At 47.1% G+C, this 70,036-nt stretch overlaps 6 protein-coding genes across 8 annotated transcripts in view; 3 read left to right on the top strand and 3 right to left on the bottom strand.

Moving 5' to 3' along the window:
- The first annotated feature begins 4,669 nt into the window (after window positions 1-4,669).
- hpca (hippocalcin) lies at window positions 4,670-34,185 on the top strand. Its single transcript, XM_076171545.1, has 5 exons — window positions 4,670-5,153; window positions 26,150-26,318; window positions 28,649-28,930; window positions 31,056-31,161; window positions 31,316-34,185. Exons 2-5 carry the CDS (start codon window positions 26,223-26,225, stop codon window positions 31,411-31,413), a joined length of 582 nt encoding a protein of 193 aa, XP_076027660.1. The 5' UTR covers window positions 4,670-5,153; window positions 26,150-26,222; the 3' UTR covers window positions 31,414-34,185.
- A 319-nt stretch (window positions 34,186-34,504) lies between these two features.
- On the bottom strand, window positions 34,505-39,935 carry tmem54b (transmembrane protein 54b). Its single transcript, XM_076171543.1, has 6 exons — window positions 39,812-39,935; window positions 38,368-38,564; window positions 37,449-37,508; window positions 36,302-36,493; window positions 35,409-35,555; window positions 34,505-35,300 (listed from the first exon to the last, which is right to left on the bottom strand). The coding sequence occupies exons 1-6, from the start codon at window positions 39,822-39,824 to the stop codon at window positions 34,971-34,973; spliced, it is 939 nt and encodes a 312-aa protein (XP_076027658.1). The 5' UTR covers window positions 39,825-39,935; the 3' UTR covers window positions 34,505-34,970.
- Window positions 39,936-40,303: 368 nt separating this feature from the next.
- On the bottom strand, window positions 40,304-42,315 carry LOC143016949 (gap junction beta-3 protein-like). Its single transcript, XM_076171544.1, has 2 exons — window positions 42,228-42,315; window positions 40,304-41,864 (listed from the first exon to the last, which is right to left on the bottom strand). The coding sequence occupies exon 2, from the start codon at window positions 41,791-41,793 to the stop codon at window positions 41,074-41,076; it is 720 nt and encodes a 239-aa protein (XP_076027659.1). The 5' UTR covers window positions 41,794-41,864; window positions 42,228-42,315; the 3' UTR covers window positions 40,304-41,073.
- A 1,049-nt stretch (window positions 42,316-43,364) lies between these two features.
- LOC143016953 (gap junction beta-4 protein-like) lies at window positions 43,365-44,696 on the bottom strand. Its single transcript, XM_076171548.1, has 2 exons — window positions 44,061-44,696; window positions 43,365-43,943 (listed from the first exon to the last, which is right to left on the bottom strand). Exons 1-2 carry the CDS (start codon window positions 44,594-44,596, stop codon window positions 43,655-43,657), a joined length of 825 nt encoding a protein of 274 aa, XP_076027663.1. The 5' UTR covers window positions 44,597-44,696; the 3' UTR covers window positions 43,365-43,654.
- A 1,281-nt stretch (window positions 44,697-45,977) lies between these two features.
- Window positions 45,978-56,455, top strand: LOC143016971 (homeobox-containing protein 1). 3 transcript variants are annotated; one of them, XM_076171569.1, is made up of 11 exons: window positions 45,978-46,217; window positions 47,397-47,511; window positions 48,307-48,739; window positions 48,988-49,073; window positions 49,464-49,574; window positions 50,827-51,051; window positions 51,319-51,475; window positions 52,572-52,654; window positions 53,752-53,847; window positions 53,950-54,068; window positions 54,507-56,455. In XM_076171569.1, the coding sequence occupies exons 2-11, from the start codon at window positions 47,427-47,429 to the stop codon at window positions 54,654-54,656; spliced, it is 1,545 nt and encodes a 514-aa protein (XP_076027684.1). In that variant the 5' UTR covers window positions 45,978-46,217; window positions 47,397-47,426; the 3' UTR covers window positions 54,657-56,455. The 3 variants fall into 3 exon arrangements, with proteins under 3 accessions (XP_076027684.1, XP_076027686.1, XP_076027685.1); XM_076171571.1 differs by lacking the exon at window positions 50,827-51,051; XM_076171570.1 differs by lacking the exon at window positions 47,397-47,511.
- Window positions 56,456-69,953: 13,498 nt separating this feature from the next.
- Window positions 69,954-70,036, top strand: part of khdrbs1b (KH domain containing, RNA binding, signal transduction associated 1b) — a 9,233-nt gene continuing 9,150 nt past the window's right edge. The window contains exon 1 of the mRNA XM_076171549.1: window positions 69,954-70,036. This exon is cut by the window's right edge and continues 321 nt beyond it. The gene's annotated coding sequence lies outside the window, so the exon portion shown is untranslated.

Below are 70,036 nucleotides of genomic sequence, written 5' to 3' on the forward strand. Positions count from 1 at the left end.
GAAGACGTCAGCTTGTTATGGAAGTATTTTGGTTTGAAACTTAAATTCGCCACATAGTTTCCGCTACATTTCGCAATAAAAAAACAAAAGGCATAATATTCCCCATGAGACTGCGGGGTGGTGAGTATGTTTGGATAAGCTGATCCCTGTGTGTGTGTGTGTCTGTGTGTGTGTGTGTGTGTGTGTGTGTGTGTGTGTGTGTGTGTCTGTGTGTGCATACCTGTTGCTCCTCAGGATCGTGTCACTTACACATTTGTGTCATTGTGCCTTTTTTCTCAGTTGAGTCCAGGTCACAGGTCAAACAGACTCAGTGTGACACTCACCTGCTCTTTCTTCAAGGCTTAGTTGGTCTTTTCTGAACATTCATTTTTCTGAGGTAAAGCCCCCCCTGGAGCTCCAGGTGAAGTTCAGGGCATTGCCACCGCCATTGTATTTCTTGAAAAGACAAATCTCCTGTTACATGTCGGGCCCTGCTCATGGCTTCTCCACATGTCACAGAGCTTGGGTCAGATGAAGCGGTGGAAAACGCTCTGTCAGGTTTCATTAATGATTTTTCTCAAGGTTGCTGCCAGATACATTAGTTGTACCGGCCGTTTCACTGTTGTACCTACTTCTATCAAAGCTGACACCAAGCAATCGCAGACCCACGCTGTTTCATAGCAACCAAAGTCCAGTAAAATAGTCTGGATGGAGGTCTTGAAGGCACCGTAGCTGCATTTGTTTGGCTGTGGGCTGCAGTGAAGTGAAAAACAGAGCCCAAGCACTCTAGCATGGTAATAAAAGTTTACTCAGATAGCAGCGCCTGCAGGACAGGACTGTAAATGTAAATACTGAAGAACCTGGCAGTAATACGCAGAGAAATATCTGCTGGTGCACAGGCCTCTGCTAGCCAAGTTCCCATGGCCTGAGTGGTGCTGTGATACGCTCAGTGGGCGGAGGGGGAAGAAGAATGCTAAAGGTTAGACAAATTCACAACTCTGGTGGAAAATACAAGATGCATAACAATCCTTTGGTGGAAGAAACTCACCCTGGGACCAGAATAGTTCTATAGTTCCCATCAAGTCATTATTGACAGGAGCCTATTCCCCAGTTTACTCTCACAGTCATGCAGAGACATGCAGGTTGGGTGATGGATGAGTGTGAGTGTTTGTGTGTCAGCCCTGTGATGAACTTATGACTTCTCCAGGATGTAACATAGAGTTTGGCACAATTAAGCCACCGTACCTGCACAGGTTCAGCAGGTATGGACCTCACTTGTTTGGGTTATGTGGGCTCGAGTTCCAGATCATTGAAAACAAGTCTGAGCAGAGATGTTGCATAATGAGACTTGACGACAGCTCAACAGAAAAAACACTTTGGTGGGTGTTTTTCATGACGTATCTTCCTTGGAAAGAACGGTCTGGGATTTTAAAACCTGCAGGCATAGATGATCTCTTACCACTGAAATATTTAATTGAATATTATTATGAGATGAGAAAAGTGTGTGGTTTATAAGAGTGTGTTTTTAAAGTCCAGGAAGTGTGTGTGTGTTTCCTTGACTCTCTAATAGGAAGTATAAAGTCTATTTGAACAGCATCTCTGTTGTTTAACTGTTGAACCGCTGTAAGTTATTGTTTTGTTGCAGTCCCATGAATGCCTCTTTGTAAACAAGCATGTCCCTGGCAGGTGAATGAAATGGAAACAGTTTAAATAATCTGTTTCAGTTTCAGTTTCCATCAATGAATAATGAAATAAACAGATCAGTCCTTCCAGTAATTTAAGAGTCCAAGCCTCTGTCTCCAGATAAATACTCTTTTATACTTCTTCAGGAAGGGGATCTGCTGCAGGAAGTGGGGCTTTGCTCGGGAAGAAACTGTGGAGAAGATGTAAGTCTTTCTACAATCCTAAAAATGAAGGTCAGTTTTCTGGGGCGCTCTTTCCCACAGTGGCCATCCCGCCTGGGGAAAAGGAGACAGAAGATGCAACGGAACACGACCGCTGCACGGTTACGCAAGACTAGAGAAAGTGCGACAACAGCATTCAACCCTCACTCAGAGGGAAAGTGCCAACGGTACACAAACGCAACGGAGGGAGAGGGAAGAGAGAGAGGGAGTGGGTGGAGGAGAGAGGGTAATTCAATCACATCAGCGTCCTCGTTCGCAGGACACGGAGAGAGAGACAGAAACAGAGAGTTATGAACCACTAATGAAATAAGCAAAAGCTGAGTCAGGCTCGGGTCGCCTGTCTCACTCTCAGCGAGGCAACAGAAAGGTGAGACAAGGAAAATGGACAAAGGGAGAGGGCAAACCAAACAAAACAGCACCCAGGCTGAAGATGACAGAGCTGCTGGTGAAACTCTGTCATCACCGGAGCAGAAACGCCTCCTCTGCCTCAGCTAGGACAGGTCAAAAGGTCATGAGAATTTCCCCCATTGCAATTTCATCCCAGTGAGTGGGCCAGACCATGCATGATCACACACACACATATATCCAAAATATACTCAATCAGGTCCAGTCAGCCGTGTCCATCTTCCAGGCAATTCATCCTCTCAGCCACACTTCCCTGATCATTCCCTCTGGGTTTGATCTGCTGGCTTCACTCCTCATGGCTGCTGATGCTGCAGGATGATAACCAGAACCTCTGATGCTCTCCACCAGGGCCCGAGCAAGGAGTTATTTTAGATATTGAAGGTTGTTTACTGAATCTCTGGCTGATTGAAAGACTACGTGAAGCCATTTTACAAAACCTGAGAACTTAAAATGAGCAGAAATTCCAAACATTACTCCTACAAATAGAACCTATTCGATTTTTAACTTATATAACATAAATGTATTAAAATTAAAATATACAATACAAACAACATCATTCACAACAACCCATTAACTTTACACCACACATACGCCCATTATCTATTAGAACTGTGTGTGTGTGTGTGTGTGTGTGTGTGTGTTTGTGTGTGTGTGTACAGTTGAACATTTCCCCCCCAAACCAATTATAAGGTTCATATTAAAAGTACTTATCAATACTTTATCCACACGTGTATCAGATCTTATCATTGCTTGTCGTGATGCTTGCACACCTCATAGCTCCAAAGGGATGAGCCAACCTGAAAGGCGCTTTATCATCAGCTCTCAACACTTTAACATCAGAACAAGAAGGGTTCAGCATTATTGACTTCCCTTCCTACACTGCAGAGTCCGATCCATAATGATGACAGTGTGGCCATGTGGACAGAGACGTTAAGCGAAGTAGAGTAGCCCTCCTCTGTGTGCGTCATCATCAACATAAAGACACGCTGGGCAGGAAATTGTCATTCCACCCCTGCCATCCTCCAGTCGCATCTCATTTGATTGGTCGGCTACAACCCCTGCTGAGACGAGGCGCTCCTTCATTTATATGCCAGGACTGTATCTCAGAGCTGCACCGTTTGATTGATCTCTAAATGATCCTGTTGTAATCAGAGTATACTTTTAGATTGTTTTGATCTGATGCATATTTACAGTCTGACTCTAATCAGCACCACAATGATGCAACGTCCCAATGTTCTAAAGGGCTACAAACACACACACATCACAGGTCAGGGGTCATTTAGGTTCCCTGTTGGGAGACTCCAGTGTCTGTCTTGGTTCTCTGTTATGGTAACTCTTGTTAGAATGTCCAGATGTTCCTTGTCGGGGCAGCAGAGCCGGTTAGTCCTCAGAGACTAGAGACGGTGAGTCATCTTCAACCTTTTGGAGTTAATAAAACCCTTCCCACTGCTCTAAACTCTGTGAGGTGTGACGAAGGTTGGCTGATGTCTGGTTCAGATGGGGACCCTCACTGGGCATGTGACGTGTGTGTATGTGCGTGCGTGCCTGCGTGTGTGAGAGAGAGAGAGAGAGAGAGAGAGAGAGAGAGAGGGTCTGGTGTTGTTCCCTACATGAATTTCCACTGATTGTCCAGTGTGTGACTCAGATGTCAGCCTCTCAGGGTGTGCGCGTGTGTGTGTGTACCAGCCTACCAGCGTTTTTTGTCTCTCAATATGGAATCTAAACCAAGAGAGATGACGTTTTACAAAAATAGACCTATAGGTGCTACAGAACAATATATTCCCTCCACTTGTGTGTGTGTGTGTGTGTGTGTGTGTGTCTGTGTGTGTGTCTGTGTGTGTGTGCAGGTGCAGGAGATGATGAAGATAATGAAATCATTTTTCACTGTCTCTCTTTTATGCCGTTCCAGCCCTTTAGCTTCCATGTAGGCCAGTACAGCTCTAATGAATTGGAGGTGGATACTGTATCACAGCATAACTAAGAGCACCAATAGGATTACTAAGTGACAGACTGCTGCTGCTGCTGCTGGAGATTAAACACTGCATCCAGTGCTGTACAGTGAGGCCACTGTGTTCTCTTTAATGGGAAGCAGACAGATACATTGCATTGATGTATTAATAACAATAGTGGCCTCCGTGCAACCTTATCCCATCTTTAACTCCTACAAGAATGCGGCACTCTGAAGTAGTTTCTTATGACTGTAACGTGGCGTGTGTGTATAAGAGAGAGAGAGAGAGTGTGTGTGTGTTAGAGAGGGAGAGAGAGAGAGAGAGAGGGAGGGAGGTAAGGGAGGAGGGGGCTGTGCGCAACGGCGGTGCCAATAAGCGCAGCGCCATCTAATTAAACCCCCACCACGTAATCCAAACGGCACCATCCCCCCGTTTAAATCCACTCCTCCACCGCCGGATCCCGTGAACACACACACACTGTCCTCCGCTCCCGCACCGTCCCATCCCGGCCGCTGGAGGATAAAGAAGCAGAAGAAGAAGCAGAACAAGAAGAAGAAGAAAGCACCGGCACAACCGCAGCACCCTGCCTGCTGCTGCTGCTGCCGCCGCCGCCGCCTCTGGCCTGCACGGTAACATGGTCCGCTCGGCTCCAAGGCTGTAGTCAATCAAGTCATTCAGCGGGCGTGTGTGTGTGTGGATGTGTGTGAGTGTGCACGGTGAAGAAGAAGAAGAAGAAGAAGAAGCAGGAGCAGAAGCAGCGGACAGTCCCGCGTCTCCATCAGTGTAACAAACAGCACCGGAGCCACCGGGACGCACCGGAGGAGGCGAGCATCCCAGCATCTGTACCCGGCTGTCCTGCACTCCGGCCCGGCTGATTCGGAGCAGGGTTCCCCCCTCCCCTGCCCTCCATTATCGGGTAAGAAAGACGAGTTATTACCGATCGATCCGTCAATCGCCAAAGTGATCGTGTGTGAGTGTGTTCGCTGTAGTGTGTTCGTCTTCTTTTGGAAGCGACGCGGCCGCTTTTGTTTACCCGGAAACGGTGCGTGTTTCCTAGGCTGCGCGGTTGCGTTGAACACAGAAACATTCCTGAATACTCGTCAACCATCTGTGTTTAGGTTGAGATAAGACAGCTGCTGTGTGTGTGTGTGCGTGTGCGTGTGTGTGGGCTGTTGTTGTTAAGCGTCTCTTTCATTCAGTCATTCATTAAAGACGAATAAACAAAGTGTGTTTTTCTCTCAGCACCATGTTTTATGAATGATCTGAAAGGAGGACAGGATGTATGTGAGCATGGCGCTGCTCTGGATCCTCTAGCTCCCCTCTGGCCCGGGCTGCAGAGAGGGAGAGGGGGAATAGGGAGAGAAAGGAAAAGAGAAAGAGATCAGTTGCATCATCTTATTGGCTGATTAATTCTTATCTGCTCTCATCTTTAATGAACCAAGTCACTATGAGACTGAGTGTGTGTGTGTGTGTGTGTGTGTGTGTGTGTGTGGCGTCTTTACATCCCTGCTGCTCTTTAAATATGATCTGTTGCCTTTCAGATGTAAATCCAAAGACGTTTTCTGCTGCATTTGTTTTTAAAACTCCCAATATTTCAATTTCTCCTTTTATAGTTTTTACATTTATTCTTAATTCTCACTTAATTCTACCGTCATTCTTGTTGTGACATGTATATAATATCCATATTCTCTATTATGATGACTGTAAAATAACTGGAGTGAAGTTCATTTCATATCTAATAGGATCTGGTTGATGACTTTTCAAACAGGCCGGTTCATTGCCTCCTAATAGGACGATAATAGCTCCACTCATCAATTGGTGCGATAGTAAAGCAGCCTCTGGTTCATTTGAACTCTCTGTCATCAGCCTGCGTCTCCTTGGTGATGGTAAACTGTATATGATGCATCATCTGAGCAGGGTTGATAATGAAGTGTGCAGTCTGAGGTTCTTTACTGAGCTTCTACGACACAAAGCTGTCTGAGAAGAAAGAGAAAAGCAGAGAAATGAAGAGAGAGAGAGAGAGAGAAAGAGGGGGAGCCCAGGGGTTTAGACCCTATCAACCTAGATCATCATCTGTCCTCAAAGTGTTATTGTCTTTATAGGCTCTCTGCCCTCCCCTGAGATCCTGAACTCTGGGCCGGCGTGTCGTAGGCGTCACCATATGATCCATTTTGCTTCTGCTGTCATTCTTCTTTCCCTAAAACCAACCCCGGCCCACCGTCTCTGAATAATCCCTTCTGATTGAACTGCTCTGCGTGTCGGCCCCGGCACAGAGCATTAAGAAATAAAAGGAAAACCTAATGTGTGCCAAACCATCACCTGTCATCTAGTTAAGAATATTCATGAGGTCATCTGCACATACAGTAAAGTGTCATTATGGACCCTGAAGGCACCGCACTCATCCTGGAGCTGGGCTCATAAAGAATGAAGCATGCGAGTGCCAATCATTCCTCTATTATTGGGTCTGACCTCAAGGTAACGGGGACGAGCTTCATTGGATTTGAATTTTTGAAATCACACTTAAGGACATTTCCTCCGTCTCGTTTCTCTGCGGCGTTCAGTTTGAAGCATGAAGGCGTTTTAGTCTCTGATGTTGTTTGTTGGTTAGATGTAGCATTTAGCTTGGATGTGCTAATGTTGTTCTGGTTGTTACATAAGAAGACAAATGTGTGCCGGAGCAGCAGCCGCACTCTCTCAGCTACACACACACACACACACACACACACACACACACACACACACACACACACACACACACACACACACACACACACACACACACACACACACACACACACACACACACACACACACACACACACACACACACACACACACACACACACACACACACACACACACACACACACACACACACACAGGGGTTTTAACCCTCTGACGCTGTGTAGTTAGTCAATGATGGATGTCACTGTCATGTTTTTCAGGGAGCCAGCTGATTTGCCCTGTGGCGAGAGGGAGAGGGGGAACGAAAAAGAGAGAGAAAGAGATTAGATTTGCTCTCAGCACTCAAACTAAAGGCAAAAGAAATCGCACATTTTGACAGATTTGCGTGTGTTTCTTCCTGTTGTGCTGCAGGCCTTGTTGTGCTCATGAATACGACCTTGCTCTCTCTCATGTGACGCTGCTAGGAAGTCTTCACATGACGCCCCTGTATAGAATACATAACCAGAGGACTCAAAGTCACCCTGAGTGGACATGTTTACACCCTGACATGGAGGCGTGTCTGTAGTGGACAGTGTGAGAGGAACACAGGCTCAGTGTGGAGCCTCTCTGCAGGCCGTCAGACCTTTGGACCAGATGATGATGATGATGATGATGATGATGAGACCTTGGCTGAGCCGGAGCTTCCTGCAGGCCTTCAGCTGACTTCCCCTCTAAGGAGATTGTGTTGTTTGTATATCTTGCAGTGGCGTGATGGATGGGAGTTTCTCTGAGCTCAACTTTAAAGGGTTTTCTGTGAAAAGCCACCCTGGTCATTAGGACAGATCGTTCTAAACATGATCCATTAGCCAACAATCGCTCAGAAAGCCTCTGCAGCCTGCCGATACAGTAATGGGAGGAAATGGTGATGTGGTTTCTCCATTCCAGGGAGATTTCCAACATTTGGCCTCTTAGTCTTTGGTGTGAGGAGCAAACATTGAGCCGTTGCACATCCGTGTCCTGTTAGCAGCGTCACTCTAATGAATGCGATTGTATGTTCACAGTAAACAGGTGTGGATCTTCTGCCTCCATTGACTGTATTAGCTCAGCTCCTTGTATTGATTACATGTGGGCAGCTAAATCAACAGCCAGCACACTGAACTTTACTTTACCCTAGTTTGGATGCTTTGTGATGCTTTAGCAGTGTCCAAACATTTATTGGACAGATCTGCCAGGTCCTGAAAGCTAAAAGGCTCCATATAAACGTTTAAATGTAGAGATCTTTCAAACCTTTTCAGGGCTTTAATGTGTACATAATGTTTACACAACAATACATTGATCTAGTTTTATTGCACCACTGAGCATACAGAGTGAAAACAGCTATTTCTTAAATGTCTTATTAAGGTAGTGTGTTGGTAAAGTCAAAGTACTTCATGTTGTGTTATTGAAGTAATGGATAAATCAAACACTTTGTCTTTTGCTTTTGAAATTGATGTTCAAATGCTTCAACCTCCACGAGGTGAAGGCTGCGTGTTTTTTGGCAGATCTAACAGCAGTCAGAGGAGAAGGGACGAGCGGAGGACGGGCTTTTTATATCCTTTGTTTTCATACGCGGAGCAGCGTCGTAGGTCAGGCTGGATGAGGCTGGCACGGCTCGACTCCAGCTCTGCGTTCTCCTCTCGTACGACGCTGCGTCTCTAATCTGCCCTGATCCTGCTGCAAGGGCCATCACAGCCAAAGTGATGAAGCCTGAGATAAGACCGGGCCGCCGCCACCGCGACTGCCACCGCCGCAGCACTGGATGTGGGAGGCTGAGCCGAGCTGCACATCACAAATGAGAGAGCCCTTGGTTCTAAAATCAAATGATTCCACCCAACAGAGCCGAGGAGACACTTGATGTGGTTTACAGCTCAATCAGGTTTGTGTGTCGTGTGAATCAACCTGCCATGGCGGCTGATTGCTGGATCGCTCCTCATGAGTGGGCTCGGCTTCCACTCCAACTGCTTCACTTCCTTTTTCCTGGTTGCTTGTATTTCATTCATGAAGGAAGACAAGAGGAGGAGAGATCATAAAGCTGGAGCCCGAAATTAATCCAGATTATTCTTTAACTGCAATCAGGGACTTTATTCTACTTAAACTCCGAGTCTAAACAATTTAAAATGAACGACTAGAAAGACTGAAGTGCCTAAGAGTGTCTACTATAATATTTGATGTTGCGTGAAATGAAGTTTGAAGCGTTCTTGTCTTGTCTCACCGGGATTAAAGCAAATCCAGCCGTTGTGTGTGTGTGTGTGAGAGAGAGTTTGAGGTGTTGTTGTGTAACGTCAGTAGGAGTGAAGGCCATGCTGGTGGAGGCGGCACACTCCGATTAAGACGCTTACATGCCCAAATACATGGAGCTGCCATTGCGTAATCTAAGTGTGTTAGTGAGCAGGGGAGCATTCGTCCGTTTAAAACAGATTCAGTTGCATTGAGGTTTGTACATGACGTCTGATCAGAAGCATTTCCTGCCTGCGTCTTTGTCTGATTGAGGTTTTAAAGTGCATGTAAACGTCTTGACTGATTCCACCTACTGTCCTCTCCTCTCCTCTCCTCTGCTCTGCTTTCCTTCCCTCCAGCTGTAAAGAGGCTGAAAGGCCAGGCAATTACCCCCGAGCCCAGCATGTGGCCGGCTTAATGAAGTCAGAGGGGAGAAAAGTGTGTGTGGTTGTGTGTTCTTTAGCATAAAAGGGCCAAACGCTCTCCGCTGATAAAGCGGGGTGGAGCACACACACTCCTCCGGCATCTCCACTCGGATCGGATCTCAAAGCGGCCTCTGCCTCTTTCCTTCTATCTCTCCTCCTTTTTCATCATCCGTCCGTTCCTCACCAAACCACAGCGCTGCTCCTCTCCTCTCCTCTCCTCTCCTCTTCTCTCCTATCTTCCCTCTCGTCTCCTCTCTTCCCTCACCTCTCTTCCCTCCTCTCTCCTCTCCTATCTTCCCTCTCCTATCTTCCCTCTCGTCTCCTCTCTTCCCTCACCTCTCTTCCCTCTCCTCCCCTCTCCTCTCCTATCTTCCCTCCCCTATCCTCTCCTCTCCTATCTTCCCTCTCGTCTCCTCTCTTCCCTCACCTCTCTTCCCTCTCCTCCCCTCTCCTCTCCTATCTTCCCTCCCCTATCCCCTCCTCTCCTATCTTCCCCCTCCTCTCTTCCCTCTCCTCTCCTATCTTCCCTCTCTTCTGCTCTCTTCCCTCTCCTCTCCTCTCTTCCCTCTCCTCCCTCTCTCTCTACCTTCTCCACACTCCCTCCGTCATTAGACACTTCCTGTCCGTCTTCACTTTGAGCTTTTCCTTTCATCTCCTCTTTACTGTAGCGTCTGTCCCCTTCCCTCCATCCTGCCGGCTCCAGCAGACACACTGAACTGAACTGGTTAAATTAGTCCAGTTTTTCCACTGTGCAGTCATAAAAAAAATGTTTTCTGTTCTCGTGTCTGTCCCCTGACTCCTGCCTCCTCGGGGCTCTCTTTCAATTTAGATGCCTCCTTACGCCTGAACAGAAAGTGAGGAATGTTATGGTAGAATAACCACCAGCTGTGTCTCTACCTTGGTTGATGTTGTGCCTGTATTTTTTTTCCGACACTATTGCCACAGCGAGGGGAAAGGAGATAAAAGTGTTCTGGGTGAAGAACTACATCCCTGCTCTGTAGCGCGGCGGCGGCGTCAATTAAAGCACAGGGCTGTCGCCTGCTGGCCTCTCGCTGGACTTTTCTGGGCAATAACACAGAGACCAATCAGAAATTGAAAAATCAATCTGGCGCCGGCTGGCTGGGATGCATTTACAAGCAGCCGTAATGACTGCAGACTCATTTCTCCGGTTGCTTGTGCAATCGCGTAGCAACCTTTTTCCGTGGAACTGTGAGGGAAAAGAGCAAAATGATCCTGCGGAACCTTTTCACCGACCCTGTCAGGTCACAGCACCGCGCTCTTATTACCTGGACTCACACACTCGTTCCTTTGTTTTGCATCTCAGCTGCATTTGAATATTAGTCCAACCTGATGCTCACACACCCGTGCAGTCATCTTAAGATAAGGACAAAGGCTGATTTGAGGGAGCATGGTAACTGTTGCTAAAGGGCAGAAAGGAGACTTCAAACACACTAATCAGGCGTTTACACAGGGCAGCACACATCCAGATGACCTGTTCCTGTGTCTGTGGCTTATTGTTCCTGCGGGTGTGCACCTACTGACCCATTTCTGATGTTTACCCTCACGTGGAACAACAAGCACATGGGATCAGATGCTGTTGGATGAAATGATTCGCCCTTGAAGAAACGTATTTAACCTCATCTGATACCAAATCATGGCTCAGAGGCTAAACCAGATAATGGAAATGGCTTCTTATATTATAGGTGAGTTATAATATTCAATCATTACGTTTGGACCAAAATATGATAGTGATACGTAATATTAAGCTTATAAATAATATGTTTATATGTCAGAATCCAACATTCTGTGTGTGTGTGTGTGTGTGTGTGTGTGTGTGTGTGTGTGTGTGTGTGTGTGTGTGTGTGTGTGTGTGTGTGTGTGTGTGTGTGTGTGTGTGGCAGTGGCTCAGTGGGTAGTGCTTCCGCTTGGGAACCGGAGGGTCGCCGGTTCGAGCCCCTGCCGAGGTGCCCCTGAGCAAGGCACCGAACCCTCAATTGCTCCCCCCTCTGCGGTGGTAATGTAATGTAAGTCACTTTGGATAAAGGCGTCTGCCAAATGATCGTAGTGTGTGTGTGTGTGTGTGGGTGTGGCCATGCCTGCTTGTATCCGTGTTGCCGCTTACACATTAACCACGTAAAAGGAAAAGGAAAAAAAAAAAACAGATGGAGAGTGACAGAGGCATGAGGTAATGGAGAGAGTAAGCGGGCGGACGAGGGAGATAAAGGCAGATAGGAGGAGAGATAGTGGGTGAGAGATCGTGTTAATCCTCCCCGCAGCATTTTCACGTGACGGTTATTGATTAGCCTCCATGTCAAGCTCTGTCCTTTATGGCAGATTGTATTCATGCCCCCACAGCACTGACTGAGCTTTTACTGTGTGTCATCGGCTCCAGGCCTTCTACGGCATGTGACCCTACTATATATGTTACAGCCCCGCATCACGGGTTCAATATGGCCACCAGCTGTGCAGAGGCCAGACAAGAGAGCAACCATTCAGAGGGTTTTAGGAGAATAAGAACATCTCCTCCTCCTTTAATCTTTTAAATGTTGGATTTCCTTTGATGTTTTCAAACCCGTGACTCTCCGCGTTTACTGCATCAATCAATCCATACAGATGCTCCCAGGTCATTGGAGACTATCTTCATTTGAATTTCCAATAAAGGTGTTGGTAAGATAACAAGCAGAGTTAGATCTTACCACCTCAGTTCACAGGTGTAGCCGAAGTCGTGTGTGTGGCGTTCCCTGGCTGAGTGGAGGAGCTGTGATCCGTGCTCGTGCTCGGCGGCGGCGACGTGTGAACTCTGCTGCCTGTGTGAAACGCGCAAGCAGGATGCAGAGCGAGAGAGAGAGAGAGAGAGAGCGTATAGGAAGAAAAGCTGCAAACTGTCCGACGGCGTATCTGCCTAAGCGAGCCCCGAGCCCCGAGCCGGGCCCTGTGTGCAGAACGCAGCGTTGCATTGTGGGATGCCTCCGTCCTGCAGCTCACAGGCTCTGTAGGCTGCTTGTGAAGGGGAAATTCTGGCTGAGTCGGCTGTTCGCTTATCTGACAAAAAAGTAGGGGTACACATGTATTTATAGACGCCTTCTCTGCCTTCGTCATCAGAGCGGCGCAGGAAATAGGAGGGAGAGAGAGAGAGAGGGGGAGAGAGAGTGAGACGGCTATAATGTGGTGAGTTTGCACGGCTGCTTTTCCTGAAGCGTGAGATTTAGGTTGTTTCCCAAGCTTCACATCCCAGCATTCCATACGCTGCATGCCTCTGCCTTATTTGGGATTTCAGTGGTCTTTTGGGTTACATACAGTGTGTGTGTGTGTGTGTGTGTGTGTGTGTGTGTGTGTGTGTGTGTGTGTGTGTGTGTGTGTGTGTGTGTGTGTGTGTGTGTGTGTGTGTGTGTGTGTGTGTGTGTGTGTGTGTGTGTGTGTGTGTGTGTGTGTGTGTGTGTGTGTGTGTGTGTTGTGTGTGTGTTTGTGGCATTGTGTTCCAAAAATGACACTTAGTTACTGAGTGAATAGAGTAAGAGACAGATGAAGCTGCTGAGCCTTAGATTAGTGTGATTGCTTTTCAAAATAAGCTCCATATTCAACGTATCTGCAACGTCAACGCTCCAATTTATTACCTCAGCACATACAGATCAACACACCGGTAGATTGAGGTCAGTGTGCACTTTTATGATGATCGTTTCTATGGAATCATGTTATTATCTAAGCATGAAAACGTTTAAAGCCTCATCTGTACACGAGCCAAGGATCAGCTCCTCCTGCTGCAGTCTGTCTGAGGAAACTGAGCGACAACAGAAGAAGAAGAAGAAGGTTTCAAGAACTTTGTGCTGCTCACTCTCAGTCGCTGTGTCAAGCTGCGTTCCATTGATTAAGACCTGATCATTTTCAGCCAAATGACTCAAATGCAAACCAACATTGCGAGGAGTCCACAGCAGCCACTCTTCCTCTCCTCATGTCACACATCAGAGTCTAAATGAGCGGCGGCGCCAAGCAGCAGGAGGAGTTTCCTCTGACATTTGGATAACACCATTTGGTTTCCCTGGCAGTGTGAGGACAGGAGATATCTTCTTTCATTCATCATTCTGTGGCTGTGTGAATGTGAGGCGATGTGGCAAACACACACAGACACGACTCACCTACACACACACACACACACACACACACACCATATGTAAATACGAACGCAAGCCAAAATCAGGGTTATTTTTATAGATCCATTGGTGCGCTGGAGCCGTATGAGTCACTCAGGGAAGGATGCGTGACGGGCGTATGTGCCAGAGGAGCGTCAGCGCCGGAGTAACGGGGGGGGGGGGGGGCTGTGGGATTGACAACCGACACCACCGCACTGGTGTTTTTCTCTCTGGGTGATGAGGAAATGATGGTGACGCGTAGGCTGACTGTGCGAGAGACGTGATGGAGAGAGAGAGAGGGAGAGAGAGAGAGAGAGAGGGAGGGGACGAGAGGAGCAGAGACCAAGAAGAGACAAAACTGTGTGTGTGTGTGTGTGTGTGTGTGTGTGTGTGTGTGTGTGTGTGTGTGTGTGTGTGTGTGTGTGTGTGTGTGTGTGTGTGTGTGTGTGTGTGTGTGTGTGTGTGTGTGTGTGTGTGTGTGAGAAGACGGATGCCTCTGGCTTTCACGCCCTGGCCTCCCCTCAGTCCTCTCACCTACTCTGAAATGTGAAAGCAAATATCACATGTATGTATGTATGTATGTATGTATGTATGTAGCCGTGTGCACACAGATCATTACATACAAAGATCACGGGGGCAGGAGTGACGACTTTTGTCACGCCAGCAACAACGTGAACTCTGCTCCAGCTCCTCTGTTGTCGCCTCCTCTGCTGTTTCCCTCAGACTCACACATGCACAGCGTTTCTTGTCACCGTCTTTGTCATCATGTGAAGTCTTCTTCTCTAAGCTCCTCTGGTGGAGTGACGCCACGCTCTTCTCCAGGTGGCTGTATGATGTCATCATCAGCTCTGAGTGGAAGCGTATGCATCAATGTCTCAGTATTAACCTGAGTAAAATAGTTCAACCACAGATTTGTTGAAGCTTAACGTTGCGGTGATAAATCATGCAAATCTTCACTTTACGAGGCAGAAGTATGTCAAGAGCCTCATCATCATCATCCTCTTCATCATCGTCACCACAGCTAAGTGAAGCCCATCCATCTCCTCTCTTCCTCATTTGTCACCTCAAGTGCAATCCCTGACCTGAATAAGTGAATAATTGCCTGTAGCAACAAAGGAAGTAAGTTGACGCTGAGAGAATAATTACGATCTTCATCAGGGGAAGTGTGTGTCCCTGTCGTGTGTGTGTGTGTGTGTGTGTGTCTGAGGGCCTAGACTGTGCCGGTTCATCGTGCTGCCCTGGGACAGGAGCTAAAATATACTCGGGTGCCTGGAAAGCCCTTCACCCTGGAGGCCTTTGGCAGTCAGGGATGTCCTCGTTCTGTGAGCCCGTGGAGAGCAGGAGAAGCAGCACACAGACGCTTTCATCTCCGTGCACGTGGGACCACTGACTTCCAGGGCAACGTGATACTGTCGGCAAGATGAAAGGAGAGAGGTTTGATTGCGTGTCCTGTTTAACTCACCCTTACGATATCGTTTACACCAGACCTGCCACCAAACCTAACCACAACCTAACTGCACACAAACACACGTTCCTTCCTGGCACAGAGGCACGTACAGGAGAGCTTTAGGAAGGATCGCACACTCGGACCAAGCTTCTCCATTACACCCTGGACGCAGAGGCAGACATTCATGAATCTCAGCACGACACCTTCACACCTGAGCCCATGTTTTTGGGGCAGTTTATGAAGGAGGAGAGGTTAGAGGTCGCCGTACAACAGGCCCTGTTGCCTGTAGTGCGTAGGCGGAGGCGGGACGGAAAGATTTAGAGCAGCGATACCGAGGGAGCTCAGGCAGAGGAAAGCAAGGCCCCGAGGCATTTAGCAAAGATCAAGGGCTGTTTAAAAAAAAAAAACACGACAAACTGACATCGGAGACTGTTTGGAGGGGAAGGGGAGATGGATGTAGGAGGAAAGAAAAGAAAAGGAAAAAGGAGAGGCTAAACGAGAGGATAAGGAAGACAGGTGTCGGGTGTCAGCGGATCGATTGCAGCTAAGGATAGAACTATAACGGGATTCTCCTTCACCTCTCCAGTAGGAATAGCTTCGCTCCTGACCCTCCAGAGGGAATGTGTGGTTGCCATGGACACGGGGTCAGATTCCCAGACACAATATCAATTATTTATTCAGCGTCGAGTCTTCTTTTGGACACGGTTCAGGTCTCAGACTGGGCTAAATACATCTGTGTGTGTGTGTGGGAGATGTAGTAAACGCCTCGGTCCCTAGAATGTATTCAACCTTGCTAACACAGCGTTTACAGTGTGTGTGTGCTGGTGGAAGCGGTGGTTGTATGTATGTCATTGGTGAGAACTTCTCTAATAATCTCCCTGTAATCCCGAGTTTATCCAGCGGATTATCCAGCAGCTGTATGGTTGCTATGCGTTATCATGATTGTGTGTATGGAACCAAATTAACTTGTATTAGTAGTTAGATTAACGTGTTGACCTGTGCTGTGTAGACGGGCCGCTGTGTTATTATGTTGTGCCACTCACATTTACAGACCTTTGCAGAATGGTTCCATCCAGCCTTGTTTCTTCTTCGTGGCTTTGTTTCAACGTCTTTGGATCAATCCTGATAGATGTGATCGGCACTGGGGTTCAATACACTGCCAAAGTCATCAATCACCCTTCATCCGTTTTGAATGCATGGATTTTGATTTAGAGTGAATTCCCTCAGAGCGCCAGCCTCATTTCTAGCTTCTGGACAGGGAGCTGGATTAACTTGGGAGAGATCACAGCCGCCAGGTCTTAAACTCCCTGGATACAAAGGGCTGTGATCTGGAAGGAGCAGATGGCTCAGCTGCTCAGGTTGTCTCTGTGCAGGAGAAGATCTGTCTTGTGGCTGAACGCCCCCCCCCTCCCCTCCATCCCCCCCCCCCCCCCCCCCCCCCCCCCCCCCCCCCCCCCCGGGAGTGAAACTGCTGCTGATGGAACAACTGTCTTGGTGAGAGGCCATGATTGAGCTCGTCAGCAGCTGAGGCTCCTGTCTTCAGCTCGCTCAGTGTGGAGCAGACAGTATGGATTTTCATATATTATTGTGCTCGGGCCCCTGTGCTAGAATTACACTTGGTAAAGGTCACGGCGCTGCAGAGAGGAGATACTGAGGAAAGGAGCCATGGAGGGAGGGAGGGAGGGAGGGAGCAGAATTCAAATGGCATTAATTATCCATCAGGCCGTTCGTTTCGTTTTTTTAATCCTTTTTTTTGGTCTGCTTTGGATTCCTACCTCCTCCCTTCCTTCTCCTATCTTCTATCGCCCTTGCATATTGTGTAATCAACAAATGGAGCTGGCTCGTCCCCCTCTGTGCGGCCATTTGGCTCGTCAGCTCCTCAAACCTGGCCCTTCCCACACAAACACATGGCACGCCACAGTCGGGAAGCCAGCCCGCCAGCCCGCCCGCCCGCCAGCCCGCCTGCCCGCCCGCCCGCCCACCTGCCCGCCTGCCTCGCCCCCCCCCTGCTGTGAACGCACGGACAGATGCGGCGTCCACCCGTAGGCCGCATGCTGACTCCGCCTGACTCGGCCCGTCAGAACTGTTGCTGCTTGAACACGTTCAGCTGCTGCGTCTCTGCCTTGAACCCAAATCAACAAAGACATGCAGAATTCCTCTGTAAATGTGATTTCTGTACGCCTCCCCCCTTTTGCATGCATGGAACAGCCAGTAAAGTGTGTGTTTGTGCGTGTGTGTGTTTTGCTTATTGCCACCCCTGTGCACAGAAATGACAGTTTGATAGATTTTCTTCAGGATTGGTTCTTACAGTAATTGTAAGTGTGTGTGCAGTGTGTGTGTGTGTGTGTGTGTGTGGGTGTCTGTTCCACACTGAGAGGATGAAATATGCGGGTTACATGGTGTATTCTGTGTTTACGGCTGTGAAGAGGAGCTTTCGCGTGTAAATATTTCATGAAGACTGCGGGAAAGCTAGAAAAAGCTCCTGCTTCTGGAAAAATATCATAAATATTCCATGAAAGAATGGATCCTATAGATTAAATATGTGTTTCATTTATTCATATGAGTGTGTTGGCAGTCGGAGATGATTGAGTGGTGGAGGAGCTCATTAGGAGATGATATTGATCGGGTAGCAGAGGTCCAACTGGCGGAGCTCAGACGTCTGCAGCGGTCCGGCTCCTCGCTGAAAGGACACCGGAGCGTTTCTGTCTGGGGAGGATGAATGAATCACAGACCAGCACCAAGGAAGCAGCATCTTCATCTTCATCACCATCATCATGACTCATATTCCACAGAGGCTCGAGTAAAAAAACATCTTCACCTGCACAAGCATTTACAAGGGGTCCAAAATGTGTAAACAAACGCCACAAGCAAACAGGAAGTAAACAGGAAGTGACCTCCCGTCACCTGGGAAACGTTTCCTTCCTCGCCCGGACAAAACCACAAACACAATGGAAAATGGAGCATCAGCATCGTGTGTGTGTGTGTGTGTGCGTGTGTGTGTTGTTGCTTTGCTTGCTATCGTCTCGTTGATTTAACAAAGTAAGTTACATCGATGATACATTAATTATGAGCGAGTATCAAGGCTGCAAATGGAAAACAATGTGTCGATGCTTCAAGTTGCCTCAGGAGGAAAAGATGGAGGCAAGCAGGCAAACATTCATAAACAACCTCTCCTCTGAAGACGCGTCGGGTAAACCTGGGTAGATGTTTCTAATATTTATGAGGCTGAACACATTTTCAGTACAGGAAGTGAGTTGTATCGTTTAGTGAGTCGGTTGCTTTCTTGTGGAGCGACTGCAACCGATCCAAGACCAAAGGCACCGATCTAAAGGGGGTCAACACTCCCAGTTTAGATATCAGGGCTCCAAACGGGCCCCGGGTCTGAACACAGTGTTTTTCCGTCCAGTAAACCTCTCTTACGTGCGGTTGAAGGACGCTCCTCCTTGTCTCTTTGACCCAGATGGAAATAGCTTTGCCCTCTAACAGGCGGCGTCATAAATGAGGTCAGCCAGTCTCCTCCCCGATGGAGGTCTGGGTTCATGAAAGGAGGTCTGCTGCTGCGTTCCTGCTGTGCCTGGAGGAAGTGTGCTGGTCTTAAAGGTCCATTAGGCCTCTCACATGCTCCTGACCTCACTCTGGAGTGATGAAACGGAGCCTTCGGAGAGGAATGATGTCGTTTGCACGTAGCTGTGTTGTGTTCAACCGTCCAAAACAACATTTGGACTGACGATCACCGTTGTGTTCCTAATGAACATCACACTACAAACTCCAGGCTGCAGGTGTGTACGTGTCTTCAGAGGGCTGAGCTCATATGGAAGAGATGTTAAGGTTTCATCATCACTCAGCTGTTTGATGTGTGAGCTCACCGTGTGAATCATTTATAAGCAAACATGAAGAATCTACCTTTGTTTTCTTTTGAACTCAGTCTGGAGGAACTTCACTCTTCTGGTCCCTGTAATCACATTTCACGCAAGATGAGTTCAGTAAGTAAACAGCTGGCTGCTGCTGCTGCTGGAGACACTTTAGACTCTGCTCTGGACTTTATGATTTATGAGCACAAAACTACTGGAAGGCTGCAAAATCAGAATGTTCATCAGGGCAGGAAAGGTCAGATCGTTGGTGTTTGAAGAATGAAGATGAAGGTCACTGGGATTTCCATAAAGTGAAGTGTGTGTAAAGTCTATGAGGAGAAGAACCCATGTTGGGCTGAAGGCTTTGATTGATTCTGATCAGTGAGTTACTTCTCTGATATGTTTACACAAATACAGCCACATGTACTGACCCAGCTGGCCAATCAGAAGAGAGGTAGAAGAAGAGAAGACTATATATGTATTGAAGCTTTTGAAGTCTAAACATAAACAGGAAACAGAGCAGGAGAAGCTCAATCCTTTTTCATTCTTTCAGAGTTTTATTTTGATAATCTCCATACCTCCATAACAAAGATATCCTTATACTTTCTCTCTCTCTCTCTCTCTCTCTTTCTCTCTCTCTCATCTCTGCCAAATCACAGAGGAATTGAAGAAAAGAAGCCTCCTTACTTTTTTCTAAAAGTTGCTAGCGAGACATCAGACTTGAGGACGCGCTGTATTACTTTCTCGTGTGGTTTCCTGTTTGACAGAGAGCTATTATCACGACTCGGATGCGCTCTGAAAGCTGAGTGGAGCGGGCGAGAGCTCCACACTAAGGACCAGGCCTCATTCTTATTTTTATCCACTTCATTAATGTCTTTTCCTTCAATAACTCTCTCACTCTCCTCCTCCTCCTCCTCCCGCGTTGCCTGGATCCTCATCAATCTTCCCCTTTGTCCTCCACACACTCTGAGGTTTTGTGTCTTACAGATAAAGCGCACAACTTTGTATCCAAACCCTTTTTTAAGTGTAGGATCCTGTGGTTGATGCTGTTATTGGCGCTCACAGCTGTGATCAGGCTGGAGCTTCCCTCACCGACACAACACACACCTGTGCAGTACGCTTCATTACCTCACTGACAAATTGCATCTCTCACACGTATGTGAGGAGAAGGAGACGGAGATAGGAGGGACAGACAATGCAGCTCTGATGGGCCGAAGCTGCCGGAAAGAAAAGCTGATGGCAGAGCAGGAATTATGGGAAATTGCGGGGAGGGAGGGAGGAAGAAAAGCAGCAGGGGGGAGGAAGAAAGAGAGAAAAGAAATATGGAAGGTATAAAGTGTCTGGTATCTCAGGTGGCCTCTCAGATTGCTGCTCTTTCAGGAGCCACGGGAGACGGAGCGCTGAAACACTCCAGCACAACAACACACAAGCAGCACAATCAATGTGTCCCTGCTGTCACTGCCTTTCATTTGCTGCTTCTTTCCACATGGCTCCAGCTCTGTCTGCTGTAATCTGCTGCTGCATTCCTCCTCCTCCTCCTCCCCCTCCTCCCCCTGCCCCTTCCTCTCCTGCATGTTTTCCATCTCCCTCCCTAACGACGGAGGTGTTGGCAGGTGACATGGAGACGGAGGCGGCGTTTTCTCAACGTGCAAACTTATTAAGAACTGGAGGAGGAAAAGAGAGAACGTCTCTTAAATTGGACTTTGGACTCCTCACATTTCTCTGCGTTCCTCACTCCGTCTCAATTTACCTCGCGTTCTCCAATTTATAGGAAAGTTAGACTCCTAGAATAAAACTTTTATTAAACTGAAAAATTATCTGAACTATCTCCTCCACATGCAGGCTGATGGAGGCGCCTCTCTCTCTCTCTCTCTCTCTCTCTCTCTCTCTCTCTCTCTCTCTCTCTCTCATCTCTCTCCCTCTCTCTTGCTCTCTCTCTCTCCATCTCTCTCCCTCTCTCTCTCTCTCTGTCTCTCTCTCTCTCTCTCTCTCTCTCTCTCTCTCTCTCTCTCTCCCTCTCTCCATCTCTCTCCCTCTCTCTTGCTCTCTGTCTCTCTCTGTCTCTGTCTCTGTCTCTCTCTGTCTCTGTCTCTCTCTCTCTCTCTCTCCCTGACTTTCTCTCTCTCCCTCTCTCCCTCTCTCTTGCTCTCTGTCTCTGTCTCTGTCTCTCTCTCTCTCTCTCGGTCTCTCTGTCTCTCTCTCTCCCTCTGCCGCTCCCTTTCTCTCTCTCTCCCTCTCTCTCTCTCTTTCTCTTCTCTCTCTCTATCTCTTTCTCTCTCTCCCTCTCTCTCTCCCCATCTCTCTCTCTCTCTCTGCCTCTCCCTTTCTCTCTGCCTCTCTCTCTCCCTCCCCCTCTCTCTCTCTGTCAATATGCTTTTATTACGTCTGCACTCATGCGGCTGCTGCTGCTGCCAGACGTCACTCCAGCAGGTGTGGGAGGATTTTACTCGACAGTCAGTTAAACCTGGTCGCACTGAGGCTTTCCATTAATCTGCCTTTCAGCGCAGAGAGAGAGAGAGAGAGAGAGAGAGAGAGAGAGAGAGAGAGAGAGAGAGAGAGAAGAGAGAGAGAGAGAGAGAGAGAAGAGAGAGAGAGAGAGAGAGAGAGAGAGGAGAGAGAGAGAGAGAGAGAGAGAGAGAGAGAGAGAGAGAGAGAGAGAGAGAGAGAGAGAGAGAGAGAGAGAGAGAGAGAGAGAGATAAAAACATCACAACCTCACTGCTGAAGCGTCTCACATGTTCTCAGTGTGGAAACGCTACAAAGTGACTCTACTGGCATCTAAACACAGCACACACACACACTCCATTCACTCCCATCCCAGTGAAGCAGACGGACGGACGGAGGAACAGACGCTCGTATCCCAGGCTCTGCACGACTCTACAGACACATCAGACACTGTAACACATTTAGAAGTAAGATTCTGCTGTTTTTATGGCGCTGTTATAGCTTGATGATAATTATAACTCCACTCAGATCGACACAGGATCAAATCTCCCCTCTGAAAGCCAGATTAAAGATGAAAAGCCTTTATGTGAGCCGGACTCACTCTGGGTCTAAGTGACCCACTGTCCACTCTGTTGTTTGTGTGTGTAACATGAATGAATCTCTGCTCACAGCAACATCGCCTCTTCCTCTTCTTCTTCTTCTTCCTCTGTGGTTTCTGTCACGTCCCTGATGATGGCATCTTTCATTCTCCAGATACGATTCTCTCTCCCCGCCTTCCACTTTGCTGTCTGTCACCAAGCCTGCGTCTCGTCTTCCATCATTTCCGTCTCTCACACTCCGTCCTCCTCTTCCTCTCCCGTGTGAGACTCGTCAGAATACATGTGGTACCGGCCCTAGCACTGTGTGTGTGTGTGTGTGTGTGTGTGTGTGTGTGTGTGTGTGCGTGTGTGTGTGTGTGTGCGTGTGTGATTGGACTTGTGACATGACTGATCACTTAGGAACACTGCTCACCTGGACTGAACGGGCTGATTAGTGTTTTCTGAATGATAAAGGTTGTGATCGGCGGTGAATTTAGCGTTCTTTGTTTGATGGCGTGGCAGCTGCTTGAAGAAGGGAAAAATGGAAATGAGGGAAAAGAGCGGCGAGGGCGGCAAAAAGGTCACGGTGGATTTGTTTGTGCGGTTGTCGTGTTTGTACTGGCAGCCTGCTTGTCAGTTTACACTTTGTCATTTTCAGCGTAATGAGGGATTCTTTGTCAGATGGTGATAACACCCCTCTGCTAGCTACCAACCAGGTCGTGCTCCATTCCTGCCAACAGTCTGCAGCGCCTCTCTACATACAAAGCACATCTCAGTATCTCTAAAGTCCTAGCCACAAACCTGGACTCACCTGGGCTTCACGCTCATTCAATTTATAAAATGCAGTTTGATCCTCTGGTTCTGTTTCTCACACGTCTGAAGCGTGCTGAGCTGTGTGCCGCTCAGGTAACTGCCGTTGTTGTGATGGAGGGATGGAGGGATGGAGGGATGGAGGGAGTTGTTATTGCTCCAATTAAATCTCTCGCAAGCGTTCGTCTCGCACAAACACGCACACACACACACACACACAGACACACACACAGGAGAGTGAGAAATTACATGCTTGTTTTCACCAAATGACAATGCCAGTGTGTGGATAGCCGTTATTAATTTCAGTAGGTATTACAAAGGTGTGTGTGTTTGTGTGTGTGTGTCTGTGTGTGTTCTCTCAGTCCAATCCTCTGCCTGCTCACTTAATCAAACACACTGCAGGTTTTCAGTGCCACTGGCTGATTTCATTTATAGTGCGGCTGATGCTCGCTCACTGCCCGGAGGGATGGAAGTCAAAGCTGCTAATTCATCCTGGGATGGTGGACTTCGCCTTTGTTCCTCTGAGGCGGCATTGAAAATAAACTGGGTGACATAAAAAGTATAAATGTAGACATTAAAGTGCAGAAAAAAGAGATTCCACTCCAGCTCCAGCAGGCAGCAGGCAGCTTGACGTTCAGGTCAAATAAGGATGTACAGGAAATCAAACAAACATCTTGAATCAGATGAGTAAATAAGCGTTCTGATTGGACACTGCATGGACACACACTCATTCACCTGCTTTGTATGTAGTGGGCGTGGCTGACCTCTTCCATTATATGCTCCCATCCTCATTTTAACCTCCGGAGACCACATTACATTACATTACCACCCATTACAGAGGGGGGAGCAATTGAGGGTTCGATGCCTTGCTCAGGGGCACCTCGACAGGGACTCCAACTGGCCACCCTCCGCTTCCCAAGCAGAAAGCTCTACCCACTGAGCTACTGCCTCCCTTATAAAGCACTATGATAAACTTAAACCTGTTGTCCTCATGTCAGGACATTTTTATAAATACCACTTTGGTTCACTAGAAAACACAGCAGACAGCAAGAAATGTGGTTAACTCTCTCTGTTCATAGGTCGAACACTTGACTTATGGCTATGAACTTTCAGATCATCTCACTGGATTCATTTCTGTAGGCGTCAAACTCGAGTTGTGCAACTTTTAAGTGTTCAACCCATCCTACCAGATATATGGTTCTATAAAAATGAGATGAAGATGGAAGTGGATCATCACAGCCTCGTGCCCTGTCAGGGACGAAGAGCACAGCTGCCCATAAAGTAAGCGAAAGTAACCTAAAAGTGTGTAACAATGCGTCTACGTCTCCTTTGCTTTGTCTAAAAAGCGGCCGTGTTCTTCAGCCAGAGGGCACAGAGACGTTATATTCCTCTTTAATCTCTCCTGTGCGCTGCATTAACCGGTTCCCGTAACTGATAGTGTTAAATCATAATTGATGGCTACAGTGCCGGCCTTCTGTAGTCTGGGATTTGGCTGCGAGCATTACTGTCAGTGTACAAGTGTTTACTCTAATGCCTCCAGGACGACACACTTAATATCAGGCTCATTTTATTAGTGGAGTTAAGAGGTGATGGAGTGGACCGGCTTTCATTCCCCACCAAATCCCAGTGGGCAGGGGAGGAAGGCCTGCAAACCCTTCAGCCGCCAGTGTTATGGTGAATTAGGCCTGACAGGTAATAGGCAACACACACACACACACATGCAGCGTCTAAGCATGTACACAGACATGCCACATCCGCCAACTAATGGGCTTTCTTAGAGACACACACATGGGGATACATGCATGCTTACACACAAATAGAGAGATGCTTTTGTTGCTTTGGCACACACACACACACACACACACACACACACACTGTACCGTCCCTGGTGTAATTACCTATCATGTCTGAAGAGAGATTGGACTGCAGGTCAGCCAAGTCTCATCAGCGGCGTTCAAGCCCCGGTGATACTGTAATTTATATCCCCTTCCTTCCTCACACACACACACACACGCACACACACACACACAGACACAGACACAGACACAGACACAGACACGCACACATAGCCAATTTAGTGATTGAACACAAGCTAATTAGCCGCATAGTACAAGGAGAATGTGGCAGAGTAACAGTGAGAGGTTGTTCTTCTTCTCGGAGGACAAAGTGCTTTTTATAGGACAGAGAGACGCCGACTACACCTGAAGACATTTAAGAGCTCTGGTTACAGCGCAGAGTGACTTTAACCATGTTGCTTCCTGGCAGATTTCATCAAATGAGATAAAGATTAGGAGATAGGGACATCGACATAGCTTTACACACACACACACACACACACACACATCAGGGTTTCCAGACCATTCCACCACTTAGAAGAGAACTTCGTGCCCAGCCTGAAACATAAATAAAACAAAACACGCCCGTGCCCCCTCCCCCTCCCCACAGTACAACAGCAACTACGCCCTTAAGAAAGCGATGGAAATCCCTGCACACACACACAAACACACACACAGATAAACACATACAGTGCAGGTGTGTGTTTGGGATTATTTGATGTTTCGTGTGCTTCGTGTGACGCGGCGCTAGTGTGTTACATAAGATCCTGTGTTAGGAGGACAAGGACATTAAAGATGCAGCGTTGTCATTTAGTTTATTTTGTAATTCGGTCTTGTTTCTTTGTGTTTGCTTGGTGATTTTTGCCCGATGTCTTTATTGACCACAGCATCTGATGACACCACAACGAGCATGCAGCTAAAGAACGTTTTGAGGCTATTTGTAAAACATAAAGAGGGAAAGGAAACTGGAAATGAAATTGGAAAAACAGTAACAACCCAAGTCAAAACAAGGCAGTTACACCAACATCAACGTGATTAGTTTCAATGACATCACTGTTGTTAGGGTTAGAGGATGACATCATTGCTGTATTGTTGGCTAGGTGACATCATGTAACATTCCAGATATGCACTTATATAGTGTGAGCCTGCTGTGAGGGTGAAGAGGCAACAGGATACAGAACGAGTCCAACCTTTTTGTTCCATGTAGCAGCTTCTTCTTCTCATATACTGCCACATCATTCATAAACCATCTTTCAAAAGTGTTTAACCTACCAGCAAATCAGCCTCATCTCAGCTACAAGTTAGCAGTTTTCCCCATTTGCACCATTTAATAGTTTGTTTGTGTGTAAACGTGAAGCTGTGATGTTCAGGGATCTGTTGATCGTCCTCGTCTCTCTCTCTCTCTCTCTCTCGTGTCATCGCAGGTCAAACGCTCTCTGGGTTTAAGGCTGACCTGCTGTTTTCTCTGGTTGACAGGTGCGAGAAGCAGTCTGGCTAGTGTTATAGCCACCACAGTTGTCAAGGAAACCAAGCATCCCGTCCCGTTGCCATGGGGAAACAAAACAGCAAGCTGCGGCCCGAGATGCTGCAGGACCTACGGGAGAATACAGAGTTCTCCGACCACGAGCTGCAGGAGTGGTACAAGGTACACACACACACTACACACACACACACACACTACACACACAGGGCGAGTGTGCACAGCCTCCATCTGCATTATTACACACTGCAAACAGCAAGTGTAAGCTTTTAAGTGTTTGCAATGAATCTCCCGTAAATCTCCCATAGATGAGGCCTAAGCATCGATCCTGCTCCACACTCAGGCAGCTTGCATGAGGAATGTCTCTAGCACCTTCTAACAGGCAGACTGCTGCTACTGCTGCACCACAGATACATGGATACATTATCATAAATAATATAGATAATAGATCATATAGATAGATTCTTCCAGACACAGGAGGAGAAGGAGGAGAAGGAGGAGAAGGAGGAGGAGGAGGAGGAGGAGGAGGAGACTCACCATGACCTGGAAGCTTCAAGCTCCTTTGGCACAGCATCTTAGTAATAATCTATAAAGCAGGAATGAATCATTTATTAACATTCAGCCTTTATAAAGTATGCCGGAGTGGAAAATGGCACCAAAGTAGCAGGAATGTTATTGTTTATCTGCTGTAAACAGTAGCAAAATACAAAATGTACACACTTGTCTAACAGAACTGAGATTGAAACTTTGTCGTGCCGTTTCTCAAGCAAACCCTGACAGGGATTCAGTAGATGTGGACACAGAAGCAGACACGCATGCCAGATTAAAGCTAAACATCAGGCTTTGATCTTAATCAGGGAGCGAGCTGAGGTCATAAACTCTGTGGAGGCAGGAATCAGGCAGGACGTATAGACGATGACGCAGGCAGAGGGGAAAAACAATGAAAACAAGGTCAAGATGCCGGAGACGCTCAGCTGGATACATGAACACTCCAGCACGAGGAGAAACTACTTGACAATCTGGCAGAGGACTCGTGACACACTGTGCATAAATACAGACGCTGATGATGAGAAGGAAAGCAGCTGTGCATCGGGAGGAGAGGCGGGGAAGGCGGGCAGGAAGTGGACGGGACAGGGATGGGGACAGCTGCTGGCATGGAGGGGAAGGACAGGTGATGAATGACAGGGAGGAGGAGGGGAGGCTGGATGTGAGGACAGCCATGGTGTTGTGTCTGGTGATGGATGCGAGGAGGAGGAGGAGGAGGAGGAGGAGGAGCCTGAGTGTGTGACTCAAACAGACGTTACAGGAGAAACTGCACCTGAGCCTGGGCGGACTCAGCAGATTTCCCTGAGTAAAGCTAGAGATGCATTGTGGGAGATGCTCCACCTGCTCCTCTGCTTTCAGAGTCAGGCAGAATATTTCCCTTGGTCATTAATTTCTATTTACTTCAGTACATTCCTCCTGTTTTAGAACCGGGCTGACACTGTGACCTTTGCCCTCTGAGCTTGATGTTAACCGGTTTGAAAACAGATCGGGAGCAAAGGTCCAACACCTCCAACCCTCCTGACAACCAAACAAACAAACAAACAAACCAGCTGTGGGTGTCTCTGCACAGAGTCCTCCTCCTCCTCCTCCTCCTCTTCCTCCTCCTGTAAAGTCGTTCAGCGAGTCAACAGGTCATTCTGCAGTGATCGGTCTTAACGCTGAGCCCCGTCCACTCCCAGCCTGTTAATCCAGCAGGGAGGGGGGACCAGATTAGGTGTTGTCATGATGAAGCGCCACAGTGACCTGAGCACACTGAACTATCTGATAGTGTGCGTCTGAATGTGTGTTTGTGTAGCAGCTGTATGGCTTTATGCTGGATTAGACCTATGGAACAGCTGTGCCTGCGCTCCTGAATCACAGCTGCAGATGTTCACCCCTCACCTCTGTGACCTGACCCCAGACAACAGGACACACACACACACAGCACATTTACATCACCTGGGTACTTCAGATATAGGTTATTATATAAGAGACAGTCATGTTTAGACGTTGTGTTGTTGTTGTTTTGCAGTCAATCTGTGGTTTGAGTCTGGATCTCACGTCACACTTTGGGTTTTGAGAAAAAGTATTTCCAGGGCGACTTTGTCACCTCTCTCTCTCTCTCTCTCTCTCTCTCTCTCTCTCTCTCTCTCTCCCCCTCTCTCTGATTGATTCGACTGAAAGAAGGACATTTCAGACGGTTGCTTCTCCCTCCTCTTTCTTCTCCCAGGAACAAAGATAGAACTCAGTCTTTTCACGGGCAGAGTGGAACATTCTCCCCCTGCAAAGTCTCTCACAGAAAGGTTTTGATACCTAATTGTTCAGCTACTTTGTGAGGTTTTATGTGGGTCGTTTATAAGTGGACCGTCTGCTGATGTAAGAATGGATCGATGAAATGGTTGTAGAGATTTAGAGAGCAGGAGAGAAAGGGCTTATCTCCTTCCTTTCCTCATGTCTTTTCTTTCCCTCAGGGCTTTTTGAAAGATTGCCCAAGTGGAACCCTGAACGTGGAGGAGTTCAAGAAGATCTACGCCAATTTCTTCCCGTACGGCGACGCCTCCAAGTTCGCCGAGCACGTCTTCCGGACTTTTGACACCAACGGCGACGGCACAATAGACTTCCGGGAGTTCATCATCGCCTTGAGCGTGACATCGAGGGGCAAACTGGAGCAGAAGCTGAAGTGGGCCTTCAGTATGTACGACCTGGACGGGAACGGGTACATCAGCCGCGACGAGATGCTGGAGATCGTACAGGTGAGAGCAGCGGGAAGCCAGACCTGTCTTTTATGGATCGGAGCAGAAAGTGGCAATGCTTCTTTGAAAGAGTATTTATGAGGTCTGAATGGTTTCTTGGAGTTCCATTGTTCCATGTGTGACTTGAGAGTGAGAGAGAGCGCCATGTGGTGCTTCAAAGAACGCCACGCATGCTGCTCACAGTGGAAACTTTATGTGGAAACGGGCTCAGCGTGACTTCAGAAAAAGGCAGATTGAATCTCCGCTCACATCAGTGAGAGAGGCTCCGGGCACAAACAACAGACTCATAAAGACAAATATCAGCAGCATGGACATATTGATGCATGACGTGTGTGTGTGAAAGGAATTAATGACCCCGATAATGTCACAAAGACTCTGAACCACCCACCAACCAGAGCATGATGGAACAGGGGACCTTAGTGGGCTCAAAGCTTTTCCCCCATATAGGTTCCCACCAGTAGGAGGTGCTGCAGAGACGCGATGTTCTCTGCAGCGCTCTCATTGTTCTGTATCACTGTGAGGGTCACATGAGGTCGTTGTAATTGGGTCACATTATAACAGCCAAGCCTACACAGTGACCTTTATAATACATTATTTATGATTACTCCATTTCTCAGGGGGAAATCAAACTGAACCGTGTTTTGATTCAGACCCAAGCCGTCCCTCTGCAGGTCTGACTGAATCATATAGAATCATGCCACATAAAGCATATCAACATTTGAACAGCTGGCTTGTTTGCTTGCAGGTGGCTTTGGCCAACAACCAGAGGAAGTTGGAGTCAGACTAATCCATCAGTGTTGCCGTGCGAGGATTTGACAACAGATCGATGCTGAGTACAGCTGTGTGTGTAGAGACATTGTTTAAATGTGCGGAGCGTGACTCAAGCACTCGTACACAAACACCATTACGCATACATAACTGATGTGGTGACTCACATATTGGCACAGACCACAGTTTGCATGCGAAGCTGCGTGTGTGTGTGCCTGTGTGTGTGTGTGTGTGTGGATTATCAAGTTAAATTTAAATAAGAGTTTATCCCTGAGTGTGCAGAATACTGGGATTATCCTCAAGTTCATTGTGTGTACGCACAACTGGGTAAGGAGGGAGTGGCCTATGAGAGGGGTGGGGGGGGGCGGGGGACAGAGAGAGAGAGAGAGATTAAATAAATGTCAGTGGATGTTAAAATGATATGTGATTTTGGTGACGTCCTGACCTTCTCTCTCTCCTTCTCTCTCTCTCTCTCTCTCCCTGGTCGTCCACACAGACATCAGCTTGCTTTGCCCGCTGATTGTTGGCTGGTGGCGTTCTCCTTTCCTCCAGAACGCTTCATCAAGCTAGTTTGATGAAGCGTTCTGCTTGTGACACCAACACTTAATGGACTTCCATTCAGGTTGCTCTGGATACTGGTGGTCCTCAGAGGATGAACCCTAATGATTGTGCCACCATGAAGGAAAACATAAAGTCTAGTCTCTAGTCTCTAGTCTGAACGTTTGAATCTCCAGTCTGCTGCAGCTCATTGTTACCTGAGAGCCCAAACACTACATGTTCTCCATAACGCTGCAGCACGGACACGGTCGGCTCTACACCTTATACTCCCAGCAGAGGAGATATAACGGGACCGTAACCTGATTGTGGCTCTGTGCCTGAGGCCAGCTGATACTCCGGCGGCTCCGTGTTCACTCTCAGAGGTTGATTTAATGCCATCGGGGGGGCGGCAGGCGCTGGTATCGGTCAGCAGATAAAGATGTATCGGATCAATACAGTAAGCGCTGATCGTAATCCTCCCGCACCGTGCAGCACCATCGATCCCCCCCGTCCCCGTCACCGCCGCCGCCGCCCTTTCAGACACACGAACCCTGCGTGGGTATTTGTGGAGCAGCACTTGGCAGCACAAATACTGTAACAAATGTCAGAGAAAGTGTGTTTACCTGCACATCTTAAGAGCTGCTGTAACTTTATTTGCGCTTCAGTTCTTCCCTGCTGAGGCTCTTTAATACTCTCCTGCTGGCTCCAATTCATTTATGGGTCCTTTCTGTTCCCTCCACCCTCTCCCCCTCTGTGTGTGTGTGTGTGTGTGTGTGTGTGTGTGTGTGTGTGTGTGTGTGTGTGTGTGCCCGTCTCTCAGGCTATCTACAAAATGGTGTCAACCGTGATGAAGATGCCAGAGGATGAATCCACGCCAGAGAAAAGGACGGATAAGATCTTCAGACAAATGGACCTCAACAATGATGGTGAGCAGGAAACGGGAAACAGGAAATGGAAGAATAAGGGATGAATACGAGAGTTTACTGAAGACCAAATGATTCACAACTATCCTCCTCATCATCATTTGCTATAAGAATCCTTGAATAACCCTTCCACCTCCACTTCCTGTCTGTCCTGCAGGTAAACTGTCCCTGGAGGAGTTCATCAAAGGTGCCAAAAGCGACCCCTCTATCGTGCGGCTACTCCAGTGCGACCCCAGTTCGGCCTCCCAGTTCTGAAACCCACCCTTCGCCCTCTTCCTCTTCCTCGCCCGCTCTCTGTTGCTACTGAAACAGTCACTCAGATCAATGCATGATGGTTCTCGTCTCTCATGTCACCTTTTTGTTGCGTGCAGGATGGAAGGGATTTGAAGCAGGAGGAGGAGGAAAGTTTTTCCGTGGTCATTGTATTTTCATTTTTATATATAATAGTATTATATATTTGACAGGCACGCGCGTACATTGATGATGAAGAACAAGCGAACACAGCTCTCCCTCTCTCTCTGTCTCTCTGTCTCTGTTTGTTTCTCTCTCTCTGTCTCTGTCTCTCTCTCTCTCTCTCTCTCTCTCTCTCTCTCTCTCTCTCATGTCAGATCTCTAGGGACCGGGTGACAAAGGTGTGGATGGGACAGATCCCTACATGAGAACCATGCATGTCCCTCAGTGTTTGACTGCGTCCCTCTCCAGACTCCACTCTTGTATATCATGTATATATGTCTCTGTATATCATAAGATGAAGTATATTTGTCTTCATGTAAGGTGCACACTCTGGCATTGAAGGACAGTATTATGTAGCATAGTTCCCTGCTCCGACCCGTCCAGACGCTCGAGGTTCGGCTGCAGGTTCTTATTGGAATTTTTATGCTATCGGATCTTTTGCTGAGAATAAGAAGGCCTAAGATCCCATTTGGGTTTCTATTGATATTTACTGTTCTTTGTATTGATTTTTGCATTTTTGGGATTTTTTCACATGAGCATATTTATGTTTTCCTCCTTCATGTTTAATTTATTCATTTTTACTCATTGTTGTGCTTTTACTTTGGACTTGTCATTGAAGACCATATCGCATCGTGAAACAGAGAGAGAGGGAGAGAGGGAGAGAGGGAGAGAGGGAGGGAGGCGGCTGTGATGAAGGGGGGAGGATATGAAACTGGAGAGTGGAATGTGTAGAGGACACTTCATAATGCATTTGATCAACGTCACCAGTTGCACATCTGGTTTGAGCCGCCTGTGTGTTTGGCTGTTTTGTGCGGTCTGGATGCATTTCTGCGTGTGTGTGTGTGTGTGTGTGTGTGTGTGTGTGTGTGCATGTGGATCTGCACCGTGTGCTTCAGGCCGACTTTGACAGTATTACCATGTTGTGTTGTTTCTTAATTTGTAAGTATTTTAAAAGTTCTTTATCAAAGGAGCGGTAAACTCCGGTAGTCTCCAGTAAGCTGTTACTTCACTGCATGATCCCACACAACCCACAGGACAGGAACGCACAGCTGTGTACTTTTGTAGCTCTTCACTCCCGTCAGCACTGTACCAGGCGGAAAAACACACCGAAGCGGTTGAATATTTGTCTTGCTTCGGGACAAACTCACCCTCACACCCCCCTCTCCCCCTCCCCCCTCCCCCCTCTCCCCCTCTCCCCCTCCCTCTTTCCTCTGACAGACAGAGAAATCTCCAAGGGCTCGTTTATGAATGCTTTTATAACTTCCTTGATTGTTCTGCTTGCCGAGCAGTAAGATGAAGGGATACACTCACACACACACACACCTCTCGTTGACAGAGATCACTGGCCGTGTTTACATGCACTCTTCCAGGACCACTTAATTCATACGCAAGGATGGTATTACATTGTATTTACATTAATGAATCTGTGTGTGAAGGCTCAGCTCAGTCTCAGTCTAAGTGATTCAGCCTGAACAGAGATGTAATATTGTCTAAGATACAAAACTAATATCCTAAATTTCAAATAGTGTGCACATGTAAACACGACGTCACTGACCTCTGGTTGCAGCAACGCCAGCCGCACTCTTTATGGGGATGGGGCAACCATTCAAGGCCGCCAATGCCAGCTCACTACTGCCATCTTCTGTTCTGGAGGATAACCTACACTGTAATACAAAACATCGGCTCATTCAAATTTAAATGTTATAAACAGACAAAAAATTGCAAACGAAAACTACAAAAACCGTCTCATGGGAGAGGAAAGTCAGATTATCTAACTATGAATAACATTTCCCTCCTATAATGTAATCAAAAAGTGGACTTACTTGACTGCTGGCCATTCTAAAAGGATTGGAGGATGTAAACATAAACTTTAAATGATGCTACTCCTTTATTCTCACAAGCTGAAACCACCCCAGCTGTCCCGGAGTTTTCAGGTCCTGGCCTCATCCTGATCCAAATGGAGCTGTCAGGCTGTCAGGATGTAGAGTCAGGATGTAGAGTAGCCTCTCCTTATTGCTCTGTCCCCTGAGACAGGCATCACTTTTACAGACAGAAACAATTCCTCCCACGGTGCAGATAACACACCCCATCTGTCCACCTCTTGACAATTTCCCAGTCCATTACTGCAGCTTCACCCTGATGCTCAGTATGTTCCTACCTCACACACACACACACACACAGACTGAACGGTGTTGGACAGTGGTAAGGTGAGGTGAGGTGGCACTGAAGGCCTGAACGCTGCCTAGGCTCATCCGCAAACCACATTAGAGCTGATTTAAAGTTAACTTGTGCTCATATTTTGCATGGAAGCCTTCCTGCCCAGCCACACCTCTGCTTTTGGGGATCCTATAGTGTCACTGCCTCCTGCTGGTAGGATAAGGAACAACAGTCGCTATCCCCGCTCTACAGCTGAACCCCTTTTCTATTCTCACTGCCTCTGATGAACTGGTACCTTGTGTTGGATCAATACCCTCCCCGTCCTCCACACTTCCCTTTCATTCCTACTTTTCTGTTGCATGAAAACCTCTCGTGAGGATGTCATGTTTGTTCTGTTGACCTGAAATTGATGATAAAATATATCTTATGTGTTTTAAAGCTGCATGTGTGGGTTGGTTTTCATTTGGATCTGCTGATGATGTCATACGTGTGTGTGTGTGCGCGCGCTCTGCAGCGTGTTGAGGCGGATTGAAGAAGATGATCATGAACAAACCTGACAGTACAGCCTGTGTGGTTTCTGTGTGTGTGGGTGTGTGTGTGTGTGTGTGCGTGTCTGACTGAATGTTTGTCTATATAACCAGTTGTTCCTGTTGGGCCACTAGTCGCTGATGTCACACAACAGAAACAGAAAGACACAAAATTAGCAACAAATTAACAGAATTTATTTACAAAGAGAATAAATACAAAAAAAGGCCACCTTGCTAAAAACCTGAGACACACACACACACACACACACACACACACACACACACACACACACACACACACACACACACACACACACACACACACACACACACACACACACACACACACACACACACACACACACACACACACACACACACACACACACACACACACACACACACACACACACACACACACACACACACACACACTTTGAACTACCCCTTTGCATTTGTAGGAAATCACCGGCCCTCATAAGTACACAACAAAAACACACACATGTTGCCATAGCAGTGGGCTTCACTGAACCGCTAACTAAAACACCTGCGTTCCCACAGAGTGAGAACAGAGGGAGCAGAGGATGCGTCACTCAAACATTAGCTGCTGATTCCACCCGGGTGGCCCTGTTCTCCCTGTGACACACACACACACACACACACCGCTGCTGCTGCTCACACCCAGAAGCTGGACCTGTGCGGTGGTCCCCTCTCCAGCAGCTGGTGTTCCTCTGCTGGTCTCTCATCAGAGCCAGCGCTCCTCTCTGGTCTTCCTCGGTGCGGCTGGTGAAGAGGCCTCCTTTCAGCGGGAGGAAGACTTTGGTGTTGGCGATGATGATACTGTGGAGGAGGACGAGGCTGCGGTCTGGACGGGGGCTGGTGTCTGAGGGGGGGCTTGTGTCTAGGTGTGGGCTGGTATCTAGGAGGAGGCTGGAATTGGGGCGGAGGTCCTCGAGGTTCAGTGTGGTGAGAAGGTCCAGGTTGCTCCAGCCTCACTTCTTTTATCTGCACACACAAACAAGTGAATTATTCCATGTACACATCCCTCACCTGAAAATAGTGTTACACACTTTCTGAAGCATCATAATGTAGAGTTTGCGGTCGGGGTCTCACCACTCGGCCGGGCGCTATGGGCTTCTTGCCGTGCGGGCAGCAGGGCAGACGCAGGAAGAGAACGCAGACAGAGAAGCATCTGGAGCAGAACACGAGCTGGAGGACACACATCACGATCAGAGGCACCCATAGGATCAGAGTGGTGCTCTGGGAAGAGATGAAGGAGGAGAGAGGAGGGAGGGAGAACAGACGGCTGTGAGCGCCGACCACCAGCTGGGCCGTACTGAGCATCATTAGAGGCAGAGAGGGGAATGTGGCACGAGTAATGATGTGAGACAATACACACACTTCCTGTAGACCTGTTGTCACACAGCCACAGCAACATTAACACAGAACAGTTGGTATGTAACAGGCAAATGAAATATTAACATTAGTGTCCAGGTGGAGTTACACACTACCAAAATAAAAGTCCAAATACAATAGAAAGATTAATACCTTAGTAGCTTTTGATGATTGAACTTCAAATGCAGTTAAAACACGTCTAGTTCATTGTGAATAAAGTATGAAATCTAAATGTATCTAAATCCGTTGGGCAAATTTTAAATGGACTCTTATTTTGGCGTCTTTGTTTGGTAACTATAAGAATTAACAATGAGTAATATTTACAATCTCTGATGCCTTCTGTGACAAGCAGACAAGAGCATGACTGACACATACCAAAGCGCTCACACACACACACACACACACACACACACACACACACACACACACACACACACACACACACACACACACACACACACACACACACACACACACACACACACACACACACACACACACACACACACACACACACACACACACACACACACACACACACACACACACACACACACACACACACACACACACAGTCCCCATCTCTCCCAGGCACACGCACGCACACTCACATAGATCCTGGTGGGGTCAAAAGGACACTCATTAGTGATGCTGGAGTAGCCAATGGCGTCGGGGAATCGACAGTGGGTCAGGAGGCTCCGCCCACCGTGCAGGATGGCCCTGACCACAGACACAAACAGGCCGATGGCTGCGGCCGCCGCCATGAGCGCCGCAGCCAGGCTGAAGGTGAAGAACGTCCACATCTGGAGACAGAACAGAGGGAGGCTCAGCTAGAATCACATCTGACTGACAAGACAAAGCTTCCATCGGCTAAGAATGGAGGAAAATAGAAGATTAGCTGCAAAACAGGCAGATTAAACCCTCAGCAGAGAGGAGGATGTTATTTATAAGCAATAAAAACAGAAACTAGAGGAAAGTCAGAGTGCTGCTGAGGCCAAACAGCCAGATTTGACTTTTATTGCCCAGTTGGATTCAGACTTTAACTGTTCCGACCTGAAATCTGATCTATTCTGCATGGAAACAATGACAATAAGAGATGGGTGGAGAAACAGTGAGCCTCTCCTTTAATGTGTACAGATGGTGGGCCGTGCGTATAGAATGTGTGTGTGAGGAAGTCTGATGTGAAGGCGAAACTGGATAAGAATATAAAATAAAGAGATTAAGGATTGTAGCAGGTGATAAAATGAAGAGGGCGTGGCCTGCAGCGTCACACCACGATGGCTGAGCCAGATAATATGATGGAGGAGAAACTAAACTGCTACCTGGCAAAGCCGCCTTGCCCAGTTTAGTCACGTTTCGGCTGACATGGGGAAGGGGGCGTGGCTTATCACAGTGAAGTTTGTCTGCGTTTACTCATTATTGTCATTACGCTCAGCTCAGAGGCTCGTCCATCCTGTCTGAGCGGAGCAGCAGCTGACTGAATAAACAGACGGGGAGGAGTGTTTTGCATGGCCAGAGGAGAAGAAAGGATGTGAGAGAGAGAGGGGAAGAGAGAGAGACAAAGAGAGAGAGAGAGAGAGAGACAAGCTGAGCTGAGAATGAACTTTGAGAAAGGAGAGAAAAACTTAAGAGTGTTTGCAGGGAAATGAAGTTCATACAGGGACAAGATCAACATTATCCACACACGGTGCATTCAGGTACCGTTTCCTGTCAGCATGATGAAAATGAACTTCATTATAAAGCTGAATTCATACTAACCAAGGCTCTGCTCCTCTTATTTTTGGAGAGCACAATTGCCAGGATGCCCACAACAATGCCCTGCAGAGAGAACAGAGATTAGATCTGAGCAGCGTTTCCATATCGGGCCATACGGAACGACAGGGATGACTTTATATCCTACACAATGACTTCCTGTTCTAGTTACAGACATTCACCGCAGCACAAAGCAGGCCGAGGATTCTCTCAGCAGCCTCGTTGTGTTTTCTTCACTAGAAGAATTTCAAACATAGTATTTAACACCTCGGTGTATTTTGAAACTCGTTTTTGTCAAACCTGGAAAACATCACGGAACGACGAAGGTAGACTTTAGTTTCGTACGAATGTTTCAAACTTGCTTTATAAATTCAATTCAAATGCAAATCCTGTGTGAGAATGGAGGCGACAGCAGAGAGAGGCGTCGTTGCTTAGGGAAATAAGAAACTCAATTATTATTTTTCTTTCATCTTTTGTGAGCACGAACAACGGAGAAGCAAACAGACTCTGGATGTTCAGAGATTCAGTTTGGGACTCTACATCTTCTGTTATGTATCTGTGATATCTACCAAGGCCAATGTCTTTAAAATGGCTTCACCATTCTACTTCACACTTCAGAAGATGAGACCCTGACCTGACACAAACAAACACAGCAGTGATTGTTGCCACACATGTCCAAGCTGCAGCGAGAGCTCCAATCCTTCCTCTCCAACTTTAAACACACACACACACACACAGAAACTGAGTGCTTGTGCCACATCCTGATCAGTTCTTGCACATTTCAAAGCGTTCTTTCTGCTTCTATGCAAATACTCCATTCTCCTGTAATATGAGCCTGATATGCTGTGCCTTCCCATGGAGATGTAATCAAACCCCAGGTCGACCACGTGATGTTCCAGAAACCCTCAGATCAGCGTGTGCTCACCACCAATCCAGCGGTGATGGCCACCACGTTGGAGATGGCGTACTCCATGGCCCGGGCCTGCTTGTGGAGGTTGATGTGTCTGAGGATCACGCCGTGGACCAGCGCCCCCAGGAGGAAGTTAACGTGACCAACCAGGACGACGCTCAGGCCCATCTTCATCAGGGCCGTCGGGTCCTCCAAGCTGGAACAACACAGACCTGGAGAAGGAAGGAGTCGGTTATTAAACCTCTAAGGAAGTGAAACACAAATCAACACGATAGAGAGTGGAGAGCAGAGAGGTCAGGGAAGATAATGTGACATCCTGTGTGTGCTGTCCAAGTTCACAGTCCCAAAGCTCTGTGCCCTCTGTATCGATCACAGACAGGCAGAGGGAGCAGGTCACCATCAGCTGAGATGTCAGTGTAATAATGATTAGTTGCTGAGCAAACACAACAAACCACCGGGACCTGAACAGGGGAGGTCAAAGGTGACAGAAGTAAAGAAAGAGCTGAGTTAAAAAAAAACACATCTAGGCAAAGTCTGAGGTGAAGGTGGAACTGTACAGATTAAGGTCAAAGTCTGATTGTTGAGGGAATAGTTTGTGTAGACTTTAATATTCAACTCATGAACAGCAACAGAGGACAAGCGGTCACATTCAAAACAACTGAGCCACACTGGGTTAGTCGGGTCAAGATCGGTGCCTGAAGTGTTTGAATAAAGTAATCAATCTAATAACCCAGCATGCATGAGACGTTCAGGCCCTCAGGCTGATGAAACAAACTAATGAGCTCATCTGTATATGGAGATCATGGCTGATAGACTGAGCTCTGCTCTGGTCTGGACTGGTTCTGGGACTGGTTCTGTAAGCTATGCACATTACAAAACACAACATTAACATATTCATGTTGTTCCCACGTATTCTTTTTGAAACTCGACTCATCTTAGTAACCGATGATGTTAGATTTAAAGAACACAAACACACAGGAACAACATTTAAGTCTCCAGTCTGTGAGCAGGTGAAGTTTAGGAAGAACAGGTGAACATCTGTTTGTGTGCAACATGTCCACTTTAACTGAGCCAGCACCACTCCTACACACACACACACACGCACACGCACACGCACACGCGACAATACATTTCCGAAGACAAACGTGTGGGGAATCTTGACTGACACGTTCCAGGATCGAGCCCAAGCACCTCGCTCTCCTCGTGCCACCCACCCACACACACACAGTTTCGGTCAAGAGCCTAAACTTAGTCTAAGTTTAGTTTAGTTTTACTTTGAAGGCTTTGTTAAATCCGCTTCATTAACCTCTTTTTCCTCCTTTCAAAGTGATAAATTACAAAAAATACATCACATGATGCCGCGAATTTCTACATCACACAACCTGCTGCTCATTAACACAACTAAACAACACAACCCTGTCCTTCACACACACGGAGGTAAAGTCCTCAGTCGATTTACCTGCGCTGGCCATCTCCCTTAAGTCACCATTCGATTAAAAAATAAGGCTCAATCAGCTGAGTGTCGAAGTGCGAGTCTCTCCTGCGTAACTCACTGCCGCGGGACTCACAAATAGAAAATAAAAGTCAAGAGGACACGCTGACTTATTTACCATAATTTCAAAATAAAACCCGTCACAAAGAATTCGTCGTTACCTGTTTGTTTTAACCTCTATGGAGAAGTAATTTTTCTCATTTCATTTTTTTGCAATTCTTTAAAGCCAAGGATTGATGACAATCAGCAGGTGAAGTCAAATCAATTCAACTTTAAAGGCCAGAGGTCGCTTTGTCTCAGAAGATAACATGTGGAGATGACGAGGCACAAACAGCGTGACGTGAAAATGTACATAAGAACATAATGTTAGTGGATAATCTGGTACACAGCAAACTGCAACAATGATCATTTAAAAGACACATAATATCATTTTATTTTGAAACAAGTATATCCGTTGTTTTGCAGTTATGTAAACTTTACGCAGATGGGCGTTTAACGTTGACATCATAGTTATCTCCTTAGTGAAATGTGTGGACAAAAACTCAAATTACCGTAAGATGAACTTTATATTACTAATTGTTGTGGAGTTTGCATTCGGAAATAAAAAAGAAACCCCCGAAGAAGAATGATTTTAAGTCATGTAGTATAATATATTTTAGAGAACAACATAGCTATTGATTATTATTAATATGATAGTAAGTCAGTAAGTAAGTGAGTAAATAAGTAAGTAAACTGATAAGTAAACTGAAACTGCTGGTTATGATCACAAATACCTGTCTGCACATTAAAGTGTAATAGCGTATTCAAGCCACCAGGCAGCGATATTGTCCTGATAAATCAAGACAGAACAGCAGCAGAGATTGAAATGCATTTTCTCCATTTTAAGTGGAAGAAACTTTATTTTCAGTGCTTTGATGAACGTCGAGGAGGAAAAGATCAAATTAGTTTTTCTCATTTAAATGCTTACAAGAGTCTCTCAATCAGTTATGCTGCCTTAATTATTCACCTGTCTCTGAAAAATATACAACGTCTGAATCACAGAGTGCAAAACATTGAGACAGAATAATTTAGTAAATAAATGTTAAAACAGGAAACACATAAATTAATTGATTAAAAACCCCAGAGAGGAAGAATCTGATTGTCTGCTGAGTCCAGTGAGTTGATCAGTCAGAGCTCATAAAGGAGTCTGGAGTGTGTGTGTGTGTGTGTCTGCACCGAGGCGTTCACACCTATGACTTGTAGCCGCCACAGTTCAGCTTGGGGTGGACATTTTTAGCCGAGGTGAAGACTCTGCCTCGGAGTCTCTTGTTCACCGCCCGGACAGCAATGAGGTAGAAGATCTCACTGATGTTCAGCACCATACACACGACAGAGGCTCCCACCATGAAGTAGGTGAAGATGGTCTTCTCTGTGGGACGGGCGATGTAGCAGTCCACTAGATTAGGACAGGGGCTGATATCACATTGGACCTTATTCGGCAGCTTGAAGCTGTGGTAGGTGTGGTGAAGCAGATAGAGAAAGGTGATCTCCACAGTGGTCTTAATGAGGAGACTCCCCAGGTAGGTCCACCACAGGCCCCCATGCTTCTGACCCGGGTTGTCGTAGAGCTTGGCGTCCTCACCGTGCATGGCCTTGTACTTGCGCTCGCGCTCTTGCCGGTAGGCCACGTGCAGCACCACCATGAAGGACGGGCAGGTGACGAAGATGAGCTGAAGAGCCCAGAGGCGGATGTGGGAGATGGGGAAGAAGTGGTCGTAACAGATGTTTGTGCATCCCGGCTGGCGGGTGTTGCAGTCAAAGTGTCCCTGGTCGTCACTCCAGACTCGCTCAGCCGCCACCACGAACACCATCACCCTGAAGACGAAGACCACGGACAGCCAGATGCGGCCGAAGGCGGTGGAGTATTTGTTCACTCCACTCAGCAGCCCCTCAAGGAATTTCCAATCCATAGTAGATCTGCTTCTCTTATCTCAGCCTGTGGGTCTGTGAGGCTTCAGATATTGGGCGTGATCTTGATAAGCTGGAGGGCCGGAACAGGTGCACAAAGAAGAATCAACCAAGAATCAAGACAAATGATAAATAATGAGTTATGGGTTTATGATACTGTGTTTTAAATACTTCACTGCATATTTTCATGTCTCTCTCTCTCATCTCATTGAACAATCACTTGAAATCTCTTGTAGCTTTATTTACTGAGAGTTAAAATACTGAAAAGTGTCTCAGCTTCAACTCTGGACTCCTTTATTTGAGCTTAAATGAAGCTGAAGCAGACACGTAGATTCAGACGTCTCTCACAGAACACAGAACTGCCTTTTAATCTTTGGTCTTTAACCTTTAAAACTCACACAAAATCACAACAAAAAAGTGTTAAAACATGACCTACCTTAAGAATAGAGTCCTCAGTCAGGCCCTCATGTTTCCTGCCTAAACTGGGATAAAGTCTGTAGTTCCCGTGAGCGTCCTCTCTGCTCCAGCGGGCCTCTGACTCTGGCTGAGTACAGCAGGTGACTCTGTGCCATCATCTGGAGGTGTGGTCACCTCGTCCTGGCATCCGCTCAGTTAAACCTGTTACTCCTTAGGCTCCAGAATCAATGCAGCTGCTCGACAAGATCAATTCTACTAAGAGACGACGGTCAGCTCATAAAGAAATATTGAATTCCAGAAACACTAAATACCAACATCAAAGTTATTATTGTTGTCATATCTAAATCTAACAACTAAACTCATCAAATCTACAGGCTGGAGAGACACGGGGAGGAACAATGGACAATGAGGACCTAGAGTTTAAATATCTGCACTTAATAAACGTAGAAGAATGGTAGATTTAAGCATTTAAGCTTCCTTATCTGCTAACTCTAGTTTAACATGCTGACTGGTCTCCATATTTCCTAACAGGTGACTTGATATCAGCATCATGAGGCAGCTGTGATTTAAAGGTTTGGCCCTTGTTTGGCTTTGATTTAATCGGGATAAAGGGGGGGGCGTCTGTTTGTGCAAACTCCCTGGAGCCACTGGTGCCATTCACACAGACACACACAAACACACACACACACACACATATCCGGCTGGTATCGTGCTTGCGTGTTCATTTTCTTGAGAAGTGAGTGATGAAAGCATGCAGGATGTGGTTGGTTGATTATCAGAGGTGAGCTGGAAATCAGGAGTGGTCACTTTTTATCAACTTTGGTCAATATTGTTCCCATTCCATCACTCTATTGTCTTGAAGGCAAGAGGTTTCGCTGTGTCACTTTATATTTGTTTTCACGTTTACAATCAGATCTGTATCACAAGGGCTTCAATCTGAAACTCTATTGGCTCAACTTATGCAGCTAAATGCCTCATGCAGGACATCATGTATATGTATCCGATCATAAATAGATTAGAGATGCTTACAGAGTGAGGTGTGTCTATAGAAAAGGTCCATTTTGCATCCCTATACTTATGTTTTGCAGTCTGGTGATGTCATTCTCACTATGCTGATATATCTATATGTACATAATTCAACTTTCACACACGATAATAAGTGAATAAATGTTTATTTCTTAGCCACAATATTCAAGAAATGTATAATAAAATATAAGACAATAATCTAAATGCCCAGTAAAGTACATTTACAGTAACTTCATCACTTCAGATCTCATGCTTACAAAAAAGCATCACATACATTTTTAGCAACAATATTAAATATTTAGGGACAGAAATATTGCTGGATCTCAAGGCAAAATTGAAACAAAGGGAAACATGGAATTGACCTTTGTAAACAACATTTTCATGATCACTGTTAGAATCATAAGAGCGGCTGAGCGTCTCTCAGGAGACGGCCAGGCTGTAGGCCGGGGCCGGGAGCTTCTCTTTGGCTTCTTCTCCGTTGCCTTCATCCATCTTGGCCTTCTCCAGTCTAGGCTCTTTGTAGATGGAGTTCTCCTTTCCAGTCAAAGGAGTTCTGGCCATGACAAAGGAGTTTTCTCTCACGGAGCGACGGCCGCAGCACTCCAGGAATCTCTTCCCACACAGATAGACGACCTCCATCAGAGTGAGGAGGATGCACACGAAACTGGTCACCAACATGAAGACTGTGAAGATCTTCTTCTCTGTGGGCCTGAGGGATAAACACATTCTTTCAGATGAAGGATACACAACACTTACAAACTCCATCAGGGAACTTAGCTTTGTTAACTTTTGTTCAAGCAGATTTTCTTGCTGATCTCTCTCTTACCTGGCGATGTAGCAGTCCACCACATTGGGACATGGACTCTTACTGCATTTCACCACTGGTGGAAAGAAGGTGGCCTCATAGATGTAGAACAACAAGAAGACAAACACGCTATCCACTGTGATCTTGAAGACCAGACTGAAGAAGTAGGTCCACCAGAGACCCCCCCGCTTCTTGCCGGTGTCGCTATAGAGAGGGGTGCAGTCGTCGCCGTACTTCAGCCGGTGTTTGCGCTCACGTTCGTCCCTGTAGGCCACATGTAGAACAACCAGGAGGGACGGGCAGGTGACGAAGATCAGCTGGACGGCCCAGAGGCGAGCGTGGGAGATGGGGAAGAAGTAGTCGTAGCAGACGTTGAGACAACCGGGCTGCCGGGTGTTGCAGTCAAAGTCCTTCTGCTCGTCTCCCCACACCTTCTCGCAGGCCACCACGAAGACCATGAGCCGGAAAATGAACACAACGGAGAGCCAGATTCGACCAAACGCTGTGGAGTATTTGTTCACCCCGCTAAGGAGGCCCTCCAGGAAGGCCCAGTTCATGATTTTACAAGAAAGGAACCCCAAAGGCCACAACAATCTGTTAGGACAAAGTGCTGAAATAATCTGCCCGACGGCTGGGACACAAAGTGAGCAATGTCAGGCTCTTTAATACAGCACTTATTACTGCTGCCTTCTTGGCACCGGTTGGAGGGGAGGGAGGAAAATCGAACTAAGCAAACATAGAGTCATTTTTCTACTACAGTCACCGGTGGAATAGGTGATAGCAAATACAACAATGGACACAGGCAGCAGAGAGAGAGAGGGAGAAATGCCCATAGAGAGGGAGAGAAGGTGTGGGAAAGACAACAGAGCTGGTCAAGTTGACTTTATAGTTCTAAAATACAAATACTGATTATTTTAAAGCCTTATTTTTTCTTGAATAATCTCAACACTGCATTTATAATATAAAGGAAGAAACTGAATGCCCGCCTGTTCTCAGTCTCTTGTGTCCAGGGCCTTGGTCAGGGGTTTGATAAGCGTGGGATTGAAGGTTATTTACTGCATTTCCGGATAGTTACTTGGTAAAAGTTTTAAAAAAAAGTTTATAACTGTATGTGCAGTATTGATCATGTTTTATTGATGACATTGGTTTTAGATTTTGAAATATGATGAATTACTTATATAAATTCCTTCTATTCTATCACACATGTGCTGTAATTCAGTCTTAATATAAACATCAATACACTTGTTTTGCTCCATCAGTTCATCATCAGTTAACATCTGTGTGTTGCTTATTTTACTATGACGACAACCACAAACCATAAATGTTTGCACAATGAAACCAGTTACACATGTACTCACTTACAAACTTTTTATTTACAACATGTTATGAAGGAAAATGGGAAGTAAAGAATTTGAAAAAAAAAAAAAAATCAAATTTTTTTTTGTTTACACAGACAAAAATACAATTCTCTTGCTTGTGTTCTCTAACTAAATATATGTGATGTTTTGTCGATGTGTTACTGTACTGAAGAAGCCACATCAGCCCATCATCTCTGTAATAACACCCTTGTGTGTGAGGAGCCTTGACTCTTCCTCAGCTGTTTGTTCTCCTGCAGACACTTTCAGCTGCAGTTAAACCGATTTTAATGTGTGTGGCGGCAACCATCAAGCCAACCAGATTGAGTGAGATCAAAGGACATATGCCTTTAAAATAAAAGGCTTAATATGGAACTCGATTACAAAAACAAACAACACGATGTACAGAATACTTGACATACATCTACATTATGCGTTTGGCTGCGTTTTATTGAAGGTATACTTTGCTGGAATGTAATTATATGTATATGTTTGTTTTGGTATTGTTTTATACAATGTAATTCGGACATCGCTTTGTTTTGGTGCATAATAACCGGAAGTGGTGATTGTTATTATGTGTGGCTTGATGGTGGTGTCGGGTGAGGGGTCATAAATTGAGACACTCACATTTGCATAGACAATTTCTCCGCTGCATAGCTCAACTAGACAATGTGACCCTGCGCGCTTCAGCCTCGGCTCGGTACTCAACCAGAAAACTTCGCACCGGGGAGTTACTTAATCGGGTGGACGCTCACTTTGTCTACACTTTTCACCGCCTCTCCGTCCGGCCGGTGTGCCGCCCGTCTCTCCACAGCGCCGGGAGGTAAGAGAGGCGCGCCGCGACGGGACGGTCCGCTGCTAGCCACTCAGCTAGCGAGCGAGCTAACGAGTTAGCAACCAGCGGTGCCGAGGCTTCGGGTCTAGACATTTAGCTCATATTAGCAAACAACTGTGGGATTAAAGAACACCGCGGTACATTAGACACACTGTCAGTGTTACATGTGATGATTAAAGAGCAGAAGTGTGAGGCTGCTGGGGCTCTGTCCGACAGCAGACAGACTGTTAACTAGCGGCAATGTAGGACGAGCTGGACACTGTTTTCCAAAATAAGAGCTTGAGTTCCGTACGAGTAGACAGGTTATTTATCTCATCGTGCTGTTTTATGTGTAACATTTTGAATGTCCACATGTATTTGCATGTCACAGACTCTCTAATCTCCATGGCAACCCGTTTCCACACTTCATACTGTCTCTTGGTTGTGCAGCAGTTGTCTTAACTGCCTTGTACAGGATGTCCCAATGTTGTCCCAGACTCAACTCACCTTTTAAGGAGAAATTATACTTTTTCCCTTGATTCAAATCTATATTTTTGCTTAATCCACCACAGTTTCTATGCAGGAGTTCCCGCCTGTAGTGTAAATGCATTCTGGAGATGTGAAACTGTGTGTGTTAGTCCTGTGATAGGCTGGCAGTCTCCACCACAGTAGTAATGAAGACCTGATGTATGTCTAATAGCTGCAGTTTAAGGCAGGTAGAGTTGTGTTTAGTCTTGTTTGTGTTTTGCTACTTAATCCAAGTAGGTTCAACAGTTTTGGGTCAGTAGTGAGACTTTAACTCCTTGGGTTTTACAGATTTTACTCCCAACCACTGATTGAGCACTGAAGTCTGGATGTCAAAACGGATTCGAGACTAAAACAAAAGTATTTCCACTGCCAAATATTTAGTTATTTTCTAGATCAATGTAAGGATTCGAAACGACCCATGCTTTTATTGTGAAGGCGGTCACCACAGTATTTCCGGTCTGTACGTGCTTCTCTCCCGTGTTTGACGCATCGCTCGAGTCTCTTCTTCCAGAGCTCCGAGCGGAGTTTGCGGTGTTGGCTAGCCGAGCTAACTTTTAGCTTGTAGCGTAGTGTTGTAGCGTTTTGGCAGCATGCTACACGCGTCCGCCTGAGCGCAAACACACTGCAGCGGGTCTCTGAAGTGTGTGTCTGCCCGTTTAGAGGTCCGGCCGAGCTGAACTCCGCTGAGCCATGCGACAGTGGTGCGTCCCGGCTGCGACCCCGCGCACAGAGCCACTCCCCACGGGGCGCCTCTCCGTGTCGCCCCCGCCGACAGGTAAAGTAGCGGAGCGCCGTTACTCACTACACCGCCTCACATTCTGACACACTCTCACACAGAATGCACCGTTATCTGCACACACAAGAGCAGAAGTTGTGGAATAATTCACCTTTTAAGGGTTTAGTTGATGCTTTTCTCTGTCAAATGTAGCGATTTAACAACAACACGATAATAAATAGAGAAACAACTTTACAGAAACACTTCACCGGACGTTGTTGTTACTCATCATCCTGTGTTTAAAGTGTTTAAAGTGTCAGATATGGAGCTCAGTGTGATCTTAGTGAAGCTGACCTGCTGCTCTTTTATGAACCGAAATGTTCTTTTTCCACAAACGGACCCCACGTGACACAGACGGGCTGTTTAGACGAGTGTGTGACGTCACTACAGCACAGATTGGTTCCAGGCGGATGTTGGTTAATGTCTGCCAGGGTGATCTTCCTTTAATTCCACCCCGGACAGAGGGAGCAAGGTTACCCTCCGGTATCTGTGCCAAGTGTTTGAGACGCTGCCAAAGTGTGGAGCGACCCACGGCTCCTCCAGAGGAGAATGCAGGCTGCTCTACCTAGAGGCGTTTTAAAGTGACTCACAATATTTGAGTTTGAGTTTTATGGTGCCATTATTCTAATGTCCACCTCATCACTCACACACTCAGTCAGAGGGTTTGGTTGAGAGTTTAGATTCAGCCCTGCTCGTCTTTTATATTTGTGCTCCGTCTAATGTGTGTCCGTGTGTGTGTGTGTGTGTGTCCGTGTGTGTGTCCGTGTCCGTGTGTGTCCTCCTGCTTGTGTGTAGATGCCAGGATGGAGTGCTGCGAGGGCGAGCCGCGCTACACCATCGAGCAGATCGACCTCCTGCAGCGCCTGCGTCTCTCAGGCATGACCAAGCCTCAGATCCTCCACGCTCTGGAGTCCCTGGAGCGGCTGGACCCAGACCACCGCCAGCCACACTGCGACTCCCAGCCCGCCCCGTCCAACAACGCCCCCGCCACCGCCGCCGCCGCTCCGGCCCCGTCCTCCTCCTCGTCCTCCTCCTCCTCGCTCTCCCTGGCCTCGGCCACCACGCAGACCTCCGGCCTGGAAGGGGCGGCCCTGTCCCCCAGCAACAGCTACGAGGCCTCGCCCCCGCCCCTCTACCCGCCCAGCGTGGGCGTGCAGCGCTCCTTCAGCTACGACATGATGGGAGAGGAGGAGTGGGACCTGGAGGAGAAGGTGGAGGAGTACATGAGGTGAGAGGGGGGCGGGGCAGCTAACTCAGTGGAATCAGGGCCGTTTGAGGAGGAGTTGATAGATGAGGGTAGACAAAAGGAGAGTAAGACATCAGGTGATGAAGGCAGACGTCCCCAGAGCTGCAGGCTTCTTCTCCTGAATATGTAGTTGAGTTAATTAAGGTCAGGTGTTTAGGGAGCGCTGAATAAAGAGACGCATCAGTGAATAAGGTTAGGCTGAGTGATTCTGATGTGACGCTGCTTTACAGGAGAGACAGCAACCTGGTGAAAGAAGAAATCAAAACCTTCCTCAACAACCGCAGGATCTCCCAGGCCATCGTGGGCCAAGTCACAGGTACACACAGCTTCAGCCATGGAGCTTCACACTCACATCACTACAGGATGCGTTTAAGGACACACATTCATAATCTATCACAGAAAGGATTCACTCTCCTGTTGTGACTGTGCAGAACTTGTTCATAAACTTTGAAAGCTGTTTTCTCAGTGGATTAATAATCATCAGTGATGAACTTGGGAAACTTGACTCCTCCCCCTTTTGTTTGAACTAAATTTCAGCTTTGTTATGATGGTATTGATATGGGAGTTCCTTCATCAGCTCAGCAGAGCTTTGGAGCCTCACCGCTGATCCCAATACTACACATGCTCTCATAAACCAATTAAAGAATGTGTTAAAATAACACATCCTCCCCCCTCCTCCTCCTCCTCCTCCTCTTCCTCTGTGCAGGCATCAGCCAGAGTTACATCTCCCAGTGGTTGCTGCAGCAGGGCCTGGAGATGAGCGACTCCAAACGCCGAGCCTTCTACCGCTGGTACCTGCTGGAGAGGAACAACCCAGGTGAGGCTGAAGGTCAAGCTGGAGGCGTGGGGCCGGAACACAGCGGCCCGGTTTCAGACCCAGTGTAGGGTTCCATTATGAAGCGCGGGGGGGGGGGGTTAAGGTTGATGATGATGACGCCAAGACAAAGCTGTATATGAAGTTGAGGATGGATTCTAGGTTTAATGGAGGAGGGGACGAAGGTGCAGACGCGTTTAGATGGGCTGTGTGTTATGGTTTGGCATGAATGTGTGACCCTCTGCCTGCTAACCTTTCATCCCATCTGTCACCCCCTCTGCCCCCCCATTCTGTAGCTCTCTGTGTGTGTGTGTGTGTGTGTGTGTGTGTTGCATGGTAACCCCCCCCTGTCCCCCCTCTCCCATGCTAATTCTATCCTGGTCGCTGAGAGCTGCGAGGTCAAGGAAGGACGTGAGCCGAATCTATAATTTTAGAGCAAAGACACATGATAAAGGTGGACCTGTCACTGGAGACGCCGGTCGATAACGTTAAGGCTTCTGGTTGGAAATGAAACTTTAGCGGGTGAATGCGGTTTTGTGTGTACAGGCTAGAGTAACAGCTGGGATTGATGGTGACCTCTCCACGTCCTCGCAGCTCCGGGGCCACCTCACACACACACACACACACACACCCTGCATGATCTGGATGGAGAATGGAGGAAACGTGCGCCCGCTAAAGAAGGACATTGATTTTTAAAACACTTTTTTTTTTTTCAGTTACCGCCAAATCCTATCTCCAATCTGAGCCTTTTCTTTTCTCTTATCGAGTCTCTGAAGTAACCGACGCCGCCGCTGGACCATCTGCTGCCCCCCCCCCCCCCCCCCCCCCCCCTGCTGCCTCCCCTCATCTTTACCTTTGCTTTGTTTTGGTTGCTCACCTGCCCAGCTTTGTCTTTTCTCAGCCCTGATGCTGGAAGTACTCCGGTGCTGGTTTTCATTCCTACATGGCTAACACACTTGGCTATTAACAGTGCTACTAACAATACCAACCTGTCTCTGCAATCTTTCCAATCCAAGGTGGCCACAGCCCTTAGAGCTCCTGTGGACCTGCCTATGGCTCCATAGAACATGCCTAACACATACAATACACTGATCAAGGCTAGGAGGCTTCAGGCAGATCTGTAGGTTTTTAAATGGCAGAAACTCGGGGCCACCTAAACGTGACATTTGTAGTTTCCTTCACCAAAGCCAAAGTGTCTGTGATCTCCGGCTGTGGCCTGCCTGACGCCTGACCATTGGTTTTGTCCCGACCAAAGGGCTGAGGTGGAGTGAAAGCCAGCACAGCGTGAGTCCCACGCCCAGGGCCAGGGGAGGGGACAGAGACGGCACGGTAGCGGGGGCGAGTGGCGGCCTCGCCAACATCCTCCCCAACCCCAACACCAACCTCAACCCCAACCCCGTGTGGAACAGGCAGAGAGAACTGCTGATGCACTTGCTGCCGTGGTACTCTGCTGCCGCGGCGGCCGCCCAGGCCCAGTCAGGTAACCGACCCCCCCAACCTCCCCTCCCCGCCCCCCTGCCCCCCCGCCCCGGGCTCAGCAGCTTTTGCTTCAGGAGGTGCACATCAGCCGCCCCGCATGCTGTCAGTCTGCAGCCACGTTGTTGTCTTGGGTTTGTCTCGGCCTTTGCTTCCTCAGGAGAGACGAACTGATGATGCAAACTAAGCTGCTCTTCAAATCTAAGTCTTTATTCGTCTACTTTAAAACCATAATCCAGCATAGTTCTTGCTTCTGCGGTTCGTCCCTCAGGTGCCACCTTGTCGATGCGCTCTCTGGTGAAGGAGGAGCCCGACTGGAGGACAGGCATCATGGCGGCTGACAGGTCCGGGTTGGTGGGCGGGCCTCTGAGGCTGCGCAGAGGAAGCAGGTTCACCTGGAGGAAGGAGTGCCAATCCATCATGGAGAGGTGAGCAAGAGCAACACGTGCTGCCTTCAGGCCACGTAGGGAAGATGGGGAAATGGGAGCTTTCCTCCTCAAAACAGCAGAACCTCAACTTCTGCTCCAAGCTCTCAAGCTGATCCAAGCAGCTGAACTGTGTAGAAACCTTTAGACACGTGTAACCGTGTCAGTAACCGTACTGAGCCATTCTGCCATGCAACCGAGTGTTAGATGTTTTATTTCCCTGCTTCATCTCCGTCCAAAACGATAAGAGTCTCCTGAGCCGAGGAGGAGGATGCTGAGGAGAGCGTAGACATTCCTCCACAGCTGCTAACCACAGTACGCCATTGATTTCTCTATTTCACTCTTGCTGTAAGTATAGGGTGCAGCCGGGCACTCACAGTAATCAGACCACACAGGCCCTCAGACCAGATCCACCAGCTCTGCCCCCCAGCTTACGCAGTGCTGCTGCAGTGCTGATCTTTATGAGCTAGTTTAGACCGAAGGACGATACAGTAGAGGTTAAGATGGTGTTTGTGTGTCAGAGAGGGAGAGAGAGAGAGAGTGGACAGGATAGGGCAGCACAGGGAGGAGGAGGAGGAAGGGGGGAGTGAGAGGATGAGAGGACTGGAGGAAATTGATCCCTGTGTTTTGTAAAGTGAGATAATCATTCTTTTTCAGCCTTGGAGGGATAGAAATGTAGCAGGATGAGGAGAATGGAGATCGGGAAAGACAGACAGAGAAATGAAACGCTGTGTGACAGGCCACCCAGAGATTTAATCAACGGGGGGAAAAACACAGAAATTAATCCACTTAATGCATCTCTAACTCTGCTTCTGCTCACTGACACGATTACGGTCAGAGTTGTTGTGTTTTTTGGGAGCCGTTTCTTCCTTTAAGTGGACGTTCGACTGACACTCCTCTGCTGCTGCTTGACCAGCTGGGCTCAGACCTGCAGCCTCTGAAACCTGTAGCACAACAAGACTGCAGAGACATTAACCTGTGCATGTCAGGGAATAAGAAGAGTCACTAGCATTGGGAAAGAAGGCATCACTTCATTGTTGTTTGGAATTCTTTGTCAGTTAATAGTTTGTTTCCCTTCCCCCTTTCTTTTCTGTCCCAGTTTCTTCATAGAGAACCAGTACCCTGATGAGGCCAAGAGAGAGGAGATCGCCAACGCCTGTAACTCTGTCATCCAGAAACCAGGTAATGTTGACATGTACAGTCTTCATGTTTATCTATCTTTAGTGTAAACGATCCCTCTGGACAGAAGAAGAAGAAGAAGAAGAAGTCCCTGCCTTCAGTCCCATGAGATGTGCAGACAGTAAAGTCACTGAATTCCAGTCTAGACTCGACTCAGACGCCCAATTCTCTGTCTAACATCCACACACACACACTGTTTACTCTGTTTGTCTTTGATGCCTAGACCCCAAAACAACCTCAGCCTCACATTAAACACTTTGACAATGACAGATGACATCACACGATACGTCAGGTTCACTTCACACAGGGCGACTGCTTCCAAATTAGGATTCCTCAGACAGACGGACAGAGTTTGAAATGTGTGAAGTCTATTTAGGATTGAACTTTTTCAAGGTGTTCTTGATTTGCAGCCTAACCCCCCCCCCCCACCCACACACACACACACACACACACACACACACACACACACACACACACACACACACACACACACTGTTCCTTCTCCATATTAACTGTCAGCAGCGCACTGATTGAAAAGTATCGATCCCGTCCTCAGTAAATCTGGTGGCTGGTGTGTTTGTGGCGATGCAGTTAGTGAACTTCTTCTTCTTCTGTGGTGTTGCGTGAGGCCCCGTCAGCCTGTCAGGAGGGAGGAAGGGCTCTTTCATTTCCCTCCTTCAGTCTCTGCAATTCATCTTAAAAGCCTCTGCATTCTAATGTGTCCTTGAGAGAGCGCGCGCACACACACACACACACACACACACAGAATAATGGAGCGGTTAAGTCGCACATTCCCTGATAAAGCTGAAGTGGACCCTGATTAAATTACCTTTTTATCTGCTTTGCTCACTTTTGTCTCAGAGAAACTTGAAAATTAATTTACTTTGGCCCATTTTGTTAGTAATTACTAATTTCCCTCATATTAACCCCTGACCCCCCGGGCACAGGAGCAGCTTCCTCCATCCTTCAAATCCCTGCATTAGCTTTTAAACCTGTGCAATAAATGAGTTTACCACAATATTAAAAAGCATTTATCTGTCTGGATGATCAGACTCTGGATTCCCGCTATGACAGCTGAACGTCGTTGTTGTTGTGTTTAGGTTGCAAGCTGTCTGAGTTTGAGCGTGTGACGGCGTTGAAGGTCTACAACTGGTTTGCAAACCGTCGGAAGGAGATGAAGAGGAGAGCGAACATAGGTGAGGACTTCAGTACCTGGAGTTATCACAGGAGGCTCTCGGCAACATCCTGTTTTTTACTTCCTGTGTTTCCGTCTTTTACCTCGTTGCCGTGCACAACAGAGGCTGCCATCCTGGAGAGCCATGGGATCGAGGTGCCAAGTCCAAGCTGTCACTCCAACGGAGAGGAGGGCGAGATGCAAGAGTTCAGCGATCAGGTGAACCAACGATTCTCAGAGCAAGTGAGTCCACACAGAGTACAACACGACATTAAGGGAAACATTCTAAAGGTCCTGGATCTGAACCACAATTCAAATTTATAAAACATGTCACTACGATAATATGTTTAGTTAAATGACACTTAAGTCAAATGTGTCTGTTTTAAGATGCTCTTCATTTCATAATCAATAAGTCAAATGTGTGATCTTGTGTTTGGAACCACAGTTCTGTTGGTCTCACATTTAGTGGTTTACATTAATTGTAATTATTTTGACTTGGTAAACTTATCTTCCATCTCTTTATGGTCTCAGTCGGTCTGCTTTGCCCTTGTTTAGGCCGACCCTGTCCTCAGCCTAATACAGACCTTTGGGATGAGGTCATCTTACTACACAGGTGTACCTAATAAAGTGGATTGGAATGAGTGTGTGTGTTATTTACCTCTCAGTGTCTCTTCTCCTCAGGAGGACGCATCTTCTCAGAGGATCGTTGACCAACAGGACTCCTCACTGGTGGCCTCAGAGGTCCCGGCCCTTCCCAGTCCCACCCCCACCCCTCAGGTCCTGGATCATAAAGAGGAGGATTCAAAAAGGGAGCCTGTGGATGAAGAGTGACCACAGCCAGCGGAGCTCAGGTCACCAACTTCCAAAACCTTTCAGAGGAGCGATGAGCATCTCCTCCACCTCCCCCCACCCCCCCGGCTGAGGCCTGTGGGGCTGTGAGCCAATCAGAGGGAGCTGCTGAGTCCGGCTCTGGTGTCCCTGTTGCTAAGGAGGCCACTGTATTTATCAACAGTAATCCTGCTTATATTAATGGCAATATATATCTCTCATATATAGTGCATTCCAAGATGGTATTAAATGCCTAAATTCCTTAGAGGGAGAGACGTGTAAAGAATACCTCGCCCACTCCAAGCTAAGCCTCTTTCCTTTGCTTCACGCCTTCTGTTCAGCATTTAGAGCGGCTGTGTGCTGGACTGCAGAGCCTGCAGGTCAGGTGTGTGTGTGTGTGTGCGTGTGTGTGCGTGCGTGTGCTTGCGTGCGTGTGTCGTACCACAGTAATGCTATAAAGACGAGTATGTGGTGATTGAATGTCTTTGACCTCACCTTGTTCGTAGGACTTCAATCCATCACTTTGAATGATTTTAATCAATCAATCAACCAACCAACCAACCAGTACTCCTTCTATCAAATCAACGCAGCCCTGAGGGAACACTGGAATCTCAGGTAATCCCAAAGACGGCAGAGAAATGCACCACCTTTTAGTTTTTGTCTCTTTGCTTTGTGTTCCTCCTTGACTCTCAGTCTGTGTGTGTGTGTGTGTGTGTGTGTGTGTGTAGCCGTAACAGGTTGTGTTATTTATACCTTTTTATATTAGCGAGCCAAGCCTAGATAAGATCTCAGCATATCTCTGTGTTCTCTGTGTTTAACTCTACGTTTGTGTTTCCACATTTCACCTTCTGTCTGGATCACACACACTCAGCGAGTGAAGCTGGACTCTAAAGTCTACTTAGGTTTCTTTTTTTCTTTTTTAAACGTTTGAAAGAACGCTAAAACAAATGTGACATGTGGGATCCTAAGGCATCATAAAGCCTCCATGCTAGAAGCACCTTCTCATATTGGAATAAGCTAAAGCTTAACGTGTGTAAGTGTGTATGAGTGACTCACTATAATGAAGAGTGTGTGTGTGTGTGTGTGTACAGAGCCCAGGACATATATAGTCTCTTCTTCTATGGGTGCTTTCTTCTGTCTTCAGATTACATTAGCAGTATAAAGAACCTGTTATTTGTCAAACTTGAAATATGAATAGAATGAATGAGTAATACTTAAACTCTGCATTATGTAACCCCGTGTATTCACTGGCCCAAGGCCTTTGGGAGTTCTTCTTCTTCTTCTTCTTCTTCTTCCTCCTCCTCCCCCCTGAACGTTCATCAAATGAACAAAAGACGCTTTTCCTCCACGGTCCCCAGCAGGGCACTACCATGTTACCTCTTAATGCCAAAGCTATGCCAAGGTAGAGACGAGTGAGCGAGCAGCAGAGCAGCCTGTGCTTACAGGAGCAGGACATGGACTCTATAAGGTCGGGACACTATACTACTATACACAGTACCTAGATGTTTCTTAGCTCAGTACAACACTAGCCAACTCTAGCTTACCTCAGAATAATTCCGTGTCATGAATGTGTTCCAGACTCGCCGTCACAGATCTGACAGCCTCTTCTCATTGTGACTGTTGATGATATGAACAGTGTTATGTAGCATTGAAGCCAGTGGGGTTTGCCCTGTATATGACTGTATACTCACCTCAGACTCTTCTGTGGTCTGGAACCCCAAAGCTGCACGCTGTTTATGATTAATATGCTCCTCTATCTGCTTTTATCTGACAAGAAAACAATAATAAACCTGCCTGTAAGCCGCGGGAGTCACATGTCTGCTTTTATTGTGAAAGGTCTGTGTGGGTGAAGAGCTTCCTTTACTGATCGTGTGTGTGTGTGTGTGTGTGTGTGTGTGTGTGTGTGTGTGTGTGTGTGTGTGTGTGTGTGTGTGTGTGTGTGTGTGTGTGTGTGTGTGTGTGTGTGTGTGTGTGTGTGTGTGTGTGTGTGTGTGTGTGTGTGTGTGTGTGTGTGTGTGTGTGTGTGTGTGTGTGTGTGTGTGTGTGTGTGTGTGTGTGTGTGTGTGTGTGTGTGTGTGTGTGTGTGTGTGTGTGTGTGTGTGTGTGTGTGTGTGTGTGTGTGTGTGTGTGTGTGTGTGTGTGTGTGTGTGTGTGTGTGTGTGTGTCCCCTTTATTCACATTTTGTTAGGCTCCAGCCTGATCTCCACCCAATAAGACATAAAAACAAATCAACCTCACTATCTGGGGACACAAACTCGCCTTTAAACAATATTAATTAAAATAGTTAATCAACGAGGAGGAATTGTCTGTGCATGGCAGTGAGCCTTCACAGACACTAGGTGGCAGTGTTGTTATTCATCAGTCAGTGTGTGTGCACAGTGATGAAAGCACTGAAGCCAGAGATGTTTATCCCTTTTATATTTACGTCAGGACTAATTAAGCTTAAGAAACTAAAACATATCTATAGAATGCCAAGAAATAAAGCATGTCTGACATTCGGCTCCACCCTCTATTATTATTATTATTATTATTATTAACTCTTCCTACCTGTAAACTGAAGTACAATGAGCGTTGTTCTCCCTCCAGTAGATCTGAAGCAGAAGCAGCCTCATCATGCTGATTGATGCTTCATCCTCTGGCTCCTCTCCACATAAGAACATCATGTGATCATCATGTATCTTTACAGTTTTCATCCTTTCATTCAGGAGTCTTCCTCTTCCTCCAGCCTTATCTCCGTCCAGGTGACCGTAGCAGCATTATAAGCAAAGCAGCCTTCATGTTCCTCTGCTCTGCTTCCACGTTGAGCTCTTCCTGGAAGATCCTAAGAAGTTCCCAGGCCAGGTGGGACCTACAGTCTGCCCACCCCAGTGTGTTCTGGCTCCATCGTCTCCTCTACCTGGAACATGATCACAACATCTCCCCACCAAGAAGGTATTGGAGTGTGACCTCGTTTATCCATTAAGTTCATGAAGTGATAAGTCTTTGCATGTGTGTGATTGTGTGCTTAACGGTGTGAACACAAAGGCCTGGGCCTCATATGAGTGTGTGTTGTGTAGATGAACCACTGTATAACTCTCTTCATTTGTCATTCCTTATCTGAACCTCAGGAGGGCGACATTGCCTAACATTACAGAGAGATTCTGTTGAGCAGTGGAATCCGATGAACCCGAAGGTATTCAGTCAACCTGAGAGAATGATGGTGAGTCGGTGTTTCTGGTTTCATTTCTTTAATTGGCACATTACTGCTGTGAATGGTGAAATGTTGTCAGATGTGGAACAGAAGCGTGTATGATGTCACATGAGCAGGATTTATACAGGATAAAAGGTTACTATGAGAGAGAAAGGTGCAGTTAGTTCGGTTGATTAGTTTGACTTCATGAGGAAAAGCCTTGAAATGAAACCCAAGCTACCTCCTGTGAACTCTGGAGAGCTCAGGCTGATGAAGTCTGGAATAACTCACCAGGAAGAACAGCGACATCTTCAAATGTTAATTGGACAAAGTGAGAGCAAAGACTGAACTAACTTCTATATGAGCCCTGAATGCAACAGAAGAATTCTAAGGCTTTAATAAGAAGCTGAAGTGAAAAAGGAGGACGGTTTCCTGTGTTTTCACTCTAATTAGATGATCCTGACACGCTACGCTCCAGCAGACGTCTTAAGAAAGGCTCACTTACACACACACAACTCTCTGTTCCAGGAAATCCTGATCTCAACCCAGACACACATTAGCTTTAATCTCACAGGAAACCTTTCAGCTACATACTAAGCTACAGTAGCTTCCAGGATCCATCACTAATGACAAAAACTCTCATTCACAATCCAAAGTTAAGAGTAAAGTCACATTCCACACAATGACACAGATTTGGGACTTCACTTTGGTTGTGTTTGGCTCTAAACTCAATGTTGTCACTTTGACTTGGGACCTGCAGAACAATGACTTTATAGACAATTATACACACACACACACATCAAATCATACATGCACACAAACACACACACACACACTTCAATTCACAGTTTCAGACACACACATACCTGCAGCAGGCACATGCACACACAGACAGACAGACAGACAGACAGACAGACAGACAGACAGACAGACTTCTACCCTGGTGTATTTTGGCGGTGTCAGGGTTTGGGCTCTTCTATCATTCATTCCCTCAGAAGTGTTTTTCATCCTCTTTCCCCCTGCGGAGAAGAGAATTCATGACCTGTCCTCTTTTTCTGCTGACTGCTCGAGCCGTCCGCCGCCTCCCCGTAATGATTTCCCAGCTTTTTTAGTCGCCTCACAAAACACTTGATGACACAAGTGGCATGAAAAGTATGCAATTCAATTTGTCAGTAGTTATTGCTTTGTGGCGGGGACAGTCAGGGTTTGATTACAGGCCGTTTGTGTGGAGTCGGCTGTCACTGCAACGCTTCTCACACAGGACAAAGTGTTTACTTCCTCCCTCTGGCCATCCATTATCTGACACTTCTTGTCTGATTAAATTCCGTCTCATTCCGGGGCTCACCTTTTTGATATGGAGTCTTTTTGTACAGCCAGGGAGGAGGAGGAGGAGGAGGTGAGGAAGAGGGGAGAGTGTGAGTCAGACAAAGATGAAGAGGGGAAGGAAAGGTTACCTTCAGACTCAGACTCAGACACAGGTTTCCTGCGTAGGTGAGGAAATGACATCTATTCCTCTGCTCTGATTCAGAATTGTGTGTGTGTGTGTGTGTGTGTGTGTGTGTGTGTGTGTGTGTGTGTGTGTGTGTGTGTGTGTGTGTGTGTGTGTGTGTGTGTGTGTGTGTGTGTGTGTGTGTGTGTGTGTGTGTGTGTGTGTGTGTGTGTGTGTGTTAAGGCCCCAGCTGAGGCCACAGAAGTCGTTTGCACAAGATGAGGAGGAACCTTTTCACCATGTCCTATTTCACAGGACAAATAAAAGAAGTGGGAACTCACCTCACACACACACACACACTCGGTGCCTCACTGTGCCCTGAATCTGTCAGGGCCTCGGTCCTCTCTTCCTCTTGTCAGATAAGGATTTCCACAAAGGACTTCTTGTCACCGCCTCCTTCTGCGTTTCTTTCTCTCCTTCTTCTTCTTCTCTTTTCCTTCCTTAACTTATTCCTCCCATAATTCCAGGTGTCTCCTGGCGGCGCACGGCAACTTCTCAAATGAACGGGAGAAAGTTACAGGAAAATGAACAAAACTCATCTCTCTCTCTCTTTCTCTTTTTCTCTTTCTGTTTCTGTTTCTCTTTCTCTCTTTCTCTTTCTCTTTCTCTTCTCTGGAGAAGGAGAAACACAAATGTTGCAGGAGTTCTCAGGCGGGGTGGAGTTTCATGATGAGTCAGCTGATGGGATCCAGAGTTGTGACATGTTGGTTCAGTCAGCAGAGTGAAATCTGAGTCCGTCTGTGCCGTCAGCCAGCCGAGGGTCCGACTGAAGGAGCTGCAGAGGAGCAGGAGAGAGTTCAGACTGGTGATGTAATGTTTTCCTCTCTGCTCAGGGAGCTTTGGGTCGCTTCCTCTCATCTTCACTTTCACATCATGTGTAATGAGTCTGTTTACTGAGTGAGTTTGAAGCCCTGAGACTCAAACCCAGACCTCCTCTGCAGTGATCCTATAGGTGAACTCCTGCATGATGACCTCATCCTCTCCTCTGTGTCCACTCCTCTGATGTTCCCTTATTTCCTCACATTACCTCCTTGTTTCACCAGGGTTTAAACTCGGCGGAGGAAGATACACGAGACGGAACGAGCGGAGCTTGCGAGTGTGTTAGTCCGTCCTGCGTATCAAAGATAAAGTCTGTCTCTTAACTCAGTGGAAGAAGAAGAAGATCAGCTGGCAGCGTTCCACAGCGGCAAACAGCTTAGACGACTCCTCTCTGCTCAGCAATCTCCATTTCCTCAAGCCTGATGTTTATGCTTTATTATAGAAGGTGTGTGTGTGTGTGTGTGTGTAGGGGGGGGGGGGTCTTAGGAAGGAATTTATTTTCTGGGGAGTCTGAGCGTAAAAGATGCCAGAACGCTGTCTGTCAACTCAGGGCCAACACGCACGCACGCACGCACGCACACACACACACACACACACACACACACGCTTACACTGTAACTCCAGACCATTTACTGTCACACACACTCTGCCGTGTTCATGTAAATACAGCCACTCAGTCCATTATTGCTTTAAAGCTGCCCGTTACTTTAGACTCTGACTGTGACTTTATGACCGCAGCTCTGCAGTCTGCATACAAATGAAACACACACACACACACACACACACACACACACACACACACACACACACACACACACACACACACACACACACACACACACACACACACACACACACACAGAAACCACCACCACTACCAATCTGATAACCTTGCAGTAAAATCTGTCTGCTAATGGGAAAGACAGTGATGGAACGATCCTAAAGTAGGAAAAACTTATTCAAGTAACGTGTGTGTGTGAGTGAGTGAGTGAGAGCGAGTGTGTGTGATAGAGTGTGATGCTGGTGATACTCTGTGTGACTCTTCTGGACTTCAGGTTGTCGGTGTTGAGTTTCTCTGTTTCTCTCTGACAGATCCAGTACAAATCCTTAAACCCTAACCCTGCAGCAGGACTGTGGAGGGCCCGGGGTCTCCTGCAGCAGGACTGTGGGGGTCCCGGGGTCTCCTGCAGCAGGACTGTGGGGGTCCCGGGGTCTCCTGCAGCAGGACTGTGGAGGGCCCGGGGTCTCCTCGGCTCTCCTGGGTCTCCGTTCTTGTACGACTTCATCTCATACTTCTGCTGTGTTTGAGAAATGACATTTGTTATGCTTGTTGTTTGTGCAGCTGACCTGCTCTGACCTCTGCCTGCAGGAGCTACACACACACACACACACACACACACACACACACACACACACACACACACACACACACACACACACACACACACACACACACACACAGCGCTGATGCTCTGCTGCAAAGAGCTGTGGAAACACACACACACACCTGTGAGCCAAAAGCCTCCAGATTCAGAGAAGAGATGAAGACATCGAACCCCGAGGAGGGAGGATATTTATTTATCAGAAGTGTGTGTGTGTGTGTGTGTGTGTGTGTGTGTGTGTGTGTGTGTGTGTGTGTGTGTGTGTGTGTGTGCGCACTGCCCGACACCTCTCACTCTGACAATGAGAGCTAATTAGAAACTTCCACACACACATCCAGCCTCCAGAATGATTATAACTATCCACTAACTCTCTCTCTCTCTCTCTCTCCCCCTCTCTCTCTCTTTTGTCCCGTGTGCCCTTGTGCAGCGGCGTGTCTCCCCTGCAGCAGGTACAGTAACTAGCTGACCTGTGAGACTGTCAGATGAAGGCGTCGGCTCATTTAAACTCGGTGTGTGGGAGTGAAGCTGCTCAGGTAATTAATCCGCTTATTAACTCAGCTCAGCTCGCATCATAATCAAAACCGCCAGGCGAGAGCGGCGGGAGCGCAGCATCTTAATGGATTCCACAAGGTTAGAACTAACAGGGCCGGGCTGCGTGCTTAGGGTCAGAGGTCAATCACTGGATGCTTTGATTGAGTGTGCGGCTCCTGGCAGCTGAACGCACGGAGCTCAGTGAAGGCTGTGAAGGTGAGGACACACCGGAGCCTCCTTTAATTACAAATGTTAATGGAGCAGAAAATGGAACACCCCCCCAAAAAATTCATTCAGTTTGGAACTTTACTGATCAGTCACACCGAACAAATGAGGAAATGAGGAAATGACCACGAGAACTGAAACGGGACAGGAAATCTGACTTGCAAATGAGAAAATACTGAATTAACCCTTTGAACTCCACTGCTGCAAGAGTGCAGGAGGGAACATGGGCGAGTGTTTCTGAGCTTTAGACCCACAGAGAGCAAACTTATCTCATATTAAACATAAAATAGATAAGATGATGACATTTGATAAACTGTATAGACTGTATCCATTACTAGCAGCTGTAAAATACAAACAAAGTAAAGTAAACAGTTCCATGTTCCCTCTTGTGTGTCGGTCAAAGCTGAAGTGATGGCGGTGATTTGAACCCAATTACAGTGTTTGGTTGAACAAATGTTTGTTGTTGTTACCGGGCAAATAAAAGTCCAAGTGAGGGACGCACTTCTTAGGAATTCTGCTTTAGTATTCAGTCAGCAGCCATGTTGAGATGGAGTCTTTAGAGAAGGCAGAGTTCCAGGTGCCTGAGGCCACTTCTGACCTCATCAGGCCGGCCAGGTGCTGTCTTGAGTCCAGAGGCCACGCCCCCTCTGCTGGGCCTACACCACACATGTCGGCGTGTCCCTTCATGTGTGTGTGTGGACGCTCTTATTAAAGGCCAAACAGGAGAAAGACCTCCCCACCTTCCACAGGAGGAGGCGACAGTGCCAAACTCCCCAGGGCTTTGACCTTTGACCTCTCAGTTTGGTGGCTGGGAGCTGAGCAGCACGCACTCATGAATGTCCAGTGAAACAAAAGAGGGCGTTTTAATCGAGTGTGTGATGTGATTTCCGAGCCGATGCAAAACAACTTATCCAAACAAAACATCATAATAAACAGTGGCAGAGCTTTAGCTTCGCCCTGCAGCAGAGGAAAGATGAAGAGGAGATTATATGGCAGCGGAACAAGGAGACGCAGGGATAAATGAGCCCAATGTCGCATGATGTTCTTTTCTTACTGCAGAGAGGCCGGGCAGAACGGGAATATTGTTCTTGTGGAATGAACAGGAGACGACGGCTCCTCCTCCATAATTATGAGCATCTATGAATAATTTCTAGCAATATGAGGCGCAAAGACGTGATAGATTGTGCCTTTCTGCATTTGTTATATGAGTGAAACATTCAAAGCGACTGGTAATGATGCAGGGGAAGTTAGGGGGGGGGATGTAGGTTACACACACACGCACACGCACACACGCGCTCTCTCTCTGGTGCATTTGATCATACAGTTCATCTCTCTGAGTCTCTGCAGCATGGGTTGTGTTTGCCACGTCCTCCAACACACACACACACACACACACACACACACATGCAGTGGGTATGCGGGGCTTGATCAAAGCGAGCTGTGAAATGAGGCTGAAAGGGAGGATTCTTCTTCTCCTCTCCTTCACCTTCTGTGTTTCTTAAATAGAATAATGGCTTTGAAGCAGCGCCGCGTCTCATTTCCAATCATTAAAAACAGAACCTAGGATGAGGATTTTTTTTTTTTTATAAATGCCCCGAAGGTAGGAAAACAGGTGAATGAGCGGAGGAAAAGAAATCCAGCTTTGGTTGAAATTGCTTTACAGGCTTCTGGTCTCCGTCTGCAGGAAGGCTTTGAAGGCCAAAATGCATTTGTAATTGGCAGAGCAGAGCAGAGAGAGCAGCTGGGGTTTGACTGATCTGCATCTGGGACGCCTCTGAGACGCCACAATCTGAAATCAGCACCACAAACTCATCTGAGAGGATTTTAGGATGTTTTTTTTGTGTCTAATAAGAAAGATCTGCCAAAAATAACTTCATTCGATTTTGGAAACTAACAATCCATATCTGGAGATGATCACTTTGATTGATTTCATTCCATCCAATCTGTTTCCCACATGTATTTATGTCAACGTCGCCTGCAAATGAACCTAAACTTAATACCAAAAAAGAAAAATCAGCACAAATTAAGAGTCTACTAATGTTTAAAACAAATCATGAAGCTACATCTAAAGTATTTTTTGTAATGGAAAGTTTTGAGTCTGCAGCTGAATCCTCTCTCCCAGATGTTGACTGTTTACTTACTGACGATATAGAAGTGCGCTTGGATGCAAATTGTCACCTGCCCAGATCTCCCTGAGGTAACATTGGATATAAAAACCTAAGGAGCCACAGTGCATTAGGTAAAGATATATACGTGTCTATAAACGCCTTATCGGCTTTCCAATGGAGGCCAATGAATGCGGCTGCATGGCATAAATCAATACTGTAGGGAGCTCATAGGTGGGAGAGTGTGTAGCATTAATATCTCAGCATGAAGGAGAGAGGGAAGCCCCTGGGTGTGAAACATGTCTCACATAAATCACACACACACAGGTAAACACACACACACACACACACACACACAGGCACAAACCAAACAATAATAGCAGCGCTCACACAGATCAGAATATCAATGAAAGTAAGGAATGAACTCCTGGTGTGTGTGTGTGTGTGTGTGTGTGTGTGTGTGTGTGTGTGTGTGTGTGTGTGTGTGTGTGTGTGTGTGTGTGTGTGTGTGTGTGTGTGTGTGTGTGTGTGTGTGTGTGTGTGTGTGTGTGTGTGTGTGTGTGTGTGTGTGTGTGTGTAAAAACAGATTCCTCCTGCTGCCCCGTGGGCTCAGGCCTACTTTCCCGCAGCACAGATCACTCCAGTCACACAGACACATCAGATGGTATCAGTCTCTAAAATATATGGCGGCTGTTTGGGGGGTTGGCCTGATTTTTCATGTCAAGCGTTCGACGATATTACACACAGAATTTACACCGAGTTCACCCAACGTATAAAGGATCAATCAGACTTTCCCCCTAAGCTGAAGGCAGCAGCAGCGTTTGTTTATCTCTCACAGGCGTTTCATAATGGTGACCATTAGATTTGACTCAATAATTGATGAAACTAAGTTGTTTGGGCCCCGATCTGTTTCCATGAATAATTTCCTGACAGAGCAGAACTTCGGTGATCATTCTGTTATCATGGACATGGAACCTTCTCATGGGGGTCAAGACCTTTCCAATATACAGCAATGAAGGCCTTTCATAGATTCTTTTCAAATGTCACATTGACACCAGGATGGAAACTGGTATAAATCAATGTTGGTGTGCAGTGAGTCACACATCTCCAGGAGAAGAAATGGTTTGAGATGTGAAATTGAAATGTTTTGAAAAATTGCAAAGCATGCAGACGATCTGTTCCCTCTCTGATCATAATTCCTCACTTCTCCCCGTGTGTTTGCTCACCTGCATGTTTCCCTCACGCTGCCAACAGATCAGCTGCTGAAGATCATCCTAAATAAAGCTTTGATTTATGTGTTTCTGTAAATGACAGGCAGCCAAAATGTTTATCTGAAGGCGATAATTGATGGGAAACTGTGTTAAGGAAACAAATATACAAAGAAGATCCAAAATCCACCTTTCTTTATACCAGCTCCTGTTCACATGAGGAAACCTTCCCGTTCTGTCTTCCGTCTGCGATGACGCTGTTCTCCTACAGTCAACACAGCGTATGCCAACGCATCGGAACTGTAGCAAATGAGCTACGAGGGACAGATGGATGATTTTGGTGTCTGTGTTCTTGTTACTGCCGAGCTTAAGGGATTTTGTCTGTTCCAGATTCAGATTTCAGGCGACGCCGGTTTCCTTTTACTGTTGTTTTGTGTTTGAGATGACAGCAGAGAGTGCAGGATGTGATGTGATGTGATGCTTCTCCAGGCTGCAGCAGCAGTTTGTTACGGGCATGGGCTATTGTCAAACTTGCTCAGAATGATGATTAATTATTGATATTATTTTGTATGGGAGAAAGAGTGGAGCCATTACTTTAATCCCTCTCAGTCTGTCAGGAATAACACCAGCTGAAATGTCACATTACTTATTCATTGGAGCAAAAGAGGTTGTAATTTTACCTGCCGTGTTTCTTGCCCTCCAGTTTGTTACGAGGGCGTCCTGACAGAAGGGTCCTTCCTTGGAAACGCCGCGCACGGAGACAAATCCTCCTGCTAGACTCTCACAACGCAAGTATGCTCCTTACATCTCCAGCAGATCCACACAATCACTCCACATATTCATTCATTATCATTCAAACCACCGCTGGAAAACAAATGACACATTTAGCAGCCCAGAGATTATCTTTATATCTGCATTCTGTGTTTTTAAAGCATCACCTGGAGGGAGATAAGAAGACAACCAGGTGGGTTTAAAAGAAATTCAGCTTGATTTGCATGTGTTGAAGGTGATGAGGAGGAGGAGGCAGGGAGCGAAGGAAGGTGGGAAGTGTAGGAGGTGGAGGAGGAAGAGGAGCAGAGTGTTAGCGGCCTAAGCAGGTGTGACAGTTCTGGAAGCCTTGCTGGGGGGAACAAAAGCCGGTTTTCTCAAGGCTGGTGGTGAAGCTAAAGTGAGCGTGACCCTCAGGCTGAACCCGTCTGTCTCTGCTCCTTGCTCGCTCTCTCTCTCTCTCACTCTCTCTCTCTCTCTCCCTCCGTCACCTAAACTGCTCAGGAAAATCCTCCAATGACACTCTATAGATTATAGGCTTTACTCTTATAAATCCCTCGTTCACTCTGTTTGTCTCCCTGTGTGTGTCTACATTGTGTTTACTATGTTTAGACCGCTGTATTGGATTACAGAGGGATACTGTACGGCTGAATGCGTCTCATTTAAAGCTGGATGGCAGCCATTTAGTATCATTGTGTTTGATGTGATGATTCCACTCCAATACAGCGGCTGAAGGAGTACTTAAGTCCTCAGTCAGGTACATGGAGACATACTTCATTGTGAGTAACAGTCAAATATAACAGATGGTTAAAAGCACTGATTAGAGATTGTAAATAAGTGCATAAAAGTGGGGGGAAAAAGTAATAAAAGGATGGAGAAGTGAAAGAGAGAAAGGGAATAAGAGAGGAGGGAATGTGAAGCAAAGCAGGCATGATGTAATGGGAGAGGAAGGGTGAAAGGGGAGACAGAAGCAAAGAGGAGAAGTCATTGTGAACCTGAGCTGAATGTAAAGTCTCAGTACAGTAAAGTCAATTTATTATAGAACATAAAAAGTGTGAAGTCTCTGAGAATAGGAGCCTGGAGTCTAAGTGCCTGTGCTCTGATGTAAAGGCTCTCTGCTCTGAGGTAAAGACTCTCTGCTCTAAGGGTAAAGACTCTCTGCTCTAAGGGTAAAGACTCTCTGCTCTAGGGGTAAAGACTCTCTGCTCTAAGGGTAAAGACTCTCTGCTCTCTGCTCTAAGGGTAAAGACTCTCTGCTCTGAGGGTAAAGACTCTCTGCTCTGAGGTCAGGTGCTGCTGTGGAGGAAGTTCATCTGCAGATCTGTAAAGAATCCTGCCTCTTCCTGCCATAAAGTGCTGATCATAATTTCATTAGTTTGACTTTTAGTGGATTGTTAGAATCCCACGCTGCTCTGAAAGCTCCGATCCAAACTTCTCCCCGTCCTAACAAGGACAGAGAAGTTTCCTCTCCGGGGAACGATCCGCCCTGACAGCAGACATGTTTCAGGCGTGAGAACGGTCCGAATCAAGCGTCTCCTCTCAGCCCATCAGCCGTGTTTACCCTCCTCCATCTGCCCCCTGTTTACCCCAGACTGTGGCTCTGCGTGTGAGGGGACAGGGGGGAGTCGGCACGAGCAGCAGGCGAGAGAGCGAGTTATCCGATTGGAACTCCTCCACCTGCCAAGAGAGGTAACTCTTCCTTTTATGAGGCAATTGAAATTCAGCTCACAGGCTATCCATTCTGTCAATGACAAGAGGAGTCAGGACAACCTTGCAACCCCTAACACTAATAACACAGTAATGGTCAGAGATAGATCAACCTGAGCGCTGATTGTTAGGGACGCTCTTCAGCCTCCCATAACTATTTATCGCAGACAATATTTGCCTTCATTTGTTTGGGAGCAGATGTGTGTGACGGCCCGTTGTAATAGTTTTCACCCAGGCGGCCCGACTGACAAATGACTTGAAGTTTTAGCTGTTTTGTTCCCAGAGCATCTGCCCGGAGAGAGAGAGAGAGAGAGAGAGAGAGAGGCCTGCTGCGTGCTTGGAGGCAGCAGATTAGGGGAGTGCCCCGCTCTTGTTTTGTATGCATTAGCCCAGTTTTAACCCCTAACCTCTCCTGCGCGCCACTCAACGCTGTGGCAGGTTCATTACCACCATCTGAGCGGGGGAATCAATCCCAGAGAGGTGAGAGTGCTTGTGTTCTCTACATTTTTTCCACTGTGCATTTCACTTGCGCATATCCTTCCCTGAGTGTTTCTGAATCAATAAGAGTCAAGAGGGAAAAGACTAACGAAAGGGCTTCTCCTCCTCCTCCTCCTCCTCTTCTTCCTCCTCCTCCTCCTCTTCCTCTTCCTCCTCCTCTTCCTCAAGGCTTCACTCCCAGCTGAGGGCCTGCTGTCTGTCACCATCACTCTCACCGCTAAGGGGCAGTAGAGAGCCTGGAATGAGAGAGCCACAGCTTGGACACCCTGTTTGAAATTAAATTATATTGCCAAATTAAACACTGGCAATGCATCATTATCATATTCATATCAGCTCAGCCGTGATGTGGAAATGTCACAGGCTGCAGCATCTAGATCTGCTCAGGTTCCTCATGTGAGCCGGCTGCTGCTGCTGCTCAGGTTTCCCCTCTGACAAACTGAGGGAGTGTGGGATCTAATAATGCTAATATAGTCTTCATGTAGGATCACTGTAACCCAGGTGAGGTCAGATAGGATGGGACAATCACTTATACAGCACATTAGATTACACAAACACACTCACTGCAGTGTGAGGCCGTGTGGAGTCAGAACGTACGGAGCTGTTTTAGAATAGTTATCTTTATTTCTTTAATAAATAAAGGTAATATTAAACTTTAAGCTTAATAACATTACAGTTACTTGCAGCAGCACAGAAAATGTAAACATGAATTTATACTTTAGAGTAGCATTGATCTGCTAAACTCTGCTGTTGAGGGCTGAATGTTTTTATTGGAGAAAGATTGCAGCATTCAGTGATGAGACATGTTTAAGTTTTATACACAGAGAGAGAGAGAAGAGAAAGAGAGAAGAGAAGAGAAGAGAATCCTTTATTCCTCCCACAGCGGGGAAATTCACAAAGGAGAGAAAAATGAATGAGAAAGGAAGGAAATGTGATTAATTATGTGAAAATAGTAATTGTGTTGTGTAGCAGAGTGATGATAGTGAAGCCACGGGCTCGGCTCTGTTCTGCTCTGTTTTACTATAAGACAATATTCAAACTGTAAAATGATAAGAAAACCGTTATGATGTCTCCTTCAAGTCATAAACTTATTAAGGGACATAAATCACTCTGCACACACACTCAGACTGTGTTGGACTTCAGGAGTGTGTGTGTGTGTGTGTGTTTGACTCCAACAGCGGTCCGGGTGATTGTGTTACCCCGGTGCCCCCCCGCCCCCCGCCCCGCGCCTCTTACGCCTCTGAAGCTCTGATAACGTGGGATCATCTCCACCGGAGGCGTCGCACGCAGCGCCACGCAGCGCTCGGTAGGCGGCGTCAAACCCGCCTGAGCTCACTTCCGTTGGCGTGAAACAGATCACTACTCCCCCCCCCCCCTGCCTGCCTGTCTCCCCGCTTTTGTTCTCCCACTCAGACTCAGCCAGCGCTGCAGAAAACAGGGTGCCGAGGAGGACCGCGCACAGACGCCGAGCGAGCAGCGGACGGA

This window comes from Genypterus blacodes, unplaced genomic scaffold (genome assembly GCF_046128005.1).
Source record: "Genypterus blacodes isolate CSIRO-AG114 ecotype Tasmania unplaced genomic scaffold, CSIRO-AGI_Gbla_v1 ptg000258l_1, whole genome shotgun sequence".
NCBI classification, from domain to species: Eukaryota; Metazoa; Chordata; class Actinopteri; order Ophidiiformes; family Ophidiidae; genus Genypterus; species Genypterus blacodes.

Excerpts from the sequence above, each read along its gene's own strand:
- hpca (XM_076171545.1), top strand. The coding sequence starts at position 26,223 with ATGGGGAAACAAAACAGCAAGCTGCGGCCCGAGATGCTGCAGGACCTA. Across the intron at positions 26,319-28,648 it reads AGCTGCAGGAGTGGTACAAG|GGCTTTTTGAAAGATTGCCC; the intron begins GTACACACACAC and ends TCTTTCCCTCAG. Across the intron at positions 28,931-31,055 it reads AGATGCTGGAGATCGTACAG|GCTATCTACAAAATGGTGTC; the intron begins GTGAGAGCAGCG and ends CCCGTCTCTCAG.
- tmem54b (XM_076171543.1), bottom strand. Across the intron at positions 37,509-38,367 it reads CCATCACCGCTGGATTGGTG|GGCATTGTTGTGGGCATCCT; the intron begins GTGAGCACACGC and ends TTCTCTCTGCAG. Across the intron at positions 35,301-35,408 it reads CCATAGCGCCCGGCCGAGTG|ATAAAAGAAGTGAGGCTGGA; the intron begins GTGAGACCCCGA and ends TTGTGTGTGCAG.
- LOC143016949 (XM_076171544.1), bottom strand. The coding sequence starts at position 41,793 with ATGGATTGGAAATTCCTTGAGGGGCTGCTGAGTGGAGTGAACAAATAC.
- LOC143016953 (XM_076171548.1), bottom strand. The coding sequence starts at position 44,596 with ATGAACTGGGCCTTCCTGGAGGGCCTCCTTAGCGGGGTGAACAAATAC. Across the intron at positions 43,944-44,060 it reads GTGGACTGCTACATCGCCAG|GCCCACAGAGAAGAAGATCT; the intron begins GTAAGAGAGAGA and ends TTTATCCCTCAG.
- LOC143016971 (XM_076171569.1), top strand. The coding sequence starts at position 47,427 with ATGCGACAGTGGTGCGTCCCGGCTGCGACCCCGCGCACAGAGCCACTC. Across the intron at positions 48,740-48,987 it reads AAGGTGGAGGAGTACATGAG|GAGAGACAGCAACCTGGTGA; the intron begins GTGAGAGGGGGG and ends GCTGCTTTACAG. Across the intron at positions 49,575-50,826 it reads GCTGGAGAGGAACAACCCAG|GGCTGAGGTGGAGTGAAAGC; the intron begins GTGAGGCTGAAG and ends TCCCGACCAAAG.